At 37.6% G+C, this 62,752-nt stretch overlaps 2 protein-coding genes across 3 annotated transcripts; one reads left to right on the plus strand and one right to left on the minus strand.

Moving 5' to 3' along the window:
• Nucleotides 1-13,483: 13,483 nt before the first annotated feature.
• On the minus strand, nt 13,484-14,667 carry LOC107811676 (ethylene-responsive transcription factor ERF109). Its single transcript, XM_016636648.2, has one exon. The coding sequence runs from the start codon at nt 14,604-14,606 to the stop codon at nt 13,833-13,835; it is 774 nt and encodes a 257-aa protein (XP_016492134.1). The 5' UTR covers nt 14,607-14,667; the 3' UTR covers nt 13,484-13,832.
• Nucleotides 14,668-28,932: 14,265 nt separating this feature from the next.
• Nucleotides 28,933-29,918, plus strand: LOC107811677 (ethylene-responsive transcription factor ERF109-like). Of its 2 annotated transcripts, XM_075247017.1 has the most exons (2): nt 28,933-29,119; nt 29,216-29,874. In XM_075247017.1, the coding sequence occupies exons 1-2, from the start codon at nt 28,990-28,992 to the stop codon at nt 29,773-29,775; spliced, it is 690 nt and encodes a 229-aa protein (XP_075103118.1). In that variant the 5' UTR covers nt 28,933-28,989; the 3' UTR covers nt 29,776-29,874.
• Nucleotides 29,919-62,752: the final 32,834 nt, after the last annotated feature.

Consider the following 62,752-nt stretch of genomic DNA (forward strand, 5'->3'; position numbering starts at 1 on the left):
AATGGCGCTTGTCCTGTTAAGCAAGCCCAAATGCGCTTTAGGCCGAACTTGGTTCCTTTGATCGAAAGTGAAGTTAACAAACTCATTGAAGCTGGATTTATTTATGAAGTTAAATACCTAACATGGGTCTCAAGTATTGTCCCTGTAAGGAAGAAGAATGGCCAGATTCGGGTGTGCGTTGACTTCAGAGATCTCAACAATGTGTGTCCGAAAGATGAATTCCCGCTTTCTATTCCAGAGCTGATGATCGATGCTACTACTGGGTATGAGGCAATGTCATTTATGGATGGTTCATCGGGCTATAACTAAATTTGAATAGCGCCAAAAGATGAAGACCTTACTGCATTCCGTACCCCAAGGGTATTTATTGCTACAAGGTAATGCCTTTTGGCTTGAAGAACGCTGGTGCTACTTACCAAAGAGCTATGCAGAATATTTTTGATGATCTTCTCCACAAGAATGTTGAATGCTATGTTGACGACTTGGTGGTAAAATCAAGAGAGAAGAGCGACCACTTGAAAGACTTGAGAATGGTGTTTGAGTTTCTTCGGGGGTACCAACTTAGGATGGATCCATTGAAATGTGCCTTTGGAGTTACTTCTGGAAAGTTCCTTGGTTTCATTGTCCGATATCGAGGGATCGAAATTGATCAAGACAAAGTGGATGACATTTTAAAGATGCCTGAGCCTCGCGATATTCATGAATTGAAAAGTCTGCAAGGAAAGCTAGCATACCTTAGGAGATTCATCTCGAACCTAGCAGGGAGGTGCTAGCCATTCAGTCGCCTTTGAAGAAAGGTATTCCTTTTAAGTGGGACCAAGTTTGTAGCAATGCCTTTGAAAGCATCAAAACTTACTTGAAAAAGCCTCCAGTATTGGCAGCCCCTATACCTGGAAAGCCGTTGATACTATATATTTCAGCACAAGAAAGGTTTGTTGGAGCACTGTTGGCCCAAGAAAATAGTGAGGGAAAAGAAAACTATCTTTACTACTTGAGCAAGATGATGACACCAAACGAGCTGAAAAGTTGTGTTTGGCACTAGTCTTCTCAATTCAAAAGTTGAAGCATTACTTTTAAGATCATGTTGTTCGTCTTGTTTCTAAAGCAAATCCCATCAAGTTCGTGATGTCAAAACCTGTTCTTAGTGATCGACTAGCGAGATGGTACCTCCAATTTCAACAATTCGAGATTTTGTACATCCCTCAAAAGGCTGTAAAAGGACAAGCATTAGCAGACTTCTTGGCAGATCATCTGATACCTGATGACTGGGAGCTAACTGACGAACTACCTGATGAGGACACAATGGTCGTTGAAGTCCAACCTCCATGGAAGATGTACTTTGATGGTGTTGCGCATCGAGGAGAGCTGGTGCTGGCATAGTATTTGTCACCTCTCAAGGCGAAGTTCTGCGCTACTCTTTTACATTAACACAACTTTGTTCCAACAATATTGTTGAGTATCAAACATTAATACTTGGGCTTGAAATGGTTGTTGATATGAAGCAGTTGCAATTGCAATTCTTTGGAGACTCCCAGTTAGTGGTCAATCAACTTTTAGGTAGTTACAAGGTCAAGAAACCTGAACTACGCCCTTATCATAATTATGCTAAAAATGGATGGGATGGATTGGTGATGTGATTATTCAACATGTGCCTAGGAAATAAAACAAGAAGGTTGATGTTTTAGTTTCCCTAGCTTCATCGCTAACCCTTCCTAATCAAGCGCAAGTTACTATCTACCAAAAATGGGTAGTACCGCCGCCAAATGAGGGTCAAAGTGAAAAAAATGAACTCGAGCATCTTGTGGTCGTTTCTAAAGCTGAGAAGGAAGAATGGAGACAGCCCATCATCGACTACTTAAGCTACGGGATACTTCCAAAAAATCCGAGGAGAAGGACTAAAATCTATCGTCGTGCACCTCGCTTTCTTTACTACAAAGATACTCTATACAGAAGGTCATTCGAGGGAGTACTCTTGCGATGCTTAGGGGAAGATGAAGCACTCAAAGCTTAGCAAAAACACATTCTGGGGTATGTGGGTCACACCAGTCTGGACCAAAGCTCCACTTTCATATAATAAGGATAGGATATTATTGGCCAACGATGGTAAAAGATTGCTTGGACTACGCTTAGAGATGCAAGGCTTGCCAATTCCATGTGAATTTTATTCATCAGCCTCCTGAAGTGTTGCACCCGACTGTTGCATCCTGTCGTTTGACGCTTGGGGATTGGATGTTGTTGGACCACTTCCAAAGTTCTTTGGTGGGCACTTATACATCTTGGCTGCAACTCACTACTTCTAAAAATGGGCTGAAGTTGTGGCCATTAAGGAAGTAAATAAGGAAAATGTTGCAAGTTTCATCCAAGTAAACATAATCTATCGCTTTGGCATTCCTCGTTACGTAATAACGGATAATGGCAATTCATTTGACAATAGGTTGATGAACAAGATTTGTGATCTCTTTGGCTTCAAGCAACGTAACTCTTCTATGTACAATTATGTCGCCAATGGTCTAGCTGAGGCATTCAACAAGACTCTATGCAACTTATTAAAGAAAATTGTCTTCAAATCTAAACGAGATTGGCATGACCGTATGGAAGAAGCTTTGTGGGCATATAGGACAACTCAGTTCACGCCAACACAAGCGACCCCGTATGTACTCGTTTATGGAGTCGAAGTCATTTTGCCACTCGAGCGTCAAATACCTTCATTACATTTAGCTATTCAAGAAGGGATCACTGATGAAGAAAATGCCCGACTTTGATTAACAGAGTTGGAGGCTCTTGATGAGAAGAGGTTGGAAGCTCAACAAAGTCTTGAATGTTATCAAGCTCGATTGTCTCACGCCTTCAATAAAAGAGTTCGCCCGAGATCCTTTCAAGTAGGATATCAAGTCCTTGCTGTACAAAGACCCATTATTACTTCCCATAATCTTGTAGGAAAGTTCACTTCAAAATGGGATGGGCCATATGTCGTACAAGAAGCTTACTCAAGTGGGGCTTACAAGCTGGTTGATGTAGACGGCATGAGAATCGGCCCTATCAATGGCAAGTTTTTGAAGAAGTATTATCCTTGAAGTTGCAACGCTCCTTGATGCATGAGCCTAAATTGCATGCTCCTACACTCCTCGTCTGCAAGAGTATAAGCTGTGTATCGCCAAAAAAAGTTCGCTAGGTTGAAAACCTCGAAAGAGGCGACCAAGGAAAAAGTTAGGACATAAAAAAATAATAATAATTTTTAAAAAAAAAAACCTCGCCCATTCTGAACTATGGTATGACTTGATCCTCTTCACCGAGGTACGTAGGTAGCTTAGAGTTTCATTCTAAGTTCAAAAAATACATATTGCCCCAATTGTTGTCCGAGTGAAGTATGAAGGAATGTAAAATCAAGTTGAAACGCCATCCTCCTGTTGAACTTTGGATCTCATTTGATTTAAAGGGGCAGCCCTTCATGGTAAATTGGTATCTTCAATGGGACGATTTTAGGAGGATGCCAAGTATTTGCATTGAAGTCCAAAGATTCTCTATGTCTTCAGGTTTTCCAAACCTTCAAGTTTGTTTGGTCTCCAAGTCCGCCCTCTGCCCTAAAAAAAGGGGGAAGAGAAGAGAGGCGTCAAAAGGGAACACAAGTATAAGAAGAAAGATTGCTTGGCACAACGTTTCAAATTCAGTGATACTTGAACCAAGATATTTGTGAGAATGGAGCTCTTGAATTTTGATTGATGGCAAGTAAAACATCTTCTGATCTCAAGGCTTCCATATCAAGATACAAAAGTTTTGGTGAAATCGCGCAAATTTGAAATTGTCAGCGTGTAAGAATTTTACGTTAACTTTTGAAATATTATTGGAAACTATCCTTAATGTTTAGATTTTGAAGTGTGGTTTCCGAAAAATCTAACGGTTCATGATTTCGAAGTACCTACACCAAGATATGATGTTTTTGGTGAGACTGCGCAAATCCGAAATTGACAGTGTGGTGCAATATAAAATTGATTTCAAAAATATTATCTGGGACAATTTTGAAGTTGTTTGATCGAGAATTTCGGATATGTTCTACATTTTGAGGTCTAATTTTCAAGAAATCAAATGGTTCTTAATTTCGACGTTTCTACACCAAGTTATGAATTGTTTGGTGAGACAGCGCAAGTCTGGAATTGACAGCATGGTGCAACATAAAGTTGGTTTCAAAATATTGTCTGGGACGATTCTGAAGGTGCTTGATTGCTGATATCGAATATGTGTTAGATTTTAAAGTTTAGTTTCTACGAAATCAAAAGGCTCATATTTTTGGCGTTCTCACATTGAGATATATACTTCCTAATGCGAATTTACAAAGGTGATGAACAATATTATCTTCAAAGAAAAAGGAGGATGTATATTCAAATATAGAGAACTTCGAGACATAAACGATAGCGATGTTTTCCAAGTTCTATTTTGTGGATATCAATACATCACGTTAAGCAAGCAAATATTGATATTGAAGTGGAAGGGAAAAGAAGGGGGGAACATCAATGAAAACATGCAATATAAAGTAAAACAAATGGAGTTTTCATTTCCAAGAATAGTTGCTAATAAACCAAATGCAAGAAGAAAAAACAAATAAGAGGCAAATAGAATACTCTATATAGGCTAATCTAAACACAAGTTGTGATTGAACAAATCTTTAAGGGTGACCTCTAAGTGTTTTTTCTTCGTCTCCACGTCGGCCAAGTCATCAGCAGTCACCAAGAAAACATCAGAACATCTACGATACTCCTCTTCAGCAGATAAAACTCTAGATTCAATATCTTCAACCTTTTTCTTGGCAACATCCCGGAGAGCTCTTAACTGTTTCACCTTCTTCTTGGCGTCTTTGAGAGATTGACTGGTGACAGACAGTTCCTCGACCTTCTCCCCTTTTTCAGTCAAGACAAGATCAAGATGTACCTTGGATTTTAAAAATGGCTCTGATTTTTCAACGTCGATAACCTTATCAGAAAGAGTTGATCGTGCCTGGTCATATGAAGTGGCAAGCTTAAAGAAAGACGTCAATAGGTATTTTAGAGGGTAAATATCCACACCCTTTCCATCCATCTCCTCGAGAATCACTTGGATCTCAAATTGAATAGAAGAAGCATTGTCTGCAGTAAGGTCGGAGAGTTTGGCATGAATTTTAGCCCAGGCATTCAAGATAAAATCCTTGTGAAGAGTCAAGACAACCTTTCTTCCATCAAAGATAGACATCATTGGTGCTAATCGTTGGTGAAAATTAGGCCCCGATTTTGCTCCAAGATCAGGAATGGAAGTCGTCTCTAGGTCCAACTTTGATATTGGAAGTGATCTCCTCGAGTCTGGATCCGCCACAGATTCACTACTACCTTGTGGCTTGCTTTAGTGTGATGTTGTCGAAACATGATCACTGTTTGGCTGCATAAAAAAAGATAGACGGTTAGTGAAGTTACATGTATATTGTAAGACAATATGAAAGTTTTAAGCATTACCTCTTTAATGACCATCAAATTCCTTGAAGCACTGCCAATACTGTCAGTAATCTCGACTACACCTAAATCAGTGTCTCCTTGTTTGTTTGAATATGGCTTCACCCGCTTGAAGTTTTGATCGCCATAACTACTATCACTCTCATTTGGGGATGATCATTTGTTGGAGGTAGGGACAACGGTGCCTAATGGAAAGGAACCCTCATGGACTTGGTGAGCTTGAGAAGGTCCCTTCCTTTTTTGAACTTCTTTATATGGAGGTCCCTTGACGTCTCGTGCTGCAACCACTTTGGATTTTAAAGTAGGAAGTTTGTCCTCCTTGTTATGCTTTTGAGGCGTGATCTCTAAAGGTACAACAGTGATTGGCCCAGCAAAAGTCACCAAAGTTGCTAAATGATCTTCAAGAAAGATCCCATGCACTCTTGTCCATAAGGATCTGTACTCTGACGAAAATAGTTTTGTTGCGGTAGATATAGCTAGGGGGAAAGGTCGCCCTCGCGTTGGTGGAATTATGTGACATACAAATTCGCCAAAATCTGAGTCATTCTTCTAATGAGGCGCTACGAAGGTCATTTTCCAAAATATCAGGACTAGTCTGATAAAATCCAAATTGACGGTTAAATCGATGTGGACTATATGGTTCAAGAATGAAGGAGTTCCCACACCTCAAAGGGAGATAACTAAAACGGATACTCATGAAATAATTGAATTTCGATTCTGATGCTTTATCGTTATCCTCAGAATAGTAAGGTTCGGACCCCTCCGGTATGGTAGAAGTTCAAGATGCATTATCCGCTTGATGGATGCATTTTCTTGCATTTGTATCATCCAAATACCTTACAACGCCTTCTCCGGAATACGCCACCATCAATGGAACATATGGTCCTTTTGGAAGCCCATAGTGCATCTTGAAGTAGTGAGCAAGCCAACCGTATACATGATGAATGGGAAAAGAGATTTTGATATGCTCGAGCTGCGAGGACTTAGAGATCTTGTTCAAGCCATAGTAGATACTCGCCAGAACCACGATTTCAAGGATGAATTTCCATCCATATGCCATCATGCTCGCTATTTTAAAGATCTCAGGTCGAATGAAATCACCATCTTTAGAGGGAAATACAAATGCACACAACCAACAAGATAAGAATGCTACCAGATACGTGCCTTCTCTCTTTTCATGTCGAACCCCAAGATTAGCAAGCATCGTATCATCTACGCTAGACCATGCAACTACTTCTGGTATAGCTCTAGTAGGATTGTGCGTTGACTTCAAATGGGTAGATTTTTTATCCCTCCTTGCTGGAGCAGGTTTATATCTCAAGTCTCTCTTGCACCAAAGTTCAATCCACTTGCTAAATGTTCTTGAAGATGGTTAAAGGCGGTAAATAGGTATCCACAAGCTTGAGTAAATCTTTCATTTTTCTCATTAACACCTGTGAGTTCGATAGTTTTGGGCACAACTTCTTCGTAGGGAGAACCGCCAATTGTATGTAAATCCCAAAGGGATATTGATAATTCTCCGGTTGATGTAAGTAAGGTATCTATTGTGGGAGACCAAGCTTCAACAAACACTTGCAAGATGTTTGAGTTTCAATCATATGTAAATAAAGAAGCATAGACGGGATCATAAATTCTTGTTGTCTCCAAAGCCCGTTGACTTCTGCCAAGTATGTCCTCAGCCCACTCCCAATATCCCAGGATATGATGATATTCACCGTCAATTATCAAAGTATCTCCCCAAAGTATCTCCCTTTGAATCATGTGGCGCCCTAGGCAAGGAAGGGTACCCGCGATATTGATTTTTCGTTGGTAAGGAGTCTGAAGGGACCACATTTTGGTTGGCTTTTGGTTGTGCTCTAAAGTCTAATCTACCGTATGGAGGGGATTCGGCAGAGGTGTCCACAAACTTTCATATCGACCAGCTAGTGGAGGGTAAGTCAACAGCTTGGTTTTAGCCCCTCCATTCTTAGTATCGATTATAAGATACTTGCGCTTGGATGATGGAGATGTGTAGTCTCTGAAGTGAACCATCTCTTCAAAACTGTATAAGAAAAAAAAAGAGATTAGTAAATATTAAGTTAATGACAATTGAAAAAATGAGGAGAAGATTCTAGTCCTTTGTGCTTTGGGCAAATTTCTATATGCGATTAAGAATTTTTCCTTCTATATGTTGTCAGGGGTTAATCTTCTATATGTTGATATGGATTTATTCGTCTATATGGTGATATGGATTTGTTCGTCTATATGCTGATGGGGATTTGTATGTCTATATGTGTTGATATGGATTTATCCGTCTATATAGTGTTGTGGATTCGGCCATCTATATAGTGATATGGATTTGTCCGTCTATATGCTAATGTGAATTTGTCCGTCTATATGCTGATGTGAATTTGTCCGTCTATATGGTGATGTGGATTTGTCCGTCTATATGGTGATGTGAATTTGTCCGTCTATATGGTGATGTGAATTTATCCGTCTATATGTTGAGTTGGATTTGTCCGCCTATATGGTGATGTGAATTTGTCGTCTATATATTGAGATGTATTTATCCGTCTATATGTTGCGCGAAATTTATCCTCCTGTATATTGTTGTAGATTTGATCATCTATATGCCGTGATGAATTTATCCTTGTATGAGACATCATGAAGTTTCTTATCAACTTGGCAATGGACGACTTTTCTCTTCTTGGCCTATAAAAAAAGGAGGAACAAATAAACAGAGACAAAAAAAAAAAATGCAATAAAAAAAGTTACCTCGGCACTTTACTTCTTGTGGACTGCAAACAGAGCAATTGATGCCAACTGAATGAAAGGCATGACCTATTTATAGGTGCAATGATGCGGCTCTTAAGATGACTAATAACGATGTGGGATTGCTACTTGTTAGAATCCAAGAAGAATTGAATATCTTAATCTAGTTGGAAAGGAGAAGTCCTGGGCGGCAAAAGTCTTCTATTCATAATGGGAAAAGCTGTTGTGATTTCATTAAATCACGTGAGCATGCAACAACATATATTAGAATTGTTGCTTATGTCAGCAACCAATTCCTTGAAATATATATGGTAAAGCTATTGATTTTGAAGTCTTTCAAAATGGAGCCACGTAACAGTGTGCAGTAGTAATTTTGGGAATCAAAATTTAATAGCTTTTACATTCCATGTAATTGAGGCACGTGATTTTGAAATTTAAAGTTCAAATACGTTAACATTTCATATGATTTAAGTCAAAGCCAGTTCATGTATACTAATATGAATACTTCAAGCCTAGTCTTCAAAAGACAAAAGATCATGACAAATCTTGAAATAGGGGCATTTGTAGACGATTAAATTTTATTGAATTTAAATTCATAAAATTTATTTGATTATATTTTAAATTAAATATATTTCATTCCAAATAAATATTATGGGCTAATATAAATGGATCAATTGTATATGTTCAATTTATATGGGTTAAATAAATAGGTCAAAATTCATTGGGCTAGCCCATTTAATTGGACAAAAGTGATGAGCCTATTTCATTAAGCACAAAATGTCATTTTCCTAGAAGCTCAGTTTGGTGCCACGTGTCAAATGATGTGGCACGTCAAGTCAAGCGAAAGAGCCATAGGATCATGCCACGTAACAAAATGACAAGGCATGCCAAGTCATATTAAAAGGTTAATGAAATCGCGTCACGTGTGCAAGTGATATGTTCTGGCCAATCAAATACGGCATTGTCACACTTCAATTTGATTGGTCGGAAAAAGTTTGTTCTTATCATAACTCTTCTCTTCCACAACTATAAATAGAGGTCTTCATAACCCAAAAAATACACCATAAGTGATAACAAGAAGCAAGAAAGAGCTCGTGGATCAAACGCTATAAATTCGTCCACAAGTTTCAAGCTTCAAGCAATCAAGTCCAAGTTCAAGTAATCAAGTTCAAGCTCAAGAACGAAGAAAAAATCAAGTTCAAGCTCAAGAACGAAGAATAAATCAAGATCAAGCTCAAAGGCCCTTGAATTTATTTACTATTGGAAAGAAGAATCAGAGGATTCATAGAGATTGTACACTCATATTATTTGAAATCAAATACTACGATTGTTGTAATATTTTTCGGTCTTGATTTAATTTTCTCGACGCAATTTATTGTCTACATAAGGGTTGACCCACAACCTTCGGGGCTTTTGCATCTATACCCGGTTTTGGGATCACAATTGAACTTATACCCACTTTGCAAAAAAGTTTGCAAGTGTACCCACTTTACGATCGACTTTAGACTTATCGGACCTGAAATTAAAAAAAATTAGTCTCAAGTGAAAAAATTGCACTTCAAATGCACTTAAGGCCAAATAGGTCTGAAGTGCAACCAATGGTTTCATGCACTTAAGGCTAATAAGTGTGAAGTAAAAATTTGCACTTCATATGCACTCAAGACCAATAAGTTTGAAGTGAAAATTTGCACTTCAGATGCACTTAAGGCCAAAAAGTCAGAAGTACAACAAACGTTTTCATTAACTTAAGGCCAATAAGTCAGAAGTAAAAATTTGCACTTCAGATGCACTTAAGGCCAAATAGGTCTGAAGTGTAACCAATAGTTTCATGCACTTAGGCCAAAAAATCTGAAGTGCAACAAACGTTTTCATTCACTTAAGGCCAATAAGTCTGAAGTGAAAATTTGCACTTCAAATGCACTTAAGGCCAAAAAGTCAGAAGTGCAACAAACGTTTTCATTCACTTATGGCCAATAAGTCTGAAGTGAAAATTTGCACTTTAGATGCACTTAAGGACAAATAGGTCTGAAGTGTAACCAATGGTTTCGTGCACTTAAGGCTAATAAGTCTGAAGTGCAAAATTGCACTTTAGATGCATTTAAGGCCAAAAGGTCTAAAGTGCAACAAACGTTTTGCTACACTTAAGGCCAATAAGTCTGAAGTGAAAAATTACACTTCAGGTGCACTTAAGGCCAAAAGGTCTGAAGTGCAACAAACGTTTTGCTATACTTAAGGGCAATAAGTCTGAAGTAAAAAATTGCACTTCAGATGCACTTAAGGCTAAAAGGTCTGAAGTGCAACCAACGTTTTTATGCCCTTAAGGCCAAATAGGACTGAAGTGCAAATTGCCCAGAAACAGAAAATTGCTCTTCGAATTATAACAATTCAATATACGATTTAATACCTAAATCTACTCCAAATGAGCTCAAATTTGAAACATAACCTCCAAATATCATCAGGAACAAATCCCAATCATCAATTTGTCAAAATACCAATAAATCTAATGAACCCATTTTGCAATTAAAAAGAAAAAGAAGAAAAAATCCTAAGCAATAGTAAAAAAAAATAAAGCGTTATAACAACTCGCCATTGTAAAACATCATAAACAATATTAAAATATGTTCACAACCACCATATAAAATCATTGTCATCCGAAGAAGAAGAAGAAGAAGAAGAAGAAGAAGAAGAAGAAGAAGAAGAAGGAGGAGGAGGAGGAGGAGGACGAGGAGGAGGAAGAGGTCTGAAGTTGTTTAAAAAGTGGGTACAAATTAAAACTTTTTTAAAAAAAATAGATACGAGTTAAAACTTTTTTAAAAAGTAGGTATAAGTTAAATGAGTGCCTCGTGCAATTTTTACACAACCTTCTTAGGGAAGCCCTTTCAAATAAAAAGATGGGTTGGGATGTTAAATTCACCAGCCCACTAAATATCATGATATATTTAAAATTAGAAGCATAGAAAAATCATTTTTTAAATTACACCAATCAATTATATTCACATAAAGTGAAATCTAGGGAGTACCGTGTAAGTTATGATATGAAATGACCAGGCTTTGTAAGTTAGTATTGATCAATCCATTCAAAAAATGAATGACATTGTTTATTCAGGAATTAGTTCAATGATCTTTAATTTGAACAATCTTTTTAAACATTTTCTGATAAGATTAACTACACATTCTGATCAATAAGACTTTAGTTAAATGTCAATTTTGTTACAAATTTTTAAAAGACAATCTCTACATTCTCATTCGGAAATTAAATACATTAAAATGTTATTTTCCTAAACCAACGCTGTGTTAAAAGATTAAAATGAAGACGCTTAAGGGTGTGACATAGTGGTTAACAAAGTAATTTGAGAAGCATGAAATCTCATGTTCAAATTTTAATAGAGGCAAAAACACTAGGTGACTTACTTCTATCTATCTAAGTCTTCGTGAACAAAGTTATCCGATATTTGTACTGATAAGAGAGATAGCAAAAAAAAAAAGAAAAAGGAAAAAATTAGGACCGAGAAAAATATCGAAAAAATGATATTGTATAGTCACTCTTAAAATAATAGTAAATATATATATATATGTTATAAATAAAAATTATATAAATTTTATATAATTTTTTGATTACTAAATATAAATAATTTCTGACACGGATTAAAAATATAAAAAAAGCTCAAAAGATATATCAAAACGATAAAATGCCTACGCGTTGTAGCGTCAACAATACCGAGTAACTAACTTCGCTGTGTCCATTCCTTTGACTCGGTCTTTTTCTATCACATCTTATATCTTGCTTATCAGTTACTCTTGTCCAGGGCCGGCGGCAGTGGCGGACCCAAGTGGTGTATAGTGGGTTTAACTGAATCCGCTTTATAAAAAAAATATTATTGTGTATATGTATAAATTAGGATTAAAGTTGTATAAATTTTACATAAATATTTTATTTGAAGCCACTTGATAACTACTATTTTACTACTAAATTTATATACTTCTAAGATTGAACCCGCTTGCATAAAATTTTACTACTATTTTTTTCGACTATTAGCAACAACAAAAAAAAAAAAAAAGAGATCGAACAAAATTCAATAGTTTTAACTTTAATCAAAGTTTGTATGTATGTTAGAAATTTATTAAAGTTAAATTTTAAACTCAATTACTAACATTTGAGCTTATTTACAAAAAAGTTAGGATCCGTAAAGTTTAAATGCTTGACTTCGCCTTTGTTGTCCCTTATTTGGACAATTCGACTTGATCATATTTATATTTTATCTCACCTTTATGCGGCATTTTTCTATCCATTTGACATAAGAAAATTAGCACGTAGTAAATATTATATTCAGTGTTATTTTTTAACGTCAAAGTAATTTTAAGTTAATTCAATTCATTTATCTTAAAAACTAATCAAATTGAAAACTCATAATTATTAAAGTAACGTCTGAATGGCAGTGGATAACATTCTTATTTTTAACTAAAGATTGTGGTGAATAAATAGAATCATTTCACCATTAGCCAGATGTCTAGTTTGAGTCTGAATGATTTTCTTAATTAAAAATCTTATGTGGTATGAATCTGAATTAATTGGAGCCTAAAAGCATATCCGAAAAAATTGAGAGAAATCATTTTTTTTTTTAACTCGTGATGTGAACGTAGTTGGTCAATTTAGCTTTAGCATATGTTAATTATGTTCTCAATTATTTTATTTAATTTATCCACATGTCTTTAACAATGTTGTATCTTTTTTTTTCTTAATTAGTGCGGGTGAAGTTCCTAGGTTGGTGGCAGAGACGGCTTAACAGCCAAGCCACTAAAGCGGTCACTTTAGGCCTCACAAAAATAGAGACCCAAAAGCAACACTTTTTATATGTAACTTAAATATTTATTGTACTTATTATTATGTGAGTAGTTAGTTGAGAAAATTCTAATGAAAGTGAAAGGTTATTAAATGTGCACATAATTTCTAATTCTTCTCATTCCAACTTGAACAAATTCTATTTGCAACTCTAACTTTATAAGATATTTTTTTTCAAGGTCTCTCTAGGTATGCTTCAAGCTAATTAGATCGTAAAAAATCATAATTGATTTGTTTATCATCTTTATAATACAAATTCCCGTATGATTATTACTTTGGCAGGCAATAATACATAGTGAGTTATATTGACGGTCAAGTGAAAAAAATTTAAAATGAAACTTAATAAAGTCTTATCAAAAGTTAGTACTGTTTCAACAAAGATTAAATGGATCGTCAAGATTAAATTGCATTTCAAAAAAATAAAAAATATAATCATTAAACAAAAATATCTAAAATTATTAAACAAGTTAAGGCATCTTATCACGGCTTATTTTTAGGCCTCCAACACCACCACTGAACCGCCTCTGGTTGGTGGCCATCAAAATCACCAGGTGATTTCTCTTAAGTTTCTCGGGCCCCACAATGTGTAATATTTCCCGTACAAAATCCAAATTCATTCTTGTACTATGCTCAAGTACAATTTATGATACAATCTGAATAAAGCAAAGAAAAAAGAAGTACATCCAAAATTGGAAATATTCAGTAGCCCAGATTTGCTAAAACTAAATGGGCATACAATTCTCGCCTCCAATTCTTGAAATTGCAAATCAGAAGCTATGAGCAATATTGCCTCCGGTAGAATCAGAAGATTTGCCATTGAAATCCATTATCCTCAAGCAATCTTGAATCTCATTGTCCGATGCCATTAATTGATCCCAGAACTCTTCTTCGTTTCCTATACCAAAAGCTGTGTTAGTTCCCTGCTGCAACTGTACAGGCTCTTGTTGTTGTTGGGATATAGATAATGTAGTACTAGTAGTTGCATTCTGCTGTTGAATTGATGTGTAATCTGCAAAGGAGAAATTAAGTTTAGCTCTAGGACCTCTAAATTCAATTGCAGCTTTATCATAAGCTCGAGCAGCATCCTCTGCTGTATTAAAAGTTCCAAGCCATACTCTAGCTGCCCTTCTTGGATCTCTAATTTCCGCTGCCCATTTTCCCCACGGTCTCTGTCTCACTCCTCTGTAATTCTTCTTCTGTTTTTTCTTGACAACTACAGTCTTTGTCTTCTTGTTATTATCACCAGCAAATGGAACTCCAAAATAGTTGCAACCTAAACACCCTTTTATTTTACAGAATTGACATGGCTCTGGTTCTGTTGGAACCCGAAACAGAGGAGGCTCTAAACTTGACATGCTCGTAGATGGTGAAGAAGATGAAATTATATATTGAAATTCTTGAGTTGTATCACCTGTTATAACATTTGTTAAAGCAGCAACCATAATAGAAAACTCTTGTTCATCTGTGAACTTTGGCTGTGAAATTAGATGGTTGATTGAAGCAGTTTCCTCTTGTTTAGCTCTTTTGGTTGACCACTGCATTGTTGAAATTTGAAAATGTGTAAACTTTGGTCTTTGGGTTTCAGATAGTTTTCTGGTTTGCTAGTTCTGTGCTTATATATAAGAGGAAAAATGAACAACGTGGATAAGCAAAGTTATAGTAATACACTTTTGGTACACGGGTTTGATTTTTAGCTTAGCTGGCATATTAAATTAGTTTAGTTTTGTGGGCACGTGGGAATTTAGATGATGAAGTTGACATATTGGTTTCTAGTGGGTTTGGAGGTTACGTGGCGGTTATACGGGTCGGATTTCGGGTAATACTTGATGACATGGCAGGGGAGGAAGCGTTGACACGGTGAACTATGACGTAATGTCTTACCGAAGGAGAAGGGTTTGGAATTTTTGGGAGACAAGAATGGGGACAGTTGGCAGTCAAATGTTGCCTTGAAATCAAAAGGACCAAACGACCACATCTACCCAATTTCCGTACTACTCTTTTGTCTAATTTTTATAGTAACAGTATGAATGAATTTAATGTTTAAAATGTTAAATTTCATTATATTTTATATTAGTGATAGTTGAAGAAAATAATACTACCAAGTTTAAGGACCCACATATATATTATTGTTTACCGTTGAAACGGATAACAATTAAATTTATACGCGATTTTAGTAATACATGGATTGATTCAATACAAGTAATCAAGAATGTTAGATAAACGAATTAAAGATAAAATAAATAACCAAACCAGTTGTGATGTATTGATCTAATACATGCAGTCATGTCTTCGCTTCATTGACCCACCGAAAAATCGGGGTATATGTTACTCCCGATTTTACCCGTATATAATTGTATACCTTATTTAATTAATAGAAGAAACATACATCAAAGTTCAAATTTTATTAGTTCTTCTTTTCATTTGTATAAACTGCTAAATATGTTTCTTTCAAGCATTAACTGACCAAGTTAGTTTTGTATCGAAGTATCCTGACTTCATAACAAAATTTAATCGTCTAATTGGATCAAATACAGAAGAAAAGAAAACATTAGTTGTCACAAATAAAAAGCTCTCGAGTATCACATGATCATAACAGGTTAACATCGTGAGCAGTTATTTAGTGTATATTAACAACGCACCCTTTTTGTGTAACCATCTAATATTTGAAGCTTCTTCCCTCGACTAATTCAAATTCATATCGAATAATTTATTAAGGGAGTAAATCAATCCTTATTAAAAAAAAATTTATTTCTAAGATTTAAATTCAAGACTTTTATTTAAAGATGAAAAGATCTCAATCATCCAACCACACTCCTCTCTGATAACGTCTAGGCATGTATTATTATCCGATAACCAAGACTCAAAGTGGACTAGGGTCGACATGCTAGTTTGGTCATATGGGTCGACTTGATAGCTATTGCCTATTGCTTGATCACAGTTGCTGAGCCACATACAACCAAAATGATTCAAATAGAATCCTCTTTGGCAAAATGTTATACTGCATAAATATAAGGTCAAAATAATTTTTTACACATATATAGAATTTAAAATTTCCTTAACATAAGAGAAAATATATTTAAATCACAAATATGATATTTTTGGATATTTTAGAATCTCCTTATTAGAATTCTTGACTCCACCGTTGCTCACCCTATAATAAATTCCAGCCAAAGGAAAAATGTACACTTATTCGAGCTTGGAGGAGTCGATCGGGTTATAAATATAGTATTCTTTTATGGGGTTCGTATGGATAAAAAATTATCTTTGATATGATTAAACCGTATCAGAATTAAGAAGGCCTTCATGGGCCGCTACATGTCACCAGTATGACTTAGATAAAGGCTTGCCCAAGGTCGAAGTGGTCTCTTAAGAGATGAAGATCAAGGTCGAGGCCGAGCATTTGTCTTAGACAATATAATAACGGCTAATTTTAGGATAAGATATTAAAGAGAATATTCTAGTGGATATTCTCTATACCTGTACTATTACGTTTTTTAGGTATATGTTCCCTATAAATAGAAAGAGATATAACTATAGGGGACATAAGATATTCACTTGTAAGATAACACTTGGACATTCTCTGAGGAATCTGATTTTATTGTACACATACAAAATATACCTTTTTCTTGAGATTCTTGTCGAACTACTCCCTACGATCCAAGAACGGTCTGAATATTCAAAAACTCATCAATCAATCATCATTGTCAGAAAGAATATCTTCAAATCTCCCCCTTTTCGGATTACTCACACGCTCCTATTTACTTAAATATTATTTATTACTATTTATTGTTACTAGGAGGAAGACATGTGTCAAGTTAAAAGATACGTGGAGTAAAATTGAAGAGTAAAGAGGATTCTAGAGGAAGATTCAGCGTTCTTCATCCTTTTTCATCACCAGTATATGTACCCGTGCGTTGCGCGATGAATATTAAATATAGTTTTTCATAAAAAACTATTACTTAAAAAATATGGTAGACACAAAGGAGCATGCAAATGCTATTATTTTATGAACCTGTATTTTCAAACATTCAAGTCATAATGAAACATATGTATCCATTGAAAAATAGCTAGTGAGGAAAGCATTCATAAGAAAATACAATCTTGGATGATTTGCCATATTCTAATTCTCAAACAAATGTATTAGTAGCATTTGAAAATGGCCATTTCCACTACACGATATGTTGGCACAAATTAATAAAGTTCCTCTTAAAGGCACAAAACATAATCTTCCTTTGATTCGGTTTCAAACCGTCAAGCATCGATGAAATTGACCTTTGAATGTCAGCCATTGAAAACAGAATAAGCTCTTGGTTAACAAATTTAGTGTACGAAATATACTTTTCTTTCTAGTTTAGATGGGTATCAGGCTGCAAAGCATAAAAAATAAAGAATGATTAGTCAAATTAGGAAATTTTGGATGTATGCTAATCAAACTATAATAAAAGTATTAATGGTCCCAACCTCAAGTTGTCTACGCCAATTCTTCCTTGCTTATATCTTCTTCTGATTGAAATCAAGTTCTATGGATTCCCCATCTTAGTTACCCATCCAGACAATTTTTTCCGTGTTTCTAAAGATCTTGAAAGTACTAGTTTCCTTATTTTGAAGTACTTGTTCCAAACCCCTATCAAAGCAGTAAACAACAACAACAACATTAACAACAACCCAGTAGAATTTCACTAGTGGGGATTCAGGTGGGTAATGTGTACGCAGACCTTACCCCTACCCTGGGTAGAGAGGTTATTTCCGATAGACCATCGGTTTCCTCCCTCCAAGAAATCCCCACCTTGCTCTTGGGGTGACTTGAACTCACAACCTCTTGGTTGTAAGTGGAGGGTGCTCACCACTAGAGCAAATGTCACATCCCAAACTCCCTCTGTATAACGTCGTGACGGCACCTAGTCTCTATAACTAGGTAAGCCTAATAAATTGCGGAAAATAACATAACGAAAGTAAAACTTGGCAACTAACAGCAGTGGATAATTGAATAACTAGTAACAATACCGCTCGGCATGTACAATAACCAATACTTTATAAATACATAGTCTTCCCAAAACTCGAAACATCATAAGTCACAAGCTACAGAAGGAAACTAGTATCTCTATACACCAGAGTCTAACAAAAGAAGTACGGAAGGTAAATGACATAGGAGAGAATAGAGGGGGACTCCGAGTTTTGCGGACGCGACAAATGTACCTTGAAGTCTCCGTACAATAGCAAGCACTCCCAGGTAGTAGCGGGGCTGATAGAAAGCAGCTGGATCTGCACACAAAAAATGTGCAGAAGAGTAGCATGAGTACACTACAATGGTACCCAGTAAATGCCAAGCCTAAACTCGGTCAAGTAGTGACGAGGTCAGGTCAGGACCACTGGTAAATAATAAATAAGACAAGAGAATATACAGTATTATAAGAGACTATAATTAAACAAAAGGAAACAAAGCAAGGCAACAATACAACACACATGGGTAAACAACAAGGGATCTCCCGAGATACCGTCTTGTAGTCCCAAAATAAATATGCAGGAAAAACTCCCGAGGTACCGCCTCGTAGTCTCAAAATAAATATACAGGGAGAACTCCCGAGGTACCGCCTCGTAGTCTCAAAAGTAAATGTGCATGGAGAACTCCCAAGGAACTTAATGAACTTGAAACTTTAAATTTCTAAAACTGATGTCGAAACCTATCAAACCACATCCGATTGACCCCAAATTTTACACACAAGTTATATTCAACCCTTCGGACCTACTCCAACTTCCGAAATCGGAATCCGACCCCGATATAAAAAAGTCCACTATCGGTCAAAACCTCCAAAAATTCGACTTTCGCAAATTTAAGCCTAAATCAACTACAGACCTCCAATTCACATTCCGGACATGCTCCTAAGTCCAAAATCACCCAACGGAGTTAATAGAACCGACGAAACTCCATTCTAGAGTCGTCTTTACACAGTTCCAACTACGGTCAAAATCCTAAGACTTAAGCTTCCGTTTTAAGGACTAAGTGTCCCAAAACACTCCGAACACACAACCAAAGCCTTCCGGCAAGTCACATAAATAGAAAGAGATTTGGGGAAAGCACTAAATAGGGGATCAGGGCTATAACTCTCAAAACGACCGACCGGGTCGTTACATCCTCCCTCTCTTAAAACAATCATTCGTCCTCGAACGAGTATAGAGACATACGCGAAGTGGTGAACAGATGAGGATAATGGTTGTGCATATCATGCTCGATCTCCCAAGTGGCCACCTTGACCAGCTGACCCCTCCAATGAACCTTCACGGAGGCAATGTTCTTTGACCTCAGCTTTCGAACCTGCCTGTCCAAAATAGCCATTGGCTCCTCAACATAAGATAGATCTGTGTCCAACTGGACTGAGCTGAAATCCTGCACATGAGACGAATCATCGTGATACTTTCGGAGCATAGAAACATAGAATGCCGGATGAACTCTTGCTAGATTGGGAGGTAAGGCAAGCTCATAAGCAACCTCCCCAACACGCCGCAACACCTCAAAGGGACCAATGAACCTTGGGCTCAACTTTCCCTACTTCCCGAACCTTATAACGCCCTTCATAGGCGAAACCCGAAGCAAGACCCGCTCTTCAACCATGAATGCAACATCGCGAACCTTCCGATCCGCATAACTCTTCTGTCTGGACTAGGCTGTGCGAAGTCGATCCTGAATCACCTTAACCTTTTCCAAAGCATCATGAACCAAGTTTGTACCCAATAATCTAGCCTCGCCTGGCTCAAACCAATCCACTGGAGACCGACACCGCCTACCATATAGAGCCTCATACGGTGCCATCTGGATGCTCGACTGATAACTATTATTGTAGGCAAACTCCACAAGTGGCAAGCATTGATCCCAAGAACCTTCAAAATCTATCACACACGCACAGAGCATATCCTCTAATATCTGAATAGTGCGCTCGGACTGCCCGTTCGTCTGAGGGTGAAATGTTGTGCTCAGCTCCACTCGAGTACCTAACTCATATTGTACGACCCTACAGAATCGTGATGTAAACTGCGTACCCCAGTCAGAGATGATAGATACTGGTATACCATGAAGCCTGACGATCTCGCAGATATGAATTCAAGCCAGTTGCTCGGAAGAATAAGTAGTCATCATAGGATGGAAATGAGCTGACTTTGTCAGCCTATCCACAATCACCCAAACTGCATCAAACCTCTGCTGAGTCCGTGGGAGTCCAACAACAAAATCCATAGTGATCCGCTCCCATTTCCACTCCGGAATCTCTAACTTCTGAAGCAATCCACCTGGCCGTTGATGCTCATACTTCACCTGCTGGAAATTTAGACACCGAGCTATATACTCTACTATGTACTTCTTCATTCTCCTCCACCAGTAATGCTGTCTCAAGTCCTGATACATCTTCGCGGCACCCGGATGAATAGAATACCGCGAACTGTGAGCCTCCTGGAGAATCAACTCACGCAAACTATCTACATTGGGCACACATAGCCTACCCTGCATCCTCAATGCATTATCATCCCCAATAGTGACCTCCTTAGTATCACCGTGCTGGACCGTGTCCTTAAGGATAAGCAGATGGGGGTCATCATACTTACGTTCCCTGCTACGATCATAAAGAGAAGACCGAGAGACCACACAAGCCAATACTCGACTAGGCTAAAAAATATCCAATATCACAAACTGATTGGCTAAGGCCTGAACATCCAACGTTAATGGACTCTTTGTTACTGGTAGATATGCTAAACTCCCCAAACTCTCTGCCCGACGACTCAAAGTATCGGCCACCATATTGGCCTTCCCCGTATGGTACAAAATTATGATATCATAATCCTTAAGCAGCTCTAACCACCTACGCTGATGCAAGTTAAGATCCTTTTGCTTGAACAAATACTGTAAACTCCGATGATCGGTGTAAATCTCACAAGGGACACCGTAGAAATAGTGCTGCCAAATCTTCAAGGCATGAACAATAACTGCTAACTCAAGGTCGTGGACAAGATAGTTCTTTTCATACACCTTCAGTTGTCTGGACGCGTAGGCAATCACCCTACCGTCCTGCATCAACACCGCACCGAGACCAATCCGCGACGCATCACAATATACAGTATAAGACCCCGAACCTGTAGGCAATACCAATACTGGGGCTGCAGTCAAAGCTATCTTAAACTTCTGAAAGCTCTCCTCACACTTCTCTGTCCACCTGAACGGAGCACCCTTCTAGGTCAGCCTGGTCATAGGTGCTGCAATAGATGAGAATCCCTCTACAAAACGACGGTAATACCCCGCCAAACCAAGAAAACTTCGGATCTCCGTAGCTGATGACGGTTTAGGCCAACTCTGCATTACTTCCACCTTTTTCGGATCCACTTTGATCCCATCACTCGATACTACATGCCCCAAGAATGCCACTAAGTCTAGCCAAAACTCACACTTTGAAAATTTTGCATATAACGTCTTTTCTCTCAAGGTCTGAAGCACAGTCCTCAGGTGTTGCTCATGATCCTCCCGAGTCCGGGAGTACACTAGAATGTCGTCAATAAACACAATAACGAATGAGTCAAGATAGGGCTGGAACACATTGTGCATCAAGTTCATAAAAGTTGCTGGGGCATTGGTCAGCCCAAATGACATCACAAGGAACTCGTAATGACCATACCGAGTCCTGAAAGCAGTCTTCGGGATATCTAGCTCCCGGATCTTCAACTAATGATAGTCGGAACATAAATCAATCTTGGAAAACACCCTGGAACCCTGTAGCTAATCAAATAAATCATCAAGAGGCAATGGATACATGTTCTTCATTGTAACTTTGTTTAGCTGGCGATAATCAATGCACATACGCATAGAACAATCCTTCTTATTCACAAACAAGACAGGAACACCCCCAATGTGACACACTGGGCCGAATGAAGCCCTTATCAAGCAACTCTTGTAACTGCTCCTTCAACTCAGGAGGAGCCATACGATATGGAGGAATAGAGATGGGATGAGTTCCCGGCAACAAATCATTGCCAAAATCAATATCTCTGTCGGGCGGCATGCCCAGAAGATCATCTCAAAATACATCTGGAAGTCCCTCGCTATTCGGACTGACTCAACTGTAGGGGTATCAATATTGAAATCTCTCACATAAGCTAGATACGTGTCACACCCCTTCTCAACCATTCGTTGAGCTTTAAGAAATGAAATAACTCTACTGGGAGTATACTCTAAGGTACCCATCCACTATAATCGCAGTAAACTTGGCATAGACAGTGTCACGGTCTTAGCGTGACAATCAAAAATAGCATAATGGGGCGACAACTAGTCCATGCCCAAGATAACATCAAGGTCTACCATACTGAGCAATAATAAATCGGCTATGGTCTCAAACCCACTAAGAGCAATCAAATATGACTGATACACGCGGTCCACAATAAGAGAATCTCCCACAGGAGTAGACACATAAATAGGGGAACTCAAGAAATCCCGAGATATGCCCAAATACGGGGCAAATAAGAGGACACATAGGAATATGTAGAGCCTGGATCAAATAAGACCGACACATCTCTATAACAGACTAGAACAATACCTGTAATGACAGAGTCGGAAGCAACTGCCTCTGTACCAGACGGAATAGCATAATATCTGGCATGTCATCCCCCTCTAGGGCGACCTCGACCTCCCCGACCTCCACCTCGAGCTGGCTGAGTAGGTGGGGCGGTAGCTGGTGCTGGAATCATAGCCTGAGGACCCGGTGGAGCACGCGGTGGCTAAGAAGTCTGTGGAGGTGCACCCCTCCTAAGTCCGGGGCAGTCTCTCACCATATGACGAGTGTCACCACACTCCAAATAAGCTCTCGGAGGACGTGGCTGCTGTGACTGGCTCGGGCCAGGTCTGCTGGACTGACCGCTAAAATCACTCCGTGCAAGAGGCACACTAGATACTGGTGGTTCTTAATAAGGCTCTTGGGGCCTAGAAGGGACCGAAATACCACTGGCGACTGGAATCTCATAGCCCCCACCATGGCGAACTGCAGCTGGGGAAGGAGTACCACTGTAAGTGCCACACTCTCGAGACCTCTTGGCCTCTCTCTTCTCTCTATCTCGAGCGAGCATGCCCTCCAATATCCTAGCAATACTCACAACCTGCAGGTAAGAAATATCCATCTACGGCTCCCTAACCATACTAATCCTGATACTGGGGTGGAGTCCCTCAATAAACCGACGAACCCTCTCTCGAACTGTGGAAACCAAGGCTGGTGCATGTCGGGCCAAATCACTGAAGCGAACTCCATACTATGGTACAGTCAAATCACCCTAGCACAACTGCTCAAACTCCGCGCGCCATGCGTACCTGAGGCTCTGAGGCACATACTCTCTCAAAAACATGTCCGAGAACAGAGTCCATGTAAGTGAATCTGCCTCAGCCATACTACTCAACTCATAAGCAGGCCATCACTGATAAGCTGCTCCTCTAAGCTGGAATGCAGTAAAGGAAACCCCACACGACTCTGCTACATCCATAGTATGGAGAATACGGTGACACTCCTCCAGAAAACCCTGGGCATCCTCTAACGCCAATCCATTGAAGGTAGGAGGGTGGTACATTTTGTACCTCTCAAGTCTGAGCTACTCCACCTCAGAAACTCCTGCCCTAACCTCGGGCTAAGCTGAAGCTACCAACTGCACTGGTATGATCTCTGGATCTTGGTGTACCTAAACTTGCTGCTCTGAGATACCGGCGATAGGAGTCTGTGCTCCTCTCCCGGCTTGAGATGTGGTAGGAGCAAGTGGAATCAATCCAGCCTGAGCTAAGGTGCTGAACATGCTCAGAAACTGGGCTAGAGTCTCCTGGAGGGATGGTGCAGCAACAGGTATCTCAGGTGTCTACCCTCCAGCTGGAGCTACTGGTGGCTCCTCTGTAGCAGCTCGTGCAGGTGCTCTGGCTGCACCGCGTGGACGTCCTCGGTCTCTACCCCGACCCTGGCCTCTAGCATCTCGCGGCTCTAGCATGGGGAGCGGGTGCCTGGTCATCAGATCCGCCTGTACGTGTCCTCACCATCTGTGAGAGAATAGAATACAGAAGTTTAGAATTTTGAAGTCAATAAATTTTTGCACGACAAGGAATCAAGGAGTGTAATCTTTCCTAACAGTTCCATAGCCTCCCGAAGATAAGTACAGACGTCTCCGTACTGATCCGCGAGACTCTAATAAACCGGCTTGTGACTCACGACATCTATGAACCTAGAGCTCTGATATCAACTTGTCACGACCCAAACTCCCTCTGTATAACGTCGTGACAGCACTTAGTCTCTACGACTAGGTAAGCCTAACAAATTGCGGAAAATAACAAAACGAAAGCAAAACTTGGCAACTAACAATAGTGGATAACTAAATAACTAGTAACAATGCCGCTCGGCATGTACAATAACCAATACTCTATAAATACACAGTCTTCCCAAAACCCGGAACATCATAAGTCACAAGCTACAGAAGAAAACTAGTATCTCTATACACCAGATTCTAACAAAAGAAATACGGAAGGTAAATAACATAGGAGAGAATAGAGGGGGACTCCGAGTTCTGCGGACGCGGCAGATGTACCTTGAAGTGTCCGTACAACAGCAAGCACTCTCAGCTAGTAGCGGGGCTGATAAGAAGCACCTGGATCTGCACACAAAACATATGCAGAAGAGTAGCATGAGTATACCACAATGTTACCCAGTAAGTGTCAAGCCTAACTTCGGTCGAGTAGTGACGAGGTCAGGTCAGGCCCACTGGTAAATAATAAATAAGGCATGAGAATATACATTATAATTAAAGACTAGAATTTAACAAAATGAAACAAAGCAAGGCAACAATATAACACACAGGGGTAAACAGCAGGGGATCTCTCGAGATACCGTCTCGTAGTCCCAAAATAAATGTGCAGGGAGAACTCGTGAGGTACCGCCTCGTAGTCCCAAAATAAATATACAGGGAGAACTCCCGAGGTACCGCCTTATAATCTCAAATGTAAATGTGTAGGGAGAACTCTTGAGGAACCGCCTCGTAATCTCAAAAGTAAATGTACATGGAGAACTCCCGAGGAACCGTCTCGTAGTCTCAAAAGTAAATGTGCAGGGAGAACTCCCGAGGAACCTCCTCGTAGTCTCAAAAGTAAACACACAGCTCAAACTGATAAATACAACAGTTAACAGCAAGATTTTTACAGTTATACTGATAAAGAACAAGGAAAAATAGGAATCAACTAAGCGTGCTTCACAGAGTTCAAATAAGCAGTTAAAGCACATAGACATGCGATATTAGACTAAACATGATAACTACACATATTGGAATATCTCAATTAAGAATGAAAAACAGACTAATACTCATTTAAACAGTATAACTCAAATTAAAGAAAAAACAGGTTACTACTCAGTAAAATAACTCGAGTTTTACAACAAATATCCCGTGTACGTACTCGTTACCTCACGTACACGGCGCTCATATATCACAACAGTACCAAATCCTAAGGAGATTTTCCCCATACAAGGTTAGGCAAGCCATTTACCACGAACCAAGCTCAATCAATCGGTAGCAATGCTTTTCCCAAAACGAGTTAAGAATCATTACCCCAAAGTTCTCTCTAAAAACTCCTTGAATTATCGCCTCAATCCGAGCTCTCAAGGACCCAAAATGAAAATGAGATCAAACCCTCGAAATTGACCCTTTTCTTCCTAGAGATTCCGCATCTGCGAACTACTAGTCGCACATGCGACGCCGCACCTGCAGAATTTTATCGCAGTTGCGGAGATGGCTTAAGGTCCAAAGATCCGTTTCTGCGGACTAAGGCACGCACCTGCGGGCCCGCTTTTGCGGATGACCTTCCGCATTTGCGACTCTGTCTAGGCCGCCTCTTTTCGCTCTTGCGATCAATCCTTCGCATCTACGGATGCACAGATGCGGCTCCCATTTAGCACCTGCGCTCATAGACCAAGCTTGACCAAACCGCACCTGCGGTCTCCCCCCCGCAGGTGCGAAAACATCAGAAACTAGAAAATCTTCAGCGACTAGCCTAAGTCCAAATTCAATCCGTTAAGCATCCGGAACACACCCAAGGCCCCCGGGACCTCAACCAAACATACCAACAAATCCTAAAATACCATACGAACTTAGTCGAGCCCTCAAATCACATCAAACAATGCTAAAAATATGAATCACCCTCTGATTCAAACTTAATGAACTTGAAACTTTAAATTTCTACAACAGATGCCGAAACTTATCAAACCACGTCCGATTGACCCCAAATTTTGCACACAAGTCATATTCAACCCTACGAACCTACTCCAACTTTTGAAATCGGAATCCGACCCCGATATCAAAAAGTCTACTACCGGTCAAAATCTCCAAAAAATCGACTTTCGCCAATTCAAGCCTTAATCAGTTACAGACCTCCAATTCACATTCCGTACACGCTCCTGAGTCCAAAATTATCCAACGGAGCTAACGAAACCGATGAAACTCCATTCCAGAGTCGTTTTCATACTGTTCTATCTACGGTCAAAATCCTAAGACTTAAGCTTCCGTTTTAGGGACTAAGTGTCCCAAAACACTTCGAAAACACAACCAAAGCCTCCCAGCAAGTCACATAAGCAGAAAGAGATACGGAGAAAGCAGTAAACAGGGGATCGGGGCTATAACTCTCAAAACGACCTGCCGGGTCATTACAACAACCCACTCTTGTCAAGTTTGATGGTAGTGTGTACGCAGACCTTACCCTTACCATGGGTAGAGAGGCTGTTTCCGATAGACCCTCGACTCCCTCACTCCAAGAGTCAGTAGAAAATATTCCATTCATGAATGTGGGTTTTCAAGAAAAATTAAAATAAGTATGGCCAAGAGAGCCAAGGAAATAATGATGTTGTGAATGGTTGAAAGTACTAACAATGGTATTTATAGTGTGAAAGATAATGTGGTGAATATAACATATGTTTTTACTTTTGTTTCCCTTGTGTGCAAAACAAAAATATTTTCGGGAGTATCATTAGCAAACCGAGGAAGGGTGGGTCGTAAGGCCCACACCCAAAACTACACGTGCCGGTGTAGGAGTGGATTGTGATTATTCGTGTCGGTGTAGGAGTGGATTGTGATTATTCTTTTATTTGGGATGGGATTGAAATATTGATGTGATTGTGATTATTACCCTTAATTGGGATGCGATTGATATTAGCCGTGAATTGAAAAGTCAACTCACACGGCATATGTGGGAAGGCGGCCTAGCTGATCGGGTGGAGATCGGATGCCATATTGCGCATATGGTGGTACTACTCTTGGTAACACCTTTTTTTGCATCACATGTCAAACCACATTGTCCGTGGGGAGATGGCCTAACCGATCGGGGGTGATCAAACTCGGTGCTAAAAATACGGTGGTATATCGGTGCTAATGATCTCCCAACCAAAAATATATATTATTTTCGTATTTTAAAAATTGTTATGTTTTAACTGGGCATTTGGATATTGTTGATTGTAACTTGCTGTTTCTATGGTTTTCCCTTTCTTATATTAACATTCTATTTTGAAAGAGGATATTTAGCTCTACATACTAGTACTATTCCATATGTACTAATGTCCCTTTTTTCGGGGGTGCTGCATCTTCAATAGATGCAGGTGGTTCGTCAGCGAACGGTTTTGATCCTCGTTAGCAGTTACTCTCTGTTCAGCAGATTTTGTTGAGTCCCACTCTGTTCCGGGCTTCATGTCATTTGACGTTGTACTTTATGTTTCGAGATATAGCCGGGGCCTTATCGCCGACACTTCCATTTTTCTCTTCTATTGTACTTAGAGGCTCCGTAAACAGGTTGTGGGTGGTGTTTGATGTTGGGAATTAAACTAGTAAGTATCGGTATTTGGGCAAATATGTTTCTCATCATATCTATAAACGTATAATATTTTAAAAATCATAAATGAATATCCTTTAGTAATGGAAAAAGAATGTGGAGTACTTGACTCTTCTCATGTCTATCACTTGTACTGATTCTTATATCGTTAATGGGTAAGGTTGGGTATAAGGTATCTAGTAGGCTTGCTTAATCGGGGTATCTCGGTTGAGCGTCAATCGTGCTCCCTAAGGTCGGGGCATGACAAAAGATATATGTAATCAGGAGTGGATCTAGAAGGGTGACTACATATTCGACCGACCGTACTAGCTTTAATTCAAATCTTATATTTATCTTAAAAACTTTGTTGAATATATAAAAATTATTAATCTAAAATCTAATAATTTAAAATAATTAGAATTTTAAACTATGACAGAGAACAAAATGATCCAATTTCTCATTTTTGAGAGGCAAATTTGGTCATTTGCCATATATATATATATATATATATATATATTTTTGCCTAATTCATTTGCCTTGTATAATAAGTATTGGACAAATGGATGACGAGGTAGATATGAAGCAGTTTGGTCTACTTTACTTCAAAGCGACAGGATGAACTATTTGACCGCGTCAACTGTCCCCACTCTTGTCTGATGTCTCCTAATAAATTTCCAAAATTACCCTCTCCTTTGTGTAAGTGATTACATCATTCTTCTATAACCGTCCTTTGCCAAAATAGCCAAAAGCTGTCCCCCCTCCTCCATCCACGAGAGTGACATTCACCGTGTGAACGCTTCTCTCTTGTGCCATGTCATCAAGTATTACCCTAAACCCGACCCGTATAACCGCCACCTCATCACAAACACACCATCCAAATTCCCACGTGCCCACAAAACCAATTAATTTTAATATGCCAGTTAAGCTAAAGTCAAACCCCGTGTACAAAAAGTGTATTATACTTCTTGTTTATCCACGTTGCTGTTTGTTTACATCCCTACCTTGTATATAAAGCAAAGAAGTTCAAAACCAGAAAACAATCTGAACGCCAAAGACCAAAGTTTCCACCTTTTCAAATCTCAACAATGCAGAGGTCAACCAAAAGATCTAAACAAGAGGAAACTGTTTCAATCAACCATCTAATTTCAAAGCCAAAGTTCACAGATGAACAAGAGTTTTCTATTATGGTTTCTGCTTTAACAAATGTTATAACAGGTGATACAACTCAAGAATTTCAATATATAATTTCATCTTCTTCACCTTCTACGAGCATGTATAGTTTTGACCCTCCTCTGTTTCGCGTTCCAAAAGAACCAGAGCCATGTCAGTTCTGCAAAATAAAAGGGTGTTTAGGTTGCAAATATTTTGGAGCCCCAGACCCAGTTGCTGCTGCTGCTGCTGCTGATAATAACAACAAGGCCAAGATTGTTGCCAAGAAAAAGAAAAAGAATTACAGAGGAGTGAGACAGAGACCGTGGGGAAAATGGGCAGCGGAAATTAGAGATCCAAGAAGGGCAGCTAGAGTTTGGCTTGGAACTTTTAATACAGCAGAGGATGCTGCTCGAGCTTATGATAAAGCTGCTATTCAATTTAGAGGTCCTAGAGCTAAACTTAATTTCTCATTTGCAGATTATAAATCAATTCAACAGCACAATACTACCACTTCAATATCTTGTTCAAAGCAGCAGCAACAAGAGCCAATACAGTTAGAGCAGGGAATTAAAACAGATGTTGGTATTGGAAAAGATGAAGAATTCTGGGATCAATTAATGAAATGGGATAATGAGATTCAAGATTGCTTGAACATTATGGATTTCAATGGCCATTCTTCAGATTCTGCTGGAGGAAGTATTGCTCATAGCTTCCGATGATCACTTTCAATTAAACAAGAATTGGAAAGGAAAGGAGAAAAAGAACAAAAGAATTTGTTGTAGACAGGTGTTTTTCATTATAAAATTTGGGCTATTTGTTATTTCTATTTATAAAAAAAATTAGGCACCGTACTTTAAAAAAATTGGATTTATACGAGAATCAATACATGTCGCCTGTCGGGCCAGAGAAACTGACAGAACAAATCACCTGGATATTTTAATAGCCGCATATATACCTACGAACTTCATCACCTCGACTTCGAGTTTTGTGGGGTGCACTAATTCATGTCACGTACAAAACATAAAAGATTTTTGTCGTTATTTCTTGACGAGGGTTATGGGTCAAATTTGGTTACTTGAGTAGCTAGTTAAATCAAAAATTTAGATCTAGATTTAAATAATTAGATTTAATGAAATAGAATTAATTTTAGCTAATATTAATATTTAAAAAATATTTTAACCGACTTTATAACAAGATGATATGTATATTACTTTAGCTAGTAATGAATGATAATAACAATAACAATGTTTAATAATCCAAAAAAGTAGGAGGTAGCATTAAATCTATCTATATATAATAATAATAATATAAAGGGAGAAGCAAAAGAATGTAATGATGGCAAATGGCATAATTACAATTCAACAAGTGTCATTTTTTAAGACATATCTCCAATAGAGTTGGAGTTAATTTTAAATTTGAAACTAGAACTAGGAAATAGGCAAAAAAAACATTCATCCAACGGATTCACAAAAAAAAAAGGGATACTGCCTCCCATGTTGGGCAGTTATTTTATGGAAATTAAGATTTTTTTTAGTTAAAAATAATCAAACAATTATTATCAAAATTTAAAAGTCCACATTTAATTACAGTTACAACTCCTAATAATAAGGAGATAGACAAGGCAATAGTACAATCTTCTTAAGTACCGTTTCAAGCCAAAGCCTTCACGTTTTCCCTTGTCGTTTCAACCAAACACATAATTTTCAATTTCAAACGCCTGAAGTTTCAACTGCAGTGTCACTCATGGCAGAGAAAAAATTAACAAAGGAGAAGAAGTTTAATGGAGAAGATGATCAGAAGGTAGAACGCTTTCCTTTTCCCACTTTTTCATCTGAAGGTAGAAAGTTTCACTATTGCAACTTGGTTAATGATTGGTTGCTTAATTCAAAATCTGAATGTGCTACATTTGTGTTTAGGACAAGGAGTGGTTTGGATAGCAGGTCATTGTTTCAAAAGAACTTGGAGCAAAAAGACAAGTAAATTTGTTGATTTGTGCCAGTAAGAATCTTCACCAATTTAGTATATTTCTTATGATTTTCATTTCTCTAATCCTTTTTTTCCGCTTACTTATCTTCTTCATTTGTTTGGTCATGGTTATAAGAAGGAGATCAAGTATCCAAATATGGAATTTTAAATAATGTTTTGTTGTTGAAGTATTCATCGTTTTTATGTCTTTTTTTGTTGGTAACTGTCCCTTCTCCTTTCACTTTCTTCTTTTATGCTTTCCTCTTTATCTTCTTCTTTGTTTCTTTTTGTTGAGCAACTTACTGGAAAAAACTATTCCAATTTTATACTCATGAAACATTTTGAAAGGTAAATTGATTTTTGTAGTATTTACAGTTATGCCTATAAAAGGTAAAGTTTCAACTTAACAATATGCTAGATGATTATTGAACAATTATGGTAGATGTTTCAATTTTTTTAACATTTTAGTTTTCTAAGGATTCTGTTATACAAGTTCTTAAAGATCTTCTTTCTAAATTTTCCCTAGAATGATTACGTTTGTTTTCTATGGGAGGGAAGGAAGCTGATGGAAGGCTTGAAAACTATATGTTTTCTTTGTAGATCAACTTTCTCATCTAATTAAGCAGGATATTTTACCTTCTATTTACTGGTTTTAAATATCGGTTTCAGCAGAAATACACATTTTATGTGCACTAATCTTTCTTTTGGCATTTTCAATTTCGCCGCTTCAACAATTCAAGCACAGAGTATGTTTCTCCAAATGTTATTTTATAGGCATTTCACTATTTTGTGTGCTGAGTTTTTGGATACACATGAAGGTCTTTTCCAAAGTGGATGTCATATTGACTGTAACAAATGATATTGATGAAGTAAAAATTGGATTAACAGAATGACTGCAAAATAATAGAATGAAATATTTTATTTTCTCCTACAATTTTTTTTTTTTTTTTGTGAAAATTGAAATTTATTATAGCAAAAGAAACAAAGAAAAAAAATCCTATTTTTTCATTCAAATAAATCTTTTTTTTTCCCTTAAAAAACGTTCCTAACAAACTGGTATGATATTTGAATTTGAATTTAAATAAAATTTGAGTTAGAATGAAGTTTCAACTTCTAATCTCTTATATATATATATATATATATATATATATATATATATATATATATATATATATATATCGTATTATGGTTTGCCTTTTCAAAAAGCATTTATTTTTCTTGGTTCTTTACTGTTACGCTCTGACCTCGGGGAGCGTAACCGGCGCTCAACAGAGTTACCTCGGTCGAGCAAGCCTGCACAGGGCCGTCTACCCAATTCACCCACACATAAAGAAAAGAATACATTTCATTAATAAATCGATAATGACTCATGTGAACAACACCGGTTCACTTCCATTAGTTACGTCATTAACAAGTCTTCAAAACAGTACGTTGTACAATCAAAGTTAAAGTGGAATAGATGAACCATTATAACATTTTTAGTTTAACTTTTCCAAAACATGTACAACCCACACTATGTCTACGGAGTCTCTAACAGGAACAGAAGAGTGCTAGGACAATGCCGACAACAAGGCCCCGCCTATACCTCAAAATACTATGTACAAAGGATAGAAGATACAAGACCCCGAAATGAAGTGGGGCTCACCAAATCAGCTGAGGAGAGGGTGTGCTGCTATCACTGATCAATACCACCTGCTATGGAACCACCTGCATCTTTTGCACCCCCGGCAAAAGGGACGTTAGTACATATAGAATAGTACTAGTATGTAAAACTAAACACCCTTTCAATAGAACGAGCAACAGTAAACGGAGAATAAACATGATATCAATAAGAGACTCAAACGGTGTCAAAGTGCCACATTAGGGGAAACGTAAATTTCACGTAAGTTTTGGTAATTTAAGTTGGGAGATCTTTAGCACCGATATACCACCATGTTTTAATACGGAGTCCGATCTCAGTCCGACTGGCTAAACCGTCTCACCCCGAGACATACACTCACAATACCACCATGTGCGCGGCATGGCGTCCGATCTTAGCCCGATCGGCTAAGCCGTCTCACCACAATGTCGTGTGGGTCGACATTACATCACATCTAGCTAACAATAATCTCATCCCATTTAAGGGAAAAACGTCTCAAGACACCAATCTCATCTCTTATAAGGGAAAATAGTCTCATCACATTAACACGGGGATTTATCTCTTAATTACTCCTACACCAGCACATGTAGTTTCGGGGTTAGGTTATTCCGACCTACCCTTCCGCGGTGGCTAATCGATAGTCCCAAAGCATTTGTTATTAAAAGTATTTACCACTCAATTCATTTTTTTTTACATGTCATTCATTTTATTGACATCATTGGCCATAACGCATTATCATTCTTGGCACACTGGCCGTACTTCATAATTCAACTCATTATTTCATTTTCAATCGTTATCATGAATAATCAACAACAAGGCCTTTCAACATTAGGGCTTTAAGCACATACTTGAGCAAATTAGGGTCTTAGGCACATATGACTTCTTACACAATTGACATGGTAGTTTTCATACGAATTCACACTTTCAAATCATAATATAGTAACACACAACCCATACTTAAACCAAATACTCAAACATTAACTTAACATAACAAGAATCTTTGAAATACATATTGAATACATAATTATTTCGATACAAGGCTTACTTGACAGAAATTCAATTTATAAAGGGCATCACGAGACTTACAAGGACATTGCGAGGTTCAATTCTAAGAGAAGAGTTTAGCCAACATACCTCACTTGATCTTCCTTAAACTCTAAAATGTTCCGAAAATCTTAGCAACTTCAATCTATTTTAGAAATGTAACAAATTAAACCAAAATTAGGAAGGTACTCATGGTTCTAGCTTCTTTGAGAATTTTATCAAATACTAGGTGTGTATTAAGGTTTCAAGGCCCTTTCATGGAGGATCCCATCATCCCTCAACCCAATTTTTACCATTTTAGCTCAACAATCTTCCTACATCCCTTGATAACACATGCATGCAAAATAAATAACTCACATACCCAAAAATTATCTTACCAATTACCCATTCCTAGTTAAATTTCGAAATTGAGATTTAGGGTGTAGAATTTTACCTCTAGAATGAAGACCTAGTGTGCTTTCCTTGATAATCTTCCAAGATTTGAGTAAGAATTGAGGAATAATTGGTTGAGGAACTCTCTCACTCTCTAGATCTCTTTCTTTCTCTCAAAATATCATATTTTTGCTCAAAAGATGGTACATATTGTCTATATAATGAAGCAGGGTCGGGTTATAAAAATTCAAAAAAAATAAGTTCCGGAACAAGATCTGTGGTCATATATGCGATTGCATAATGCATCTGCGGTCCGTGAAATGGACCGCGAAATGAACCTCCGAAACTGGGCAACTCTGCCTGGGTTTGCGGTCACTATGCAGACCGCATACATGTTCTGTGGTCGCATAATGAACCGCAGAACAGTTATGTGGTCGCATAGTCGACCGCAGAATGGCACCCAAACCTGCCCAGTCGTGCCTCACTCTGCAGCCCGTAGAGTGATTCTGCGGCTGCATAATGGACTGCAAAAACGCCTTTTTCTGCCAAAAATTTCCTTTAACTCCTCAGCATACTGTTCAACTCAAAAATTCTGTACCGCGACTCGTAAGCTCGCCGCGAAAAATTTATACAATTCTCAAACAAGCAAATCTATTTCAGCACCATGAAACCTTAAATTACCTTGCGGGATTTTACGGGCCTTACATTTATCGTCTCATAGAACCTGACTACTATGCATAATCAATCTCCTGCCATGTATAAAATGTGAATTGCTATTTTCTATTAAAAAATAAAGTGAGGGTTAAAGATGAATTATTATCTGGTTATCATAAAATTTTGCAATATGTACATAATTTAGCAACTCTACTTTCTTCATTTTTTTATGTGATAGTAAAAATATTATCTAAGTTAACTGTCGTCTATATACTATGAGAATCCAATTTGATATTTTAATATTTTTTTAATATTTCATTACGCTATTATACTGGTTAGGGATAGAAATGATGCATAATGCATTTGAGTACCTTTTCCCCGTAATATAACTTAACCAATAATTTATATTTGTTTGTTATTTCTTTGCTTGATTCATTCATGGCACGTTGGTCGTATTTCATATTCCACATTTTTATTTTCTTACTTTTATGGATCATCATCATAAATATCAACAAATAAAATATTTCGGAAATCACAACTTTAGGTTTATTAGTAATGAAGACTTTAAAAACAATGGATTTTTCCCCAAGAAATGGAGTAAAATGATTGGCAATCGAAGCACAAGTTAAAATCATAGGCAATCGAAGCACAAATTAAAATCATAAACGAGCAACACATTATTTATTCTTAAAATACTTTTCCCCAAAAGAGCAATACACAATTTCAACTCATGAAGATATAAAAGCTCAAAACACATTGAAAATACTTACAAAGTATAACATTAGTTAAAATAGCCACATTTGGGCATAACTTGGGTACAAAAACTTTTAGGCAAATCTGTTTTCGAAGTTAGTTTGGAACAGTTGAATCAAGGCTTATTTCATAACCTTTCTCCCATCATTTCATTTTCTCGGCACCATTGACCACAAGTATAACTTCCATTCTTGGAACGTTGGCCACACTTTATATCTCCAACCCACTTCTTTCACTTTCAAGCATCCTTATAGATTATCAACAACAAGGCATTTCTACTCAAGACTTTAAATACACATTTGAGCAACTAACCAAATTAAAGGTCTTAGACACATGTGATTTCTTACACAATTCGACATGCTAGTTTTCATTAGAATCACATTTTAAAATCTTAACATATTAACACACAACCCGTGCTTAATCACCTTCTCAAATAGTAACTAACTAAATGGGTTTGATAACGAGACGTAAAGAGAAGTTCGTATTCGTGAATTTATGTACATTATCCTAGTCTCATAAGTTATAGCATTCTCCCTTATCAAAACTTTATATTTAATTAAGTATTGTTTTCTTTCGGTCAAGTCTCTCTCTCTCTCTCTCTCTCTCTCTCTCTCTCTCTCTCTATATATATATATATATATATATATATATATATATATATATATATATATATATATATATATATATATATATAGTATTTTCACTACCATCGGGCTATACTCGATGGGCAGGTCCCTATTGGGCAACCTCTGATCAGATAGTGAGTTATATACCGAGCCTATTCTGTCTGAGCGCCTATGAGCGAGCCCAAAGTTGATGAGTAGTTATTTATATATCGAACCTAGTATGGGCGAGCTCCTATGAGCGAGCCTACTACGGCCGAGCAGTTACCCGTACCGAGCCTTATAGGGTCAGGTAGCTATTTTACTTACTATATTAAGAGAGTTGAGTATGTATCAGCAGGTAAGCATATCTTCAGATCATCTTTAACTCCCAGTTACTCTTAATTATTATATTATCAGTTCAGTTTCAGCTTTTAGTTATTTTATTTCCTTACATACTCGGTACATTATTTCGTATTGACATCCATTTTACCGAGGACGCTGCATTTCATGTCTGCAGGTCCTGATAGACACCCGGATAGGCCTTCCCAATAGACGAAGCCAGACATTAACTTGATTGGTAAGCTCCACTCCCCCGGAGTTACCAGGTCTATGCTTTGGTGTCCATTTTGTATGTACAGGTTTGATGGTTAGGTCGAGGCTCTGTCCCGGCCATGATACAGTTCTGTTATCTCTAGAGGCTTGTAGACGAGTCTTTTACATTTTGTATGTCAGTATTGTGGCCTTGCCAACCTTTTATTCATGTTCAGTTTGGTATTGCTGGTTGTAGATGTGTATGGCAGCCTCGTCATCCTGCACAGTTATGTATATGAACCTTTGGGTATGTTTACCCATCATATGAGAGAGCCATTATTTTCAGATGATTCAGAATATGCCCTCGTCAGCCTTGGTTGGTATTATATATTTGGAACCTCCAAGGTAACATGGCTAGCTTACTTTATGTACTTTCAAAGATGATGTCATTTTCGAGGTTATATCAATTGACTTACGACGTACGTTTACGTACAAAAATATAGGATGTAACATGTTAGAGACTTGATACGGCTATTCCTGATATATTGAGATGTTTGCCTTGACTGTAGGCATATTCTCAGTCATAATATTATGTGTATTATATATCTAACTCCATGCATTCCTTATATGTTACCTCACATGTTGTTGATGCCCTTATATGTGTGACACGGTTCGAGCCAAGTATTGTGAGATGTGAATATTTAAGACTTGAGTGGTTGATGACTGAGTTTGGGCCATAGAGCCGATTTGGTATTAATTATGAGGTGATGCGTACGTTAGGACCCATATGGGCTCAATGGTATTGATTGTGAGGTGACGCGTACACCAGGACCCATATTGGGCTAAGTGATTTTGATCGTTGATTAAGATCCGATCAGAACCTGGGCAAAAACTCGCCAATCCGGAATCAGGTAATAACATGGGCGCATGCACACTGGCATATATGTGATTGGTGAAGGACTTGTGTTAGGCACCCGTGAAGTGCTGAGTGTTGTTGTGTGTGTTGAATGAAGGGAAATTGTGCCAAGCACTATATATGTGCTGAGATTTGATATAATTGATTAGACTGTGATGATATTTGTTGATGTCCAATTTTGATCCTCCCTTTTAAAATTGATTTATTTATACTTAAATATTTGCAATGAATGTTTTGAAAGTATTTTCTATCAATAATTACCTATTTTTACAAAATATTTAGCTTTGAAATTAATAACCTAGAATTAGTATTATGTATACTTATTATTTTAATACTATTAAAGTAATTTTTCAAAATACATCATAGAGGTTTTATAATTATTTCACAAATTACTTCTCAAATTTTGATTAATTAGATTACTATGTTGATAATTCAAAACTAGTGTTGTAATTTAGGAAACAAAGTATTCTATAGATAAATAATTACAATAGTTAGTAGTGTATTTGATAATCATAATTTTACTAAATTTTCTTGTAAATTAATTAAATTTAATTACATTAATTTTAAAGGGATTAAAAACTAAAAGGCTACAATTATAATTTTTTAATTAAATACGAAGTGGCTATACCTTAAATCAATTCTAGCCCAATACACAAGCCAAAAACAAATCTTACCCAGATCCAATTTCCTTCTCTCCACCATGGCAATCCCCATCTCCTCTTCTCGTCAAATGAAATTTTTCCACGTTGCCCGTCCTATCCACTAACAAAACAAACACATCCGATCCAAATCATCCATCCGTTTGATAAATGGTCTACATTTTAACTCCTATTTTCCTCTTAAATTTAAACACCCAAAAGATATAATCCTAACCGTTGGATCACAGGGATCCAACGAACACCAAAATTCCCTTTAAAAATTGTTAAATCCCTAAAAATCAGGACTGTTGATCATCAGATCCAACATCCCAGATCGTTTCCTCCCACTTTAACCCAGAGACCATTTGGTCTCTCCCCCAAACCTAAAATCATTTCCCCCAAGCCCTGCCGCCTCTCTTTCCCCTTCCTCTCTCTTTTCTCTCAACCTCACAACCCAAATCAATCAAAAGACCTTGCACAAATTCATGCAAGGTCATGAATTCACCCAAAGATTCATCCTTCCTGTCTCTCACATCCGTCATTCTCGCTGAATCTTTCCTCTTTCATCGATCGAGTTTGAAAACCCCAAATCTGAACCCCTAAACCCAGAGATGAAACCTCAAATCGCCTTTGATCTTTCAAATCCATGGCATGCATGGTTATCCATTTTGTTCCTGTACTTCAGATCTTGTTTATCTTTCCATTTTCACCATTTAATTTCAAAATCCCTAATCAAGGGGTCACAGACCAAAATGTGAAACTTCAACTCGTCTAATTTCAACATTCTTTTTTTCAAATCGAAGAAAGCATGAAGACATCAGCTGGCTTCCTGGTTGATATTCGATATCTAGAGGTCAAATGCAATGACCTCTGGGTATTAGGGTTTTGATCGATGGTCTCTCATGCTTCAATAGTCGGTCTCTCATTTCCCCTATGCTCACGTAAAATCGCTACTGATTTCCCTCTATTTTTCTATGACTTTAACTCGATTATGCTTGCATTACCACTCCTCCATCACTCTTCACTATCGATTCGAATCTGGAACCCTAATGCTTCACAACCACTATAAATAGGGGCTTTTAATATTCTCACCTAACAGACCTAACACAAAACAAATACAACAAAGACAATACGAAATCACTTAACAAATATCAATTTTAGTCTTGGGTAGTACAAATCCAGCTAGGGTTCTAACTAGCTTCTGATTTCTTTCTGATTCTGAGTCTTACACTGGTTGGGGTCTGAGTTCTTGATTCTATACGGCTAAGAAAGAGTATTTTCTTGGTTTACTACTCAAGAGGAGGTCAATATACCTCCATCCTTTCTATTTTAATTGCTTCATTCGAAAATCATGAACATGCTATTGTGTTCCTTTTAACTGTTTCATCTATAATGTTCGCTATTAGTTTGTAATTGTCTATTTTAGTTCACCATGACTTTGTTGTTGATCCATGGTCAGCTGTTATATTTCATTAGTATTGATGAAGTAGCTATGTGACTTTATGATTTATGTTTTGTATCAAATAGCCTATGTGGTTAAGCTGCTTAACATGCTTTAATGATTTCTCATATCTACCTAGATTTCTGACTTCCCTCTACTGATCAGGTTATAATCTTCATGCTTATCATGCCATACTCTTTTAAGTTATGTTATTCTATACTTGGGGTTGCTGTTAGATGACTCTAGCTAGAACATAGATGAAAGTGCATATTGTAACCTGTATCACTTGGATAAGGTATATGAAGCTTAAGTGTTCAAAATGCTCTCCTTCTTTGTGTAAGTGCTTGTTAACTGTGAAGTATTATTTGAGTCATCACTATGAAAGCTTTATATCCATGGCCAATTTCTAACTGTAAATAGTCTCACTAGGATGAACTTTCTATGAACATTAGTGCTCATTCTACATATATTTTGTTATGATCAACCTTCCTCTTATGAATTACATTGTAGTTGTGTCTATTATAGTTGAATACTAACTATTTATGAAACTTGAATATAACTCCATAATGCCTAGCCATTAACCTTAGTCTGAACAGATGAGTTAATCTTGTCTATTATGATGTTTTCCATGTTCTTAAACCCTTAATTGTACTCACAATCTGATTTTGTAATGTTTGAGACTCATCTTATCTTGTGAGGTCATAACTTTGGATGAAATCTCAGTATCTGAGGAAGTTTGGCATGAATCTTTATTTATCCCTCATGACTTCATACTTTTGAACACTATTTTGAAATTGTACTCATTCCTCCCTTTCCTCTGTTAATATGGATTAAATCTGGTATTAGAGAAACCTTTTGTTGTTACTGATTGAGTACAATAACTTGTTTATATCATTGTCTGAATCTTTACTGAGGATTTCAAAGGTTCCAAGTAGTGTTATTAACTTATGTGTATGCTCATGATAATATCTGGTGTTAAATTAATTTTTGATCAATCCATTAGGACAATAACATATGTTGTTGCAGTTCTAAACTATGTGCTCTATCTGTCTGTGAGGTGTATAAATCCAGTTGTTTGGTTCTTTAGCAACAATACAATAGTGTTCTTGTCTCCATATGTGCTTAGGAACTTGACTTTTAAACCTGTTCAATATGTATTTCATTCACTTAATACTGGAAGTATAGTCATGAAGAACAAACTATTTCTATGTGTTTCCTATGTCATTCTCTCCAAAAAGGGTATGCTTCTGTTGTAGGAAAAGTCACAGTAGTTGGTTTGCATAAAGAGCCTCGTTGACATTCAAACCTATAGGGAAAAATGAGTTGTTAGTGGTTAGGGATATTTGGGAGTAGATTTTAACTCTAGGTTGGGCAGCTCTCCCCAGCACAAGCATTTCCCTGGGCCTTGAGAGCCTTGGGAACATTGAATTGCCGGGAGATTCAAAAGGGGCATCGATCTTGAGTGGAATTCTTTTCTTAGCCCTTGATACATTGAAACTATGCCATTATTCTTTACTGAGTTCATGTTGTTTTATCTCACATGTATATGACAATTATAAATTTGATTGAATGCTTTATTTTACCTTTTAACTCACATAAAATAGTTTAGGCAAGCCTTAAAGAACCTAGGATTAAAAGAAGTCTTAGTTAGCAATTAGTTATATATCCGATAATCATGAGTTGTAGTTAATTCATTATGCCCTGCTAACTTTTTCTTAAAGATTTTGAAGCCCAAAGGCTTAACAAAGGCAGAAGTCCCTCTCTCAAAAGGAAAAACAAGAACTGAATCACGAGTTAAACTTTAAAAAAAAAAAGGGAATCGACTCCTCTCTATAATAAAAGTGTTGTTGCCCCAAAACAAAGACTTTCATACAGTTTAATTCAAGACTACCACTTAAAACCAAGGTATATCTTATGTTCATTTTCACCTCATTAGAATAATATGAACATCCATATTTTAGAAAACAAAGTACTTTAACTTAGATTCTCTTTTATACATTTTTTCATACAAACATCCTATCTTTCAAAGTTCTTTTCAAGCATATATATACTAACATTAGTTTCCTAAAGATCTTCTTTAAATCCATCCTCTTTAAACTACACTCCTCCCTTATAGATATTATGCCCTAATATATTGTAAGCTGCATTCTTTAAACACTAGTTAAAGCATAGTACAAATAATTAGTCCTAAATCTAGTCTAAGTCCTATGGAGCTACCTCATGTAGATTTTTAAGGGGGGCCTAACACCTTCCAATTAGAAGAAAAAGAACTCTTACCCATAATCTCACCGGTTCGCAGACTAATAAAGAATATGACCCTTAGTAATTAAATAGGTACCCTAGTATACCTTTAAATAATAGGTGGCAACTCTCTTTCATCAACAACAGAGAAACCACAAGTTGAATTTTGTTTTGACTAGTTCAAAATAGGGTGCAACAATATGGCGACTCTGTTGTTCGATAACAATCGAGGTCTGAGAAATCTCGAGGATGGATGGGTGATCCTAGATCAGTTGTTCAATAGGTTCGAACATCGTGCAAGCTATGAGAGGTATTAGGGGGAATTTCAATGTGATCAAGCAATATGGGAGAGTCTCAGGCCCATTACTTTCTCATTGGCACTGCTGGGATTGTTGGTCTTCTCGTAGAGAAGGGGTCGGATCAACATCAACTTATTACCCGTGGTTCTGGCGACCTTCCATGGTAACCTTCAAGCTACTCTGGTGCAGATGATGCTAACTAAGATTCTAAGTGCTTTGTCTGCATGTGCACGAGGGTATGATTTCTTTAAGGGTTGTAACTTGCTACTTCTGATATGGGCTAAAGAACATTTCTTCCAGCCAGAGGCCACCATTGACTACTTTGTGGGAGTCAGCAATATGATCCGTAGCCACAACGAGAGGATGAGACATTGGGTCTCCCCACATGGACCAGAAGAGTGGAAATAAATGCTGACTAATCTAAGTGGAGAATGGATCAACTGGAAGCTGTCATGATTAGGCAGGAGGGCAATCTTAAGGACTCTTCAGAAATACTTCATTGATATGATAGGACTTGAGGGAATTCAACCATACTCACCCTTGTGGGTTCTCAGACAGTTGAGGATGATTCAGGATATGCCTCTGTGGACGAGGACAACGCTGTTTGAGGATGCATATAACGGACATATTCAAATCCCAAGGATACAAAGGCTGCAAGAAGAGTGGAACAATCTAGTCACAATGTTGATGGGTCAAAGCTCGTGGTGCACTCCACAATATTATGTCTGGATCAATGAGGAAGATGAGCTACCCTGACCAAGCAGAGAGGATATAGCCTAGCTGGAGGACGCACTAGCTACTTTGCCAATTCACCATGAGATTCTTCCACATTACCTTGTGACTACCTCGATGCACCGTCAAGTGGTCCCATGATCCATCGATCACATGCTTCCACCTGCTGAAGACGATGACCGGGTAGTGGAGTGCATCTAGATAGAGTCAGAGACAGAGCCGCAGGGAGATCAATGAGAGGAATTTGAGTTAAACGATAACAAAGAGGAGTTTGAAAAAAATTCGGAGTAAGAGCCAGAAGAAGAAAGGGAGACGGGGAATGATTCTGTGGAAGGTCGCTAGAAGCTGGTTGATTTTCCCATATTTCCCACCTTGTATTCTTATCCCCAGTTTTCTTATTTTCCTAAAGGGCGAGTTGCTTAAGCCCATGCAGTTCTATGAATATCAGAAATAGTGATGTAACCTTTGTTTCCACTTATCTCAATGCAAACATTATCAATGAAAACAAAACTTGCTTCAGATCTAAATGTGTCAAGTCTAATTGTTTGTTAAACATTCGCGATTTAGGCCTACCTCCGGCAATGAGAGGTTCCATGAATTCTAGGAAAACACGCTTGCCTGAATACGTAAATTAATTGCCCTGTGTAATCTTCTACTTGTATAAATGAAGAAACTGACTTCTGCTTCTTTTTTCTTTTTCTTTCTTTTTTGTTTCCTACTTTATTATTACTCCCAGAAATGTTGGTTTTTGTCGACCCGAAACTGGCAGAACCACCATATAATCTAAGATCAAAGGGAAAGATATCTGCTATAGAAAACTCGACTGAACATGCTCTGGTCATAGCTTATAGCCCGGGATGATCGGGAGAGAAGGACGATACAAGGAATGATGAACTCGTGGCCAGGATAGCCAAGGAGATGAAGTCTTTAAGGGAGGAAGTACATCATATACGGGAACTAGCATATCTGGTCGTGACAAAGCTCCCTCAACCACCTCGCTTTCCTTCTTTGGATTCAATCCCCGACCATTTTCCTTCCACATCACGCCAAACCAACAACACCAAAACTTTAATCCCCACCACTTAAGTCATACCTCCAGTAACCCCCGCATACAGACCAAATCCCCCTATCCACACTCCCTACGTACCGCAGCACGTTCAAACACCATAAAAACTGCCTATTACCACTAACGCAACTCACACCCCTCCTTGTGATAGAGTCACTTTTAGCACTCACCCAAATCAGCACATACCCATGGCACATAGCGCCTCCCATGAGCGGTATGTTCCTCATGTATATGCCATTTCTGGACCTACCTTTACAGCACCTGTCATGGTCAAGGTGGCTTGTGAGATTGGCTAATACGCTGAGATAGAAATGGAAGCTAGGCATAAGGAAGAGGAGTTAGTGTTTGAGCGGCTACAAATCTTGAGAAAACAAATGAAGAACCTCCAAGTCCCTCGGGGAAGTGAAAGTTTGGACTACAAGGATCTGTGTATCCATCCGGATGTGGATATGCCAGTGGGGTATAAGCCTCCAAAGTTCGATATCTTTGACGGGATGGGTGATCCCCACACACATTTGATGGCATATTATGACAAGTTAGTCGGAGTGGGATGGAACGAGAAGCTCAGAATGAAGTTGTTCATAAAGAGCCTGACCGGAGAAACACTTACCTGGTATACTCAACAAGATCCGCAAAACTGGAGAACCTGGCAAGATATTGCGGAAGATTTAGTGAATCTCTTTTGATTCAACACAGTGATCACTCCCGATAGGTTCGTACTGGTTAAGCTACAGAAAAAGTCATTAGAGTCATTCCAAGAATATGCATGTCGGTAGAGGTCAGAAGCCGCCCGGGCACAACCTCCATTGGACGATAGTGAATTAACCAAGTATTTTATCAAGGCCCAGGAAAGGTTATACTTTGAAAAAATAATGGGAATGACGGGGCATAAATTCTCCGAACTGGTCATGATGGGAGATTTTTTAAAAGAAGGTATAAAATCTGGCAAAGTACAATCCATGGTTGTACTGCAAGCATCCAACAATGCAATCCAATCAGAGTCAATCGGTATCAGAAAGAAGAAAAAAGAAGAAGTCTCAGCATTCGTCCCTTAATATCAACCCAACCCACATCATGGAAACACTTACTATTCCCAAACAACTATTCACCACCACCCTCTTACGCTCCATTCTATAACACCCAGCCATACTACCACCCCCAACCTCAATATAACCCCGCTCGAGCCCACAACAACCCAAACCCACAATGACCATATGTCCAGTCCATATCACTACCCACAAAAACCGACCCACTTATGCACCACGCCCTCGTCCCAATTTTGAAGAGAGGGGTCCCAGAAACTATACCCCGATTGCTGAGCTGCTGGCCCAATTGTTTGAGAGATTAATGAAAGCAGGATTGATACATACTATGGAAGGAAGGGTTCCTGAGTATCACACTAAGTATTTCGATGCAACTAAAAGGGGCGTGTACGATTCAAAGGTGCCTGGGCATGATACTGAAGATTATTTGAAACTGAAAAATAAAATTAAAACACGGAACAAGAGCGGAGCCATTCAGTGCACTCCGGCTCAGCCCAACGTGAATCGCAATCCGCTGCCAAATCACTGAAACCAATGGGTCAACATGAACACATTGGACGAAGAATATGATTTGAAAGGAACGATTGTCACAATAGGAATTGCAGAGGCTGCAAGGATCCCACCTCAAAGGACTCCAATGATCACAGTGCAAGTGAGACCTATAGTGAGAGTTCACACTTATCAGCGACAAGCTACCATTGCTACAGGGGATGAAGAGAGTCAGGAATACAAAACTATCCTATGGACGTACCAGCAAAAGGGGAAGGCCAAGATGACAGACTTTGCAGCAGCCCACGGTATGACTAGGTCAGGGAGATGCTACGCTCCTTAAGATGCAAATCGAGGGAATAGAGCAGATTCAAAGGAGGAACATAACAGACCCAGAAGCCACAGAATTCTGGAAGATAATGTCGACAAAAGAGTACTCCGTGGAGGAGGAGATAAAGAAAACTTCGGCACAAATATCAATCATGGACTTGCTAATGAGTTCTGACAGTCATAAGGATGCCCTGATGAAAATACTAAGTGAGGTAAGTATGCCAAACAACACCACCAATGAGGCACTGGACGTAACAATTGGGAAATTTGTTGGAGCAAATATGATCACTTTCAGAAGAGACGAACTTCCTACCGAAGGGGTAAGTCATATCAAAGCTCTTCATATCACTGTCAAATATGGGGACAAAGTGGCATCCCTAGTATTGGTTGGATGAGGGTCCGGAGTCAACATCTGTCCACTCTCTACTCCGCGAGAGTTGGGAATCCATCTAAGGGAAGTCAAGGAAAGCCATATAAGGGTAAGGGCTTTTGATGGTTCGTATAAGAATGTTATTGGAGAAATTTATTTGTCTTTGCAGATCGGGTCGGTCGAATTTCCCACATTATTCAAGTAATGGATATTTCTTCTTCATACAACTTGTTGCTAGGAAGGCCCTAAATACACATGGCAGGGGTTGTCCTATTCACTTTACACCAATGCATGAAATTTGAAAGGGGGTTTTAGGAGATCGTGGTTCATGGGGAATGGGGCCAATCAACCTATTTGGAGCATGCTGTCCCATTCATTGGATGGACTTGCTTTCTATGCAGTGGATATCATGCAGACCACCGAAACAGAAGAGACGGAACAAAACTTGGGAATGCAGTTGCCCTATAGATCCAAGATGGCTGTGAGGGAGATGATGAAATATGTATACATATCAGGAACCGGGTTGGGAGCCATGTCAGATGGGATCACAGAGCCAATTAAACCTAATGGTTAGAAAGGAAGGTCCAGCATAAGATATCAGCCTCCGTTGGGGAAAGCTCATACCAGTAGCTTCGAGAAAAAGGTTTTTGTGATAGAGCATGTTTTGGGTACAGGCTAGAGTTTAGCACCAGAAGATGATATCATCGATGGGATGAGAAGGCTGTTTGTGAATATGATTGAAGAATACTGTGAAGGAACCAACATGAAGACACCGACCATCAGGGATGCCGAACCAGGAGAAGAGGTGCAGAATTGGACTGCCAGTCCATCTTTGGTTCACCGGGATTCTCGGTAGTGTGGAACTATAAAAGTTTTCTTTTGAAAAGCGCACGGTCAATTGAGGCCTGCACCGTGTCTGTAGCTTTTTGTCATTTGCCTCTTTTGAACACTTTGATATTCCAAAACGTTTGGATTACAAATTGAACACATATATCTTTTGACACAAGGCTTATTCGGAATAATCAATTTATAATGAGCACACGGGGCTTACAAGGCCATTGTGGGGTTCAATTCTAAAAGAGGAGTTTAGCCAACATACCTTTTTTGAGCTTTCCTTAAGTTACTACAACGTCCCAACACTTCTAGCAATAACAATCTATAGGAAGATAGTAAAAATCGGATAATAATTAGAAGGATTATCATGGTGTAACTCGCTTAGGAATTTTATCAAACACCTAGTATGCAAAATAGACTATAAAGTTCTACAATGGTAATACCTTCCTCCCTCAACCAATTTCAACAAGAACTACCTAAAATGGTTCATTAACCCCACATACTACAACCTATTGACACATGCATGGCCTAATTCCAATCCCACAACATACTTAGACCCTAAAATAGCTTATATGAGTAGTATAGGACAGGAACTTACCCGGATAGATGGTGGTCTAATGGTTGACTTCCTTGATTCTCGAAGGTTGGTGCAAGATTGGATAATTAGAATGTTAGGTTTACTCCTTCTCTCTCTAAAATGCTATTACCTCTCTCTAAAATCATGAGATAATCACCCCAAAATAAGCCCCAAAGGTTATTTATCAAAATGGGGTCGGGTTATTAAATATAAAAAAAATGGATCCTCCGAACTCAGGTCTGCGGTCGCAGAATGGACCGCATAACAGATATGCGATCCGCAAAATGGACCGCGAAAGTGATGCCCAAAAACTGGGATGGTTTGGACAGGTCTGCGACCGGTCTGCGGTCCGTAAACCACTTTTGCGGCCACAGAATGGACCGCATAATCACCCAACAAAATTCTTCATATAAAATTTGCGATGGATGTGCAGACCGTAAAATGGATATACGACCGCAGAATGGGATGCAAAATGACCTTTAAAATTCAATCATTTTTTGCTCAACTCAGCGACGGGTATGCGGCCCGTATAATGGATATGCAGTCGCGAATTTGACCACATAACCGGCCCTTCAGGAAAAAAATTCCACTAACACCTCGATGTATTCTTCAACCCAAAAAGTTCGTACACGTAAGCCTACCTCGGCACCACGAAACCTTAAATTCCTTGGCAAAATTTTACGGGACCTTACATCTTTACTCAGGGGCGGATGTACCATTATAGGTACGAGTTCAATTGAACCCATAACTTTCGATGCGGAGTATAAATTTAGGTATAAAAAATTATTAAAAATATAATAAATAATAGAGATGAACCCATAACCTTAAGATTATAATAGGTGAAATGTTAAAATATGAACCTATAAAATTTAAATCATGGATTCGCATATGTATTTACTGTTATCAAATTGGCTCAATATTATAGAAGAAACATTAAATTAGAGTTCAAACTTTCTTATTCTTCTTTTTTACATTTACACCGTATAATAAGTGGAAGTCCTCATGGGCAACGAATGGCATTTTCGTAAATATGGACTTCTTTATGGCTAAATGTAAACGTATACATACATTGGTTAATACCCACGTGGGCTTCTGATAGGTCCAATTCCAAGAGCCATAGTTTTCCCATTCTTTTGCCTTGATTTCCTCTTGTTAAAATTCACACTTGATCTTACCTTTGTTCCAATTGAATATAATACTATATTCATAACCATACCTATTAGGTATAACTAGCTGACTTAGCGCATAACGTGGAGCGTACAATATTTGAGCTCGTGAATATTATTACACGTGGACTCTAACGTTAATATTTTAAAAAATAAATTAAATATATACCTATTTAGACCCACCTGATTTTATATAAACCCTAATTTCATTCCCTTTCGTTTAGTTCTGCCCCAATTGCTTCCAAATTAGGTCGAGAAACTTCTTCATTTATTTTCAATTCTTCTTCGTTTCTTTGCAATTTTTCTGAATTTCTTTCTAGTTCTTGCCTCTTTTCTTCGTCAAAGCAGTTTTAATGTCGAACTTGTCGAGTTCGTCGAAGGCACCTCCCACTGATGTTATGTACTGTAATTGTGGTCAATTAGCAAACTTCAAGATATCATTGACTGATCGTAATCCAGGACGAAGGTTTTACAGTTGCAAAATTGAAAAGGTAAGCTTAATTCATAGTAATTTTGTTATAATCTACATTTTGGTGATTTTTTTTAAATTCTCATCTTCCGTTCCTTGGTTGTATTTGTAGAAAAGGGGTGGATGCAATTACTTTAGATGGTATGATTAAGACTTCTCTTCTCAAGAAAATAGGGTGATTTGTGGTTTGTTGAAAAAAGTCAAGATTTTGGAGAGGGATCGGGCAAGAAAAAAATGGACCATCATACTTCTTACAGCTTTGTAGGTGCTAATTTTATGGATATGACTATGGCGTGATGCTTGTTGTGTTTGTTCAAATTAGTGGCAACAGTCGGTTGTTCATTTTGCTGGTTTGTATTAGTAGAGGTGATTGTATTGTCTGGTGTAATTTTTTTTAGAAGGAAGTTGCAGACTTGCTTCAATTAGTACAATCGATGTCCTAGTACAAGGTTATGTAATTATGTTTGTATGCAAGAAATTTGTTGCCTTGTTAGTTCAACTGCTACCTTATTTTTTATAGTTATCGTGTGATTTCTGTCTATAAAGAAATGCAACATTTAAGAGAAGCTGATCACAATTTGGTGCAAATTCAAACTAGATTATAGTAGCTCTAAATTGAGTATTAAAATGATGTTAATCATCCACATAACACAACCATATTAATGTACTTAAAACGCATCAAAATACATTAGAAGTAGTCAATAACATGTGTTTGCTGCTGCAAATTACATTGCCACACAAAAGCCTAAAACTAAGCAAACTACTTGTCGTTGTTTGGAGTCCCTCATCTGCTGTAATTGGCAAGTGGTAATGGCATCTCTACCCTTCCATCTCAATCCTCGAGGCTTAAAACCAATGTCAATATTTGTTGGAGATGTACTTATGACATTGGACCAGCATTTACTAGTCTTTCTGATGATGTTCCTGGCTAAAAAGAATTCCCAAATCAGCATTGATATCTTTGTGAAACTATAATAATTAAAATATGATGGTGCATATAAACTTACATTTAGTATTTGAGTTCCAGTTCTATTGTCCTGATAGAGACCAAATCCAATATTGTTGGGCCTCTTTTGTCCTCATGTAGTAGCATCTGTTGGTCCCCTGCCCCTCTTCTGCCCAGAAATTCCTCTTTCCCTACCTCCCCTGCCTATTCCCCTGCCTGTTCCAATAGGTGCTGGTGGTTGTTAGCTTGAACGTTTAGAAGCTTGAACCCTTCTAACTCTTGAATTATCTGCACAAAGAAAAGAAGGTTGGCTACAAGTTACAGGTTGGCTTGAACTTACAGGCTGACTTGAACTTAGAGGCTGAAATGATGTTGGAGGTTCAACCCTTCTATCCCTTGAACTATCTGCACAAACAGAAGAAGGTGTTGCAGGTTGGCTTGAACTTGCAGCTTGGCTGGAACTTGCAGGTTGCTCAGAACCTTTATTTTGCTGTGAAGGCAAGCCTATTCCAGCCTACAAACATTGAAAATTATAAGGATTTAGCATACAAAAAATATAGTTTGCTAACTTTAAAAAAATCAGCAGTTGGTTACCTTACAAATTCTTCTGTTGTGGCCTTGTTGATGACACTTGGAACAAGTCATTTTCATCCCTTTTTTTGAAAAGCTCTCCATACTTCTTCTTAGGTTCATCTTTTGTCTTTCTTCTACATCTCTTTGGTCTACCTGAAACTTGTTTAGGAGCAGGAGGATCAATTTTTAAATTTGTGATTTCAGGCCACATATTCATTGTGGAAATTGATTGCAGAAAGTATTGGTAGGCCTTTAAGAAGGTATCCTTCCTATACCAATACTCCACATAATCTCCAGGATCTTGGTTTAAGTTATATAATGCACATATAACATGTTGACATGGAGTGTCTCTAAGGTGCCATAATCTACAAGTATATATTTCCTTCTCAGATCAACAGTAAACCTTTTCATACCTTCATCTATTTCACATCCATATTGACCATTTCACATAAACTGACATCTCCTGAAAAGTTCCTTGCTATCTTTTAATATCAACCTAGCCATAGGAGATATGTCTGATATTCAAGTTTCAGCAAATTTTAACATTTCAGCATTTCTAGTCATTATTTTTCTTCTAATTTCCTCCAACATAGTGATAATTGATTTGTGCCTAGGAGCTAAAATCCAGGAGTTAAAAGTGTCACACATATTATTTTCAACAATGTCAACACTTGGCATGCTCTTTGAAGTATGCCCTACACCATATTTCTTTTCTGTATTTTAACAAATCTTCACAAATATGTTGACCAAGCTTATCAAGTTTTGCCATCTCCTCTTTTAATTTGACTTCATAACTTGATTTAGCACATCTCTAAAATTGCTTTCTCCTCTCCTCTCCAGTGTTGCTGCCAGTTGGACTAGATGTGTCTTGCACACATCCTGTACTCATAGTCATATAGAAGTTCAAGTATAGTTGGCACAAGCCCCTACAAACAAAAATAATACATAACATACAAAACAACAGTTAAAATTAGGATAGAATAAACATCACATTACCTTCTGCATATCTGACATCACAGTAAGCCCCCGTCCACTTCCTAATTCAAGATCTTCTATCAGGTAATTAATGAAAAATGACAAGTTATGCTTGGTCTCCTGGTCTACAACAGCCCAAGAAAATTGAAAACATTTGCTGATTTTCATTCCTGCCAATTGCAACTAACAACTCACCCTTACAAGCACCCTTCAGAAAACAGCCACCAAAATCAATTATTCTTCTACATCCTTCCAACCAACCCCTCCTCAAAGCATCAAAGCACACATAGAAATAATTAAACAAAGTTTTTCCAGCCCAACATGAGCTGTCAGGATTTGTTAGTTTGATTTGATCAGCATAATCACACAACCTAGCAAATTCTTGTTTTCAGTCACCCATAAACTCTTTCATAATCTTTTGGTTTGCCCTATGACATATTGTCCTACTAACATACAAGCCTAATTTATCTCTACATAGCTCCTGAAGTTCCCAATTCTTCGTATAAGGCTGCTTAGTAGTCTCATCCTTGAATTTATTTGCAACAAACTTAGATGTACACAACTTGTTCTTGTTTGAAGTGTTGCATTTGTGCACAGGGTGATAATATTTCACCATAAAGTTACCTGAATCTCTGTCAAGTGCAGCATACAACAACCAGTTGCATCTCTTTTCTTTGCATATTGCCCTCACTCTTTCCTTTTCATTAGGCTTTAGTTTCAACTTGACTTTGTATTCAATAGCATACTTTTCCACAACCTTCCTAAATTCTACAACATTTTTAAATATCATCCCAACTTCAAATATAGCCACAACACAATCATCATCATACCTTAGCTTACTACTCTTTCTTCTAGCAGGTAGACAAATACACCTAACAGCTTCAGGATCTAACTTATCTCTAATGCCATTACTATCTGCATATGAACTATCAATAAACTTCTCATTACCCCCTAACCTTCCTGTATATCTAGCAGCCTTATTCCTTCAAATGTCTTCAAAGCCTCTATCAATTCCAGCTTCTCCAAGAGGTATTTTATTCTTTGCAACAACTTTTTTTCTTTGGACCTTACTCTTTTGTTTACTCCTTCTTTCTTCCCTAATAGATCTCAATTCTTCATCAACCTCTGAGTCATCTTCTTCATGAATACCATTTTCTTGTGAGTCAGAGCTACTTTCCAGATCTGTTTCAGCCCCATCCACATTTTCCTCAGCAGGCTGATTACTCTCACCAACTACATCAACATCAACCCTTTCATTTTTTCAGTTAATCCTTCATCCACCTCTATATTAATATTTTCTAAGTTTTCATTCTCACCACCTAGGTCTTTCTCAGCAGTCGTTTGAGTATTAATATAACCATCATTTGTTTCCCTAGCACCACCAGAAACATTATCTATCTCACCTACTTCTGGCCCAGTTAGTAAAGTTACTTGGCCCACAGTTTCAATCACCTCTGGCTCATTAACCACATGCAGCACATACAAATCCAAAAAATCACAATGTACTAGGTCTTTTACAATGTCTAACAGATGAGAATCAGATTCAACCTTGAAAAAGTCATCACTTTTTGAGGTTCTATAATAAAATCCTTCAAAAGTGGGGTACCCTAACTTTTTAGTATAATATAGCAGTTCCATCATCTAAAAACGGTCTTTATCAATAGGAAAAACTACTACGTGTTCCTTTTTTCCCGACATATTCTAGGGCCCATCATTGATAAATGCATCCCCATAGTGAAAGTGTGTTATAATATAATCATCCATAAGATTCCCTCAAAGAAAATCCCAAAAATATATCACCAAAAGCTGACCGAATATTTCGAACGAAAACCCCAAAAAACCCCTTACATTACAAAGAATTTTGAAAACCCTAAAATTGATCAATGCATGCTACATAAAGGGCAAAATAATACCTCTTGAGTCATAGACAGTCCAATAACATTAGTCGTTGACAGTCTTCCTAAAAAACCAACTCGAATCTTCAAATCGTAATTGAAAACTTCTGCAAATTAACCGTAAATAACTATACAACCCACATCATACGAAACAAGAGATGATTTCAGTGATAAATCGAAGAGAATAAACTGGAAATACAGTAAGAATCGAAGGTAATTGATGGAATTTTTCTAGGAATTTTTCAGACCTCTAATCGCCATTCTTCAATTGGGGTTAACGGGGAGAGAGAACGAGTGCCTACTTAGTAATGGATGGGTCTTTTAATTTTGTGCCTACTTAGAAATCTGATGTGGTGTATTAAAACAGTTGGCGTCTTTTAATTAGTTAGCTTTCCACATCAGATACGCTTAAAAACATGCGCCTCAGTTAATATAACACCTGGCCGAGTAGTCAGCTAGTTGTGCCTAATAGGTATGGTTATGAACATAGTATTGTGTTTAATTGGAACAAAGCTAAGTTCACATGTCTAAATGGAATTTTCTGGAAACTTTAAGGGTCTGTATATGTATTTGACCTTAGAAATATGATAACTAAGGTTATTATTCTCATTCTTTTATAAATTTCGACACCGCTCATAAAAATTTCTGCGTACGCCCCTGCTTGTATATATGTGATAATAAATATATATAAAAATATAATTAAATAATAACCTATTTTAGAGGCAAATAAGTTTATAACGTAACATAAATAGATAAAAGTTCTGTTTTTAAAATACCTATTTCTTCTTTAAATTTAAGCCCTATTAATATAACAATAACATATTAGTCGTATTACTATTGTCACAAGCAAAATGGAAAGAACGTTCGAAATACCACATGAAATTGCGATAAACTAACAACATATACCACAACTTAATTACAGGGCCTCTACGGGCTCATGCGTGATAGAAGCTATCAAATACTCTTTCTAGTTTTTCTTTGAACTCCAATGTTATTTTAATATTCCTTATTTAAGGTGTCAAATAGGTATCTTGTTTAAGTATTATATCCTCAAACATATTTTAAATATTTTTTAAATATAATTATTGTGAATTATTATAAAATATTAATATATAAGATCGCTAAATAAATCACATACATATTATTTCGATTTTAGTCATTCTTTGTGACATGGATTTGGAAAGCAATAGTTTCCCTATTTACCTCTTTGGATCCACTGTTTTTGAACCCATCCTGAACTATCATTTCGTTATCCAAACCCTTAATCTAAAAGCACACAGATATTTTTTAATCTAACAACTAAAAACTACTATAATGCCTATGGAAATTAAATATGTGGGCGGCTCACAAGAAAGCTCTACACTTCCTATCCTGCTTTATCCACTGTGTTACACCAATATATAAACAGAGACTTGTGATACTTTCAATCATAACTAATTATCCAGATCATCTACAAAAATATTACTACTACCTTTTATTTTTCTCTGGTGTGAAGTTGAAAAGGTGATAGATATTTCAACAAGAAGAATGTCTGGGCTAGTTGATATGTGGTCAAGTGAGGTAGCCAAGTTGCGAAACAAGGCAGGTCAAGATCAAGCTGTAGCTGTAGCTGCTGAACCAATTTTCTCAAGTGGCTCCAAAACAAGCAATGAATTGATTCGTGAAGATCATGAATCCCTCTCCTTATTTCAAAGATATGGGTTGGCATCCAACTTGGTTAAACTGAATAAATTGCTGAATTACTCTGAGGCTTCAGTTTCTATGATTGTGGATTGTGTTAGTCCTTGAACAAGCAAGCACATTTCCCCCTTCCTGTTTTTGTTTGTTTATTGTTTCTGTTTTTCTTATGTTGAGAAAACTGTAATAGTACTTCCTCCTTTACTTACCTTCCGAGTTCTGACCTTGGTGTTATATATGGTGGGTAAGGCTTATAAGGTTCCGGAATAACTTGTGTACATATACTCCGGGCGTAGCTCGGAATTCCATTAAGTGTGTTCAAACTTTAAATAAGTCAATAATTTTTTTTTATCGATGAATGGTGTGACAAAGTTCTTAAATCAAATTACTCATATTTAGCTAAACAATTAAAAAAAAAGAACTATAATTTTATAAATCAAAATTAAAATAACAAAAGGACAACATTAGAAATTTTACTAATAAAAATAAGTATAAAACCAAAGGAAAGAAAGAGTCGAGAGGAGTTGTAGTTTGCAGAGAGTTTTTTGTTGAAGAATTTATTATAGAGCTTGACTTTTAAATTATAAAATTTATTTAAAAAATAATTTTTAGTTAAAAATTTACTTATAAGATTAGTTATTTATTTCTACACAAATTTTAAATTTTAAGAACTATTTTATTAGAAATTTTTTTAGATTAAAAAAGAATTAAAAAGATCATACATAACTGTCTCCGTTTAGTTTTGACCAATAAAATGAGTAGAACTTTGAGTATGTTAACAACACGTAACTTTGAAGAAGTGTGTTCAAAATATAATAGTCATTTAATTTAATGTTGTATTTAACTTATATACACAATTATACTTTGGAGAGGCTTCCAAAACTTTCCTCTCGGCGCAGGATAGGAGTGTCCCTTATCGTACGCTCTCGCCGGAAATGCCTGGAGGCTGGCCGAAAAAGAAAGCAAACAAAATACAGCTCTCGAATATGAAGAAAACTAAAGTGAATCGCAGAATACTAACCACAAATGCACTAGTAATAGCAGCGGAGGAAAATACACGAAGTGAGACGGACGTAGAAGACATGGATGAAGCTCTAGCCAGCTAAGACGAAGACTCCACAAAGTACTACTACCAAACAAACTCATGATGCTCGGAAAGAAACAGATCCAAAGGGGAAAAGCTCAAAGTACTTGCCAACCTGCACCAAAGAAACCAGTGAATCAACCTAAAGTTGATTCAAAGAAGTTTAAGCAGGTATGGATGAAAAAGTATGAAGGAGAATGGGATCAAACTTGTGGAGAATTAAGGGAACGCAAGGAATACTCAAGCTATTGGTGATGGGAAAGCTCAAACCACTGAGAATGCTAAAATTAATAATGGAAAACCACAAGTACAAAATGAAGAAGGGTGGTAAAAAGGTAAATCTGCTACTAAATTGGTTGCAGTCCCAGGAACAAGCAGTGTGCATAGTCTAAATGGATTCAGTCCATTAGCGAATCAGGATATCGAGCAACCTCGCCAGTATTCTTTATATGTGAGTGCAAGGAGCTAGTGTAGTTATGCAGGAGTTGTGCAATTAAATACCCCCTCCTCTTGTTCCAACATGAAAGTAGTAACTTGGAATGTGAGGGGTCTCAGTAAAACTTATAAGCAAAAGGAGTTGAAGGGGATAATAAAAAGGGATATTATAGAACATAGGATAAAAGAAAATAATGTTGTTCAGATCTGTCAAAGAGTGGTGCCAAGGTGGAATTGGTGTTTCAACTACAACTTAGGGAGTAGAGGTAGAATATGGATACTATGGAACCCCAAAATAGTTGATGTTGATGCATTAGAGATCACTGGTCAATATATCCATTGCAAAGTACAGGTTTTTTTCCAGAGTATTGAGTTTCTCTGTAATGCTATATATGGCCTGCATACAATTGAAGAAAGAAGAGGATTATGGAGAGACTTAAAACCGTTAGACTCAACAATATAGGAACCTTGGGTGATCATGGGAGATTTTAATGCAGTTCTTAGATTGGATGACAGAATTAATGGTAGTCAGATTCAAGAGCTAGAAGTAAGAGATTTTGGTAACTTACTGATTGATACTTGACTAACTAAAATGAAGGCAGTAGGGAGAAAGTATACTTGGACAAACTACCAGGTGAGTAGTAAGATTGATAGGGCGATAGCAAACTATAACTGGATGACTCTATGGCCCCATTTGGAGGTGTTTGTGATGGATCCTTACTTCTCATATCATTCACCATTGTGCACAACTGTAGATGATCAGACAGGAAGATGTGCCAAGCCTTTCAGGTTCTTCAATCACCTTGCAGACCACCAGGACTTCCTTCAGATTGTAGATAATGTATGGCATCTATCGGTGAATGGTTCATATATGCACAAAGTGTGGTTGAAACTCAAGAATATGAAGCATGGTATGCAAGAGCTAAATATATAGGAGTTCTCAAAAGTTGATAGGAAAATACAGAATGTGAGACAAAAACTGAGAGACATACAGATGAGTATGGGAGACCATTCTTGTACAGCTGAGTCCTATACAAAAGAGAAGGAGTTAAAGGCGGAGTTAGAGGAATGGGTTTTGGTGGAGGAGAGTATAATGAGGAAGAAATTTAGAGTGCAATGGTTGAAGTTGGGTGATGCAAACACTGCTTATTTTTTTGCGAACACGAAAAGCAGAATTGCACAAAATCAGGTAAGAAGGCTTATTGCAGAAAATGGTGAAGTAATTCAGACAGAAAAAGGGATAATAGATGAGATTATAGGATTTTATAAGAAGTTATTGGGCACAAATGCTGAGCAACTACCTGCAATCCATCCTAAAGTTATGCAGGGAGGTCCTATCGTGAATAGAGAACAACAATTTGAATTGACTGCTCCTATTACTAAAGAGGAAGTGTATCAAGCTTTGAAGGACATTGATGATTTGATGGCCCTAGGATATGATGGATTTAATGCATGTTTCTTCAAGAAGGCATGTCCAGTGATTGGTGAAGAAGTAGCTACAACAGTGTTGCATTTCTTTGAATCAGCTAGCATGTACAAAGCAATCAACTGCACATCTGACACACTAATTCCAAAGGTACAGAATCCTTCATCAGTTAAAGAATATAGGCATATTTCATGTTGTACAATACTATACAAGATGATATCTAAAGTGTTAACTAAGAGATTGCAAATGGTGATTGATAGTCTGATTGATAGCGGGCAAGCAACTTTTGTGCCAGGAAGACTAATAACTGATAATATCTTGTTAAGTCATGAGCTGGTAAAGGGCTATGGAAGAAAGGGTATCTCCCCTAGGTGTATGATGAAAATTGATATGCGAAAGGCATATGACTCAGTCGAATGGGCTTTTTTTGGAGCAAGTGTTAGTGAGCTTAAATTTCCCTGCTTTATTTGTGGATTGGATTATGTCTTGTGTCAAGACAATATCCTACTCTATTATTATTAATGGAAAGCAAAAAAGCCTTTAGCAGCTATGAAGGGATTAAGACAAGGAGATCCATTGTCCCCCTTTTTATTTGTGCTAGTGATGGAATATCTTAGCAGATTGCTAAGGGAGCTAGGAAAAAATCCAAATTTTAACTTCCATCCTAGGTGTGCTAAATTACAATTGATTCAGCTTGGCTTTGCTGATGACCTCCTCCTATTCTGTCGTGGGGATATCATTTCTGTTACAATGTTATATGAATGCTTTCAAAGTTTCTCACAAGCTTCAGGTCTTATAGCAAATCAGAGTAAGAGTTCTATATACCTTGGAGGGGTCACACATGAAATAAGGCAGGAGATAATGAATGTCCTAGGGTTCTCATATGGTGAATTCCCTATTAGATACTTGGGGGTTCCTCTAAGTACTAAAAGGATGTCAGTTTTACAATGCCAACCTCTCATTGACAAGATGCTAGGGAGAATAAATTCATGGCCAAATTTTTGTCTTATGCTGGGCGGGTTCAGGTAATTAAGACAGTCTTATTTTCCATCCAAACCTTTTGGTCCTAGAATTTTGTATTACCTAAGAAAGTTATAAAACTCATAGAAGCTACATGTAGAAGATTCCTTTGGACTGGGGGAGTGGAATTGGGGGAAAGAGCATTATTAGCCTGGGACAAAGTGTGTTATCCTAGATCTGCTGGGGGCTTAAATGTACTAGACATAACTTCTTGGAATAAGGCAGCTATTAGCAAGTTGTTATGGAATTTATGTGTGAAAAAAGACAAACTTTGGGTGAAATGGATACATGCTTACTATGGGAAGAAATGAGATTTTTTGGAAAAGACTCCAAAACAGGCATCTTGGGTTGTTCAGAAGGTGATGAATGCCAGAAAACACTTAATGGAGGCTGGCTATCAAATGATAAAAATCCGGATGTTGCAAAGATTTTCTATTAAACATATCACAAGCTAAGGGGTGAATTTCAAAAGGTGACTTGGAGAAAATTAGTGTGTAATAACCAAGGCATGTCCAAATGGACTTTCATTCTCCGTTTGGCTATCCTAGGTAAATTATACACAAAGGATAGATTAGTGAAGTGGGGAATGAATGTTAGCAAATTATGTTCTTAGTGTGAGGTTGCTGATAAGAGTGTGACACACTTATTTTTTGCCTGTGGAGTCTCAAATCAAATCTGGAAGAAAGTATTAGCGTGGCAGGGCTTAAACAGAGATCCTATGTGCTGGGAAGCAGAGGTATCCCGGGCAGAATCACATGCAAAAGGGAAATCACCAAGGGCTCAAATGTATAGGATGGCCATGGCTGCTGCAGTATACTACATATGGCTTGAGAGGAACCAAAGGATATTTCAAGAGACAAAGAAGAGCGCAAACCCCATTATTAAGCAAATTGTTCAGGAAGTGCATTGTAGAGGGGCTATGAAGTGGAAGATTAGTAGTTGGCTGGAGAAGCTCAATTTCTATCCTGTTTAGCTTGTCTTGGTTTTGAGCAGCGTATAATGTTAGGTGTCTCTGTTGCTTTTGACTACTACTAGGGCTTGATGTCCAGTAGTAATTTTTTTCCTTCTTTCCTGTATGGTCATTCCAATTGGTAATGTAATCTCTTATTTACCAAAAACTTAAAGTTTTCGGTAAAGGATGTGCGCTTGACCACCCTTGGCATACTTACAGTTAATCGAAAGCCTTTCTTCTCTTGAGATACGAGAATTATAATTATCTAGCTTTCTGCAAACATAAAGAATTTCTATTATATAGAAGAGCTAAGTGTGGTCGACCAAGGGCAAATTTGATATTTGGCTCAATTATAAAAACGCTTTTCTCTTCCGGTGCTTCTTTCGAGAACAATCACTTCTTTTAAGGAATGACTTTTTGAGTTCTCTACACATTTAAGGTTAGCTTTTATCTCAATTTTTGCCCAAATTTCTTCCAGTTCTCTTCCTGATTCCTGAATTTTACAACTAAAATTCATGTCCTCACTATTCTATCTAATTCTCTCCCCAATTCCACTGCTGATATGAAGGTTTTTCAATTGTCATCCTCACATAACTGCAATCCTTTTTTTAATAGCTGCAGATTTATTCTCCAGATTATGTGCCCTTCCCTCGGCTAGATTCGCCCGTGTAGCCGGTAAGATTGCCGTGTTTTTCTTCTTCTTTGTTCATTTCATTATTTCGGTTATTATTATTTTATATTTTTGGTGACTATTTGTTGTTATTGTTTTATATGGGTCATTTATGTAAAACAAGATTGTTTTCTGGCAGCTCAAAGTGTTGGGAAAGATGTCGTTCTCGAAAAAATTCTCAGTCTGAGTTCAATCCTATTTTATTTTATTTTATGAGTATTTTTTCTTAGAATTCTATGTGGCTCCACTTAGTTAAACAATTTGGCAGCTCAAATATTGGGGGGAATTCAGTTCTTAAAGAGTGCAAATTCCTCTTTATTATTGTTACCATAGTCAAAAAGAGTGAAAATTCCTCTCTTTTTTCAGTATAAATAATGAAAGTTTATGTGGATTGATTTCGTGAAGGAAGAATATTGTTGCAGCTCGGGTAGTGGAAGATTCAGTTTTTAAGAGCGCAATGTTAATCTGGCTTCTGCTTTTAGTTGTCACATGCAAGATCATAGGTTTCTGTACTCGACCGTATACAATTTTACTATGTGTTTAACTGTGTGTGACGATATGTAGTAGAATTGTGGAGTCGTTCATATAGTACTGGAAGTTGTCAAAGTCTAACTTTATATCCAAATGAAAGAGGAAAAGAATTGCTATTTCTGGTTTGACATGAAAAGTAGAGTATTGAATAAGCGAATGAAGTTGCGAATGATTATACTTGGTTGCATGCACCAAATGATTATTTTCTTGGATAATATATTGTATTAACCATGATGTATCCATAAGTTTAAGTTTATTGTTAAAACACTTATGCGTTTTTTCCCGTGTTGTTTGTTTTTGTTCAAATCTAAAGAAGTCTTAAATTCTAAAGTTTAATGTTAAAATGAAGATAAAAATCTTGCTAATTCCTTTTCTTTTAAGGTGTTTTAGAAGTTATGACTTGTGAGTTTCATCTATTCTATTATTCATTACTTTGAAAACACTTGATTACTGATTTGCACCTTTATTATGTATTTGGGGGCAAAAAGAAACTGAGAATTTTTTTTTTGCTTGCAATATCTTAAGTAGGAGGAACGAATTTTTAAAAATCAAACAAGGGAAGAATAGGAAAAAAAGCCACCAAAACAAAATCACAAATAATCCAAAATAGAAAGACAACTTTCAGGATATCACTAGAGGTTTTCTTGCGCCGGATAAAACTGCTTGCAAATATAAAGATATCCATGAAGCATAAGCACTCTCAGTAATAAAAGGCAATTGTGCTTGTTTTTCTTTATTATGTAAACTATTTTAGCATAATTGAGGGTGACAATATTTTTTGTATGTTTATTCAGATCGACAGTGGGTTGAACAGAAACCTGTGAACTTAAAACTTAAATGTGTAGCCTAACTATATGTGGACTTTGCTATTTAAGGCTTTGAGATATTACAAGTCTTGCTTTGATTATCTGCTTTCTGAAATGACCAAGAAGGTACGTCATTATTTTATTATTTAGTGGAACTACTTTAGACTATGATATTTTTTATCTGGAGATTTATCTTATTGCACTTAATGTGGTAGGTAAGGTTAATAATCCTGACTCAGAGAGAATGACTATTCACGATAAATGGACAATTTTCAGTAAAAGTATCATGGTAAGGTTCGTATACATTCTTTTTATTCATCTCATACAGTCTTTCATCAAGCACCATGTACCATTACAGAGATTTTAGGACATTGTGTATGGTGAAGAACTTTGAACAGTTCTTATTTATACATCGATTGGTCAAATTAAGTTTGGCTGCCATTTTATTTGTAATTCTTACTGAATTTCTTTCCTATCAGGCGATCCCCAATGCCCTGTTTACTAACTAATGCAAAAAGGTGTGATATGTCCT

The sequence above is a fragment of the Nicotiana tabacum genome, chromosome 24, assembly GCF_000715075.1.
Source record: "Nicotiana tabacum cultivar K326 chromosome 24, ASM71507v2, whole genome shotgun sequence".
Classification (NCBI taxonomy): Eukaryota; Viridiplantae; Streptophyta; class Magnoliopsida; order Solanales; family Solanaceae; genus Nicotiana; species Nicotiana tabacum.

Bases quoted from the DNA above. Each gene is read 5' to 3' on its own strand.
- LOC107811677 (XM_075247017.1), top strand. From the start codon at position 28,990: ATGCAGAGGTCAACCAAAAGATCTAAACAAGAGGAAACTGTTTCAATC. The intron at 29,120-29,215 runs GTGATACAACTC...GCGTTCCAAAAG, and splicing joins TTTAACAAATGTTATAACAG to AACCAGAGCCATGTCAGTTC.
- LOC107811676 (XM_016636648.2), bottom strand. From the start codon at position 14,606: ATGCAGTGGTCAACCAAAAGAGCTAAACAAGAGGAAACTGCTTCAATC.